Source organism: Rhineura floridana, chromosome 10 (assembly GCF_030035675.1).
Source record: "Rhineura floridana isolate rRhiFlo1 chromosome 10, rRhiFlo1.hap2, whole genome shotgun sequence".
In the NCBI taxonomy this organism is placed as follows: Eukaryota; Metazoa; Chordata; class Lepidosauria; order Squamata; family Rhineuridae; genus Rhineura; species Rhineura floridana.
The window spans coordinates 12,381,171-12,453,259 of NC_084489.1; the positions used below are offsets into that span (position 1 = coordinate 12,381,171).

The following is a 72,089-nucleotide window of genomic DNA, read 5'->3' on the forward strand; positions in this document are numbered from 1 at the left end:
TATCAGCTGATGGGTGGTAACTTCAACCCTGTTTTTTGCAGGGATCAACTGTGTAATCAAGCTCCCCATGGGGAAATCAGTTGTGCAGCCAATCCAGCTGCTTCTGTACCTGCCTCATATCTGATGTCAGATATGACATCACCATGGTTTGGGGAAAATAGCATTGCGAGTCAAATTGGGACCCATCCTAACCCAAATTTGGCCTGTGGGCCAGAGGTTCCCCAGCTCTGCTCTAGCCTGAGAGACCCAAGGTTGAAAGGTTTAGGTACATGCCTTTGCCCCATGGCCTGTGCTGTTGATGATACTTAGTATCTGTACCTTCCATACATTTTTGTCACTCTCACTTTAAATCTTGTGCTCTTCTGCTGAGCAATCTATCTGTCTTCCTTCAACCATCGTCACATGTGCAGGACACAGGAAATTATATATTCTGTATACGATCTGCTTGCTCCCAATTTATGTAACATAAAGCTTCAGGTTTAAAGCAGCTGGGTACATTGTGAGAGTGAGACATCCCATATACAGAATGAATAAGCATATTTGCTTAAAGTAGCTTGGAGATCCATGCATATAATTAGACATAACTGCCTAGTTATCAGGAAAGAGATATTTTTTCCATTTTATTAATACATAAAATACAGATTCTCAGGCAGAAACATCATAGTGATGAAAGTAATGAAAAATAGTTGCACAGAAGCATTAACAATTATACTTCTTGTTGCAATAATAAATGAAGAACATCCGATTATATGAAATGTATCATCCTGTATAATCCTTTTACCAGGTTTGTTTAATTTTACTGTTTCTGCTACTTGCCAGTCAGAAACAGGTTGCATAAACCACAATCCTATGCATGTCTGTTCCAAAGTAAATCCTACTGTGTGCACTGTTGTTCACCCCCCTCTTAGACATGTCTAAGACTCTAGCCTTTTTCTTCTGTTTTGCTGCTATTTTTGTAGCGTACAATACAGGAAGAGATCTTTTCTGATATAAGCACGTTTTCTGGCAGCTGGCAATTTGTCTTTATTTCAGTTGTGTCGCTGGTGGGTTTTCAATTAACCACCCTCAGAGACCTTGACTATTTATTTAACATGGGCTCATTAGACTGAGGCTATGTTAAATCATAATACTCCAAAAGAGATAACGGCCACTTACCCAGCGACAAAAAATAAAATAAAAAATAAACCAATGAGCAGTTTTGTGGCAGTCTCCTTCTTTGAACACATCATAACCCAATCCCTTCGCCACAGTTTGAGGTTGAGTTTGGGCTTACCGTCAGCTTCTCCTAAGCCTTGAAAGGAGCTAAAGATAAGCCCTCTCCACATCTGCCACTTCAGTGTGAGCTTGTGATTAAGTAAAGGGCTTGAAGGTCATCAAATGGCCTGTTCTGGCCCCAGGATTTCTATGGGGGAATTATATGTATCTGCTAGCAATGCTGTGGATATACATCTATTTGGAAGGTTGTTAGGCCTGTCGCAGAACTGCTTCCTGGGGAGCAAACAAAACATAGATGACTTTCTATAGAGTCAGACCATTACTCCATTAGCTCAGAAATATCCACACATTGACTGACAGTGACTCTCCGGAGTTTCAGATGCAGGGTTTCCCCCCCATCCCTATCTGGAAGTGCTGGGGATTGAACCCAGGACCTTCTGCATGCAAAGCAGTTGCTTTGTCATTGAGCCACAGCCCTTCCCTTTTTAGAAATTTCTCATAGTGTAGGGGAGGGCAGGCAGAGGCAAAGTAGCACTGGTAAGCTTCAGTGGAGTTGGGACAAATCTGGCTGATCGTAGGTGCAGTGCAGGGCAAGTACAGTGCAGGAACTTGCCCGACTACTGAGATCAGCTAGTGAGCCCTCAAAGAGCCAGCCCTGCCATTAGGCCCAGTGAGGTGACCACATCAAGCAGCAGATGCTAGGTAGTGACAAATGGCAGCAAGGTGTAGGGGTAGACAGGGCTGTGTGTACTATGTGACCTGTTCTGTACCCGTAAGCTATCCTGCTCCTTTTGGGTGTGGTTGAGGATACTGTTCCTTTGCCAGTGTTAAAGTAAGATTGTTCTGTTTATCATTTATGTGAGCTGCCTTGAGCTTTTCCTTGGAACTGCGTAGACGCGACAGAAATCTTATATCAATTGAATACAAGTGAATACTGTATGGGTATGCAGAGCCCACAGCAAGGGCTGCTTAACAGAACCTGAGATTATTGGCTCTTGTTAACCATACACTGGTTACCTGAAAGAACATGGTTTTATAGGTCAGACAAGTAAAATACTATTGTGTTGAGCAACTGTATCCTGCCCTCTTTATCCAATGCTGGAGTAGCAACTAAAACCTAACCTCTAATGCTTCATGAGGTGGGTTTGGTTGCTACCCTGGTCCTCTGAGGTGAAGGAGAAGTGCCACACAAAGGGCTTCTCTGATAAGGTGATGGGGCAGCAACTGATTTCCAGCCTGGCTTTACAACTACAGTGAGCCCTACCATGGGGACTTCCCCTTCCTCTTAGAGGCAAGTATGGCAGGATTGTTCAGTTCTGCCTTGCTTCCTTCATGCTGCATTTGCTGGTTGGCCCACAAGAGCTGAAGGACTAGTTAGGATCGTGTCTCCTACTTGCGATGTATATCAAATAATTAATCAAGGAGCACACAAGACACATATGATGGTATATCATATGTTAACTGGAGGGAGCCAAAGGATATTAACTAAAGGGTAATAGAAGGAAATATGTCTGAGATAATTAACGTGGGGCACACTGTGTAAACAAATGTCATAGCCAGACTTGTTACAGTACAGGAACAATTTGGTCTCAAGTGAAAGAAATGGGAGGAAAATGTTCATAGGAAACCCTTATAGGGCTTTGGGGAAGGATGAGAAAGCAGAACAGGAAATGCTTATGCAGATAAAAGAAGCCTGTGAAAGCAGCCAGAACAGGGATTGCAGGAATTTCAGTCTGCTTGCCATCAAGTGGAATATCAATTAAGAAAACTTAAAGAAGCAAGCCTAGAGTCTGAGAGTCAGCTACTTTCTTTACTACACTATCCAAATGTAGTCATAGTCTGAAACACTAAACTTAGGAGAGTCCACATTTCTCTCCCAAAGACTTCGAAATAACCCAGCTCTGAAATAGCCAATGTGTTGACCTTTTGGGTCATACTCTACAGCTGAACTGTTTTCTCAGGCTTTGTGGAAATAGCTGAGGGGGTTGATTTACTCTTAAAAGTATGAGGGATTTCTGGACTAACTTGGTTGTTTCTCAGCTAGGGGAAGGGATGAGGACGAGAGAGATAAGTTGTGGGATTTGAGTATTGAGTTATTTAATATAAACCACCCCAGAAATGTCATAAATAAATAAATAAAATGTATCAGTAATAAATTATGGAACATTTGATTCTTGTTTTGTCCACCATTGAGCATCAAAGTGAGTGGCCCTTTTTGATTTGCTGTCAAATACTTTGAAACCTCTTAGCTGTTTTCTCTTTGTAACTTTCTTCCTGATTATGCAGGCAAAAGTCAATCATGTTTGATATTTCCCAAGACATATAATTATTTCTGGAGCAATCATTTGTTGTATACTGTAATAATAGTGGCAATTACTGCCCTAGGGAGTCTTGCACTGAATTAGAGCAAGTGTTGATTGTGTTAAGGCAGGGTTTAAACTGCCTTCCAGTGGCACAGAAGTAAAATGTTGGCACTTAATTGTCATTCTATCTGGTTCCACAGGAGCTTCTCCAGCCAAATGCATGAGCCTTGCTATTGTTGTACCGACCAACTGCAGGTAGGAATACCATACAGTAATACCTCAGTTAATTAATCTTTCAGGAATGAAGCTCCGTTTAAGGAAGGCTTTTTTAAAGGTAAAACTGACCAACTTTGCTTTGCTATGGATAAATTTTCAAACCTGTGCCTTTGCTTTAAGGTAAAACTGAGCAGCCTGTGTCAATGCATTGTTATCAATAAACTGATAAGCCTGCGCCTTTGCTTTGCTAGGGTGAAACTGACAAGCTTGTTTGCTTTGCATTAAAGAGATCTCTTGCTTTCTCTCAGGGAGGGAAGGATCCAATATGATTTGGAGGGGGAGGGTGCAGATGCAGGTGCTGGGTAGACACCCTTTAAAGCCCTTGTTGAAGTGGGTGTAGGAACCTATCCCTATTATTTCCATGTTATTCCTACCTCTGGTACCAAAGCTTCTGTTCAAGAAAGTAATCTCCAGGAACACATATACTTTGTTAACTGAGATATTACTGTGTGTTCTAATGAGTCACAACAACACAGTTTTCTACCAGTCGTCAGGTATGTACCAGTTTGCAATTAGTACTCCGTCTGTGATGAATAAACTTCAAGACTCTCTGAACAATTATTGTCTAAACCAGCCTTTGCCAACCTGATCACCTCCTAATGTTTTGGACTACAGCTCCTATCAGTCCAAGCTGCCTTGCTGGCTGGGGTTGATGGGAGTTGTAGTCCAAAACAGTTGGAAGGCACCAGTTTGGTGAAGGCTGGCCCAGATAGAATGTAGTGCTTTTCCTTTCTCAAACTTCTTAACATGCTTCTGATTTTTTACCAACCAGCTTTCCTCTCTTTTATTTACTAAATTCGATTAAAATGTTAACATTATGGCTTAGGTGTGTGGTTTTCAAACGCAGTGTTCGGAAGCTTATAAAGGGTTGTTCAGTTTGAAGATTAATAATGATGACCAAGCTTTCATTAATGTCAGCTTGTCCACCACTAGCAGTCTTCCCCTGCAAAGTGTAGCTGCAGGAAAGTACTGAGTATGTGTCAGGCTTAGGTGGGCAACACACCCAGTTCCAGACAAGACTGTTAGGAGTTAAAGACACAGTGCAGCCGGTAATTGACAGCACTTGGCAGAAACGCCCAAGGTCAGGCTGCAGCTGTGACTGATAAGTGAAGCAGCAATAAAAAGGCTTCAATGAGCACACAGAGGTGTGGGGGTAATAGGAAAGCATTATAGAGTTGGTTGGTGAGCAAGAGACGGAGCACGGTGTGAAAACAGTAAAGTTTTGTTTTCTTAAAGACGTGGCTGATGGTCTATTATTTTGGTCGGCGACTAGCACTGATAAGCAAGCTAAAATGCTACTGGACTCTACTGGTTATACTGGTAAATTGGTGCTGCACTCTACAAGGGTTATGGGCCCAGTTCCAAACCAGTAACACCCAGTTAAAACCAGTGAGCAAGCTTGTGCTACGCTGGACAACCGAAGGAAGCTGAGCCGGAGAGCTGGTGAGCTGTGGGAGAGCGGCAAAGCAGAGATAGAGAACCGTGTTGCCTGGAAACCAAAGTGATAAGAGGTCTGCAAGAATGACTGGAGTAACTTTGGCTGGCATTCCACTGGAACGTCTCTCTGAACGAAATTACTCATGCTGGCGGCTGCGGATGCAAGCCTATCTAAACAGAGATTTATGGAAGGTAATTGACCAACAACCCCCCTCCGTTCCACCACCTGCTGAATGGCTACGCTTGGATGAAAGAGCGAAGTCATTAATTATCTTGGCTGTTGGAGACTCGCAACTACTGCTTCTAAGAGGTAAAGAGACTGCTAAAGAAATGTGGACTGCTTTAAGAGCATATTATGTTCAAGAAACAGCTAGCAGTAGAATAAGTCTTGCGAGAAAACTATACAGAATGCAGCTAACTGACGAAGTAACTATGTCAGAGCACTTAATGAACATTACAAGCCTGTTTGTAGAATTACAAGAAAGGGGAGTGGAACACTCTGAAACGCAGAAGATCTATATCACTCTTTCAACACTTAATGACTCTTGGAATCCTGTTATCAGCGCACTTGAAGCGATGCCCGATTCTGGACTTTCGTTTCGATATGTTGCAGACAAACTAAAGCAAGAGTGGGAGAGAAGAAAAGAAACAAAACAAAGGCAAGAGGGACGGAACGAAAGGAGTGAAAGAAAAGAAAAGACTGAGATAAAGGCTTTTGGGACTAAAGCTTGTTACAACTGCGGCTCCTTGCATCATTTAAGGCGGGACTGTGACTTACTGAGAAGGAGGAGGGATGGAAGAAAACCCTCACACGTGCAGTTGGTGAGTGCAAAGACAAAGAATGAAAAAGACTTTGTTAACAGAGACAATAGTTTGTGGGTCCTGGACTCAGGTTCCACCCATTCACTGATAAAAGATAAAAGTCTATTTAAAACAATGGTGCCAGCTAATGAAGACGTGAGTTTAGCTGATGGCACTAAACAACAGGTGACGGGTAAGGGTACTGTACAGTTATGTGCTTTACAAACAATAATGACAAATGTTTTATTTGTGCCTAATTTAACTAACAACATTCTGTCAGTTTCAAAACTATTGCAAATGAATTATAGTGTGTTATTTAGTAACAAGAAATGTGAAATAATGAAAAGGGGAAAGGTGTGCCTAAAAGGATATTGTAAGGAAGGCATGTTCTATGTAAATGTAAACCCTGCAGTACAAGCCTCACTAGTAACGCATAAGAAAACACATGATAAATGTATCCATGAATGGCACCGAAGGCTGGGGCATGTAAATTATGAGACTGTGAAAAAGGCAGAGCAATTCAGTGCTGATGTACAACTAAAAGACTGCAAGCAATACATGCTGTGTGAAGTATGTCAGCAGACAAAGGCCACTGTAGCTCCAATTAACAAAGTAGCTGAAAGAAATACTGATAAGACTTATCAGACAATACATGTTGATTTAGCGGGACCATTTCCCAAAACAAAAGGTGGTGCTAAATATTTTCTCGTGATTGTTGACGATTTTTCAAGATTTTGTCATGTAAAGTTATTGAAAACAAAAGATGAGGCTGCAGAGCAATTAAAACGTTTTCTAAACAGAATAGAAGTGCAGCATGGTACACAGGTGCAACAGATTAGATCTGACCAGGACGGGGAGTTCACAGGAAAGTCCCTGGAAGAATATTTTGAAAAGAAAGGAATAAATCATGCTGTAACCGCCCCGTTTTCTCCACATCAGAACGGGACAGCAGAAAGGAAAAACAAAACATTGCAGGATGCAATGAGAGCAATGTTAAAGGATTCAGGCCTTGATCAATCTTTCTGGGGAGAAAGTTTAATGTATGCTGCTTATATTCAAAACAGAGTACTGCATAGAACTATTGCCATGTCACCATATGAACTGTTGTACAAAAGAAAGCCCAGACTACTACACATACTGAAATTTGGTTCCCCATGCTGGGTGCATGTTCCCAAGGGAAAGAGAAAGGGAAAATTGGCTCCCAGAGCGAAAAAGGGATATGTGTTGAGGTTTCAACATGTGAATTACCGCGTGTGGGTTCCACAGGATGGTAGTGTAACACTCAGCAGGAGTGTTAGAACACAAGAACAAGACTCAGAGAACCACAAAACATATGTAAATCTAGATTGCAGTGACACAAATGGCATAAATGCAACAGAGCCTGCTCAACAAATAAAACAGGAAAGGGAAGAAACAAAACAGGAGATAGAGACAAGCAGCTCTGATTCCAGTAGCAGTGCATCAAGCACAGACATAGATACAGAACAGGAACAAGAAACAGAAACATTAAGGAGGTCAACAAGACAAAACAAAGGGAAACCTCCAGAACGTTTCCAAATATCAGCCGTACAGGGTGAGACAAACAATGAGGAAAACAAACAGTGCAAAGTAATAACAGACAGTGATACTCTGTTCATAAATAGCATAAGAGAACAAATGGCAAAGTATGCTCAAGAAGGTGACAGTGACTGTGCATATATGTGTTAAATGTGTAAAGAATGTAGAAAAGTGAAAAATGCCTGAAGACTGTACAAAGTAAAAAGCAAATGTATGCAACAAAGGAAACGTATAATTGTACTGTGAAAAAAAAAATGTAAAATTGTAACTTGAAACGTCTGTCTGGAAGGTGGGGGCTGTCAGGCTTAGGTGGGCAACACAGCCAGTTCCAGACAAGACTGTTAGGAGTTAAAGACACAGTGCAGCCGGTAATTGACAGCACTTGGCAGAAACGCCCAAGGTCAGGCTGCAGCTGTAACTGATAAGTGAAGCAGCGATAAAAAGGCTTCAATGAGCACACAGAGGTGTGGGGGTAATAGGAAAGCATTATAGAGTTGCTTGGTGAGCAAGAGACGGAGCACGGTGTGAAACCAGTAAAGTTTTGTTTTCTTAAAGACGTGGCTGATGGTCTATTATTTCGGTCGGCGACTGGCACTGATAAGCAAGCTAAAACGCTACTGGACTCTACTGGTTATACTGGTAAATTGGGGCTGCGCTCTACAGTATGTTCTGTGGGTGAAGTTCCAGAGGCCAGGCCAATGTGCCATCGGGGTTGTTCATATGCCTTAAAACACATCATCAAATTCACTGCAGTGTTCTGGAGTTTGATAGCCAAAGAGCAGGAGTTTCCTCAGCAGACAACAGTGAGGAGAGCGCTCCTGAAAGCTGGAAAGTATGAAAACCTGAAACTCAGATCAAACATTTCACTTTTAACCAGGGTTATTTGCACATCAGCCTTTATTTATATTTTATTTATTTTATTTTATTAAATTTATATAGCCGAAGCTCTCTGGGCGGTTCACAACAGTCATACATCAAATACAATAAACCACAAATTTAGACAATTTAAAAACAACTTTAAAATTTTTAATTGTAAATAATATTTACACAATTCACTATTTATTCCTGAGAATCCAAGCATTTCCCATCCTAGATCATTGCATTCCTATGTTTTCCTCAGTGTCTTGCTGCTTTTTTTTGGTCAAGTGTTGGTTTATTACTGTTTTTAAAAACCTATTGCATTTGCAGCAAGTCAATTCTAGTGTGAATTGTTTGTTGTTCTCTTGTCTCAGTGGATGCCAAAGTGTGGTTTTGATATGTTTGGTGACAGTGTGTATCTCTGCCTTTCTCTCTTGAATGGCTTCCAACCCACCACAGTGTGATGCTTAATTCCTGTCAATTTTACTCCATGGACACTCATGCCCTTTGAACAAAATAACAAAACACACTCCTGTCCCTGGTCTAGAGAACAGCAGAAACAATTTCGGCTATAGAGGAATCCTTCCAAAAAGGTGAAAATCCCAACAATCAGCTGTTGGTAGAGGATTTGGAGACTGACTCCGGCTCCACTGCCATCTTTAAAAGCTCATGTGGCTGAATTTTCAACTTTTAAAAAGGATTTTATGTCTGCAGCGGTTGGATCTACCAGATGCTTAGTAAATAGTCAGGAAGGGAATAAAGTTAGAAGAAAATGTTTGTGAAACACGTTGAACACTTATATGGGAACTAGAAAACACACAATTAGCACTGAATAGAGTTGCTGCTAGTATAGCACTTGTGTAACAGTTGAGAGAGAAAGTGCCCTTTTGCAGTCATCTGGAGTTACCCCAAATTGTGGTATGTGATTCCTAATCACTGGTGCCTAGAAGTACTTATTTTCAGAGAGTGAACTACACCTTAATCAGCTCCAGATTATTCTCTACAATGTGTCTATGCTTGCTTTCTACTGTAAGATTGATTCAGGTAAACCAACCATTTAGCGTTGGCTGAGTACACATATTGTATTCTAGAACCAATGGAGACTGGGTTCTTTTTTCTACCTAATTCACACATAATCTAGACCTATTGCATTTTTTTTGTCCTGAAAAGTACTTCTTGACAAACTGGTTTAATTCTGAAAATAAAAGCTCATTGTAGATTGATTGCAGATTGAAAATAGGTGTAGGCGGTCCCAGCAATGGGGTAGTGGTGTGTCCACACCTTCCCAACTATGTTGTGGGTGGGCATATACCAAGATTGCAAGGGGAGCATTTTCAAATGTGCAATCTAATCATGGGAAGCGTTTTCCAACACATATCAAGTAACCACACTCGCCTATCTGGATGGAAGAATGTGCAATCAGTCTAGATTGAAAGCAGCGTGTTGAGGATGAGCATGAACCATTCCATACTTAGAAAAAATACATTTTTGTGCTGCAAATGGGTAAGTGTTTATGGAGCCTTACAATCATGTCTCCTATGGAATCTACCTTTAAGGACAGATTCACACAATTTCCCCCCCACTATGAGGTGGATTTTTCAGTTTCAGTGGTTCTCAGTTTCTAGAAAAGTTGAATGTATTTATTTATTATTTTAAGGTATTTATATACCATTTTATCATTAGCATTTCTAAGCAGGCTAATACATGTAAAACAATATTCATTTAGGCTTGCACAATGTGCATTAATCTGCAGTCAGAGAACATCTTGAAACACAAGACTGAATCTATCAACTCTAGAAGTAGTACTCGTACTAATAACAACAATTAGGGAAGTTATCTAACTAAAACATTTTAATTAATTAATAGTATGTGTTAATAGACTAAATAATCAATTACATTTTCATACATTTGCATTATGCTGTAGCAATGCTTGTAACAAACTATGAAGCAATAATCACCGAGTGAAAAGAAGATAGTTATACAGTAATGCTTAAATATATGCTAGCAGAGAAATGGAATTTCGTGAAATTATTTTATGCAGTAGCAAGCATAAAAACTCAATTTTAACTGCCTTTTCAAATTCACTCTGTTGTGTATATGCAGTACTCTTCACTGTAGGAACTGTCAGAATGTTGTCAAGGATAATCATTCATGCTTTCTTTTAAGTTCTCTTTGCAGTTTTCAAGCACTAATTTGCTCACAATATGTACCTGGAAGAAAGAGCTCCACCATTTTCCTGCCTGACCACTGTTTATGCTTGTCTTAAATGTCTGACAATTTTTTTTTGTCTTAGTCAAGGCCTGTTCAACATAAATTTCTGTTTTATGGAGCCCAGCATGGAGTCCTTGGACCATAAAGAATCAATCGGCATTCTTCTACAGCTTGCTATCTATTTACTTAAGCAAGGGTTGGGAACACCTTTCAGCGGGCAGGGCAGATCCAAAAAGTTCAAGGATAACTCAAAAGGAATGGCAGGAAAGAACTGTATCATGGCTTCTGAATATTTAAGAGAAAAACAAATAATAAAGATATGTAATGCTTTAATTGTCACTTGAATCTTGAACTAAATCTCATATAAACTGAAAAGTGGTGTTATAACCAATATACCAGTGATGAGGAACTTGTTGCCCTTCAGCTGTTGTACTCCAGCTCTCCATCAGCCCGAGCCAGCATTGGTCAGTGGTCAGGAATGATGGAAATTGTGGTCCTCCAGATGTTGCTGCCAGGTTTTTCCACTATTTCCCTAGAATGGGTAGCCAACATGATGGCCTTCAAATGCTATTGAACTCCAACTCCCATCAGCCCCAGCTAGCATGGCCAATCACTAGGGATGATGGGAACTGTAGTCTAACATCTGGAGGGCTGTAGGTGGCCCATCCTTGTTAAACCATACTAGATTTCTGTAGAAGCCTAGAGATGTGCTTTTGCAACTCCTTCTATAGTCCACATGATGAGATGCTGGTAGTGATTTTTCCCCCAACTCTTTAATCCCATTGCATATGAATGCTGACTGTAGAATGGTCTCATCATTTTGCTTGCTGTATCAAGCACTCTCCTGTATTATACTTCTGCATTATCTTCTAATCAAGGAGTCAACCTGTCTTCCATCCAAAGACATTTTATCATGCCAAGTTGTTTTTTTTTTTTAAAAAGGCATGTTGGAATTTATTACATGTGAATGCCGCCTCAGTGGCTCTACCCTTCTAGCCACAGTCCTTTATTCATCTACAGTCTAGATGGAAAATAGACAAAACCATGTTTCCCCCCCCCAGTATAACCCTGACAGTACACCTCTTTCCCAATCTGTGGGACCCCTTGTTGAAATGAGAGAGTAGTTTTAGCCTCAGAGCCTATTCAGTGTGAAATCTATGTACTACACCTAATACAATACTAACACATTTGTTTATGCATTGTTTGTAAGTTGTTTTAAGTTTTTTAATTAATTGGGCAAAGGTCTCAGTTGAGAACTTGAGATCTTAAAAGTTGAATGGGCCCATTCAATGGGAGTTGTCCTGTGGCACAACTCTCTAGTCCCCATGCCCAACTGTAACTAGGCCTAAGAACAAACAACAGAGGCCTGAAAGATCTTAAATATTATGGGACAGTGCAAGCTTTCATGGATAAGATGCCAGGGTGGAAAAAAGTAGTAAACAGTGGGGTCAAGTGTCATGCAGTGCAAAAAGTACAGTCTAACTATTCAATTAAAGTTTAAATGTATGCAAAATAAACATGACTATTCACAACAGCAGTATTTGATGATAATACAGTCATCTTAGTATTGCTGATGTAATTTATTCCCAGACAGCATCAAACTCCCTGATAAGTTCTGTTTCTTCAGCTTCATATTGGCATTTTCCTCTGCCATTCCTTTTTAGGAACTGCAACTTTTATGTTAGTAGTGGAGTGTCCTGGGAGACGTAAATGTGTCACCTCTTCCCCCAGTGTCTGCACTGACATTTCTAATGTCTAATTTGTGTCCTCTGATTATTTGCATAGAGATTGACGTACAGTAATATTTCAGTTAAGGAATCCAGGAACCAAGCTCCTTTTAATGAAGGCTTTTTAAAAGGTGAAACTGACTAGCTTTGCTTTGCTATGGATAAACTTTCAAGCCTGTGCCTTTGCTTTAAAGTCAAACTGACAAACCTTTGCTTTGCTATCAATAAACTTACAAGCCTGTGCCTTTGCTTTGCTGGGGTGAAACTGAAAAACCTGTGTGTTTGCTGTGCATTAAAGGGATCTCTTGTTGAGCCTCAGCTATCCCAGAATGGACAGGGAAGGGGGAGGCATGAGTTGCAGGCGCCTCCGCTGCCAAAGGAAGCAGAGTTGGGAATTGTTGAGTCTGAGCAGGACCTTGCGGGAGGGGGTCAGCCTGCTCACCAGCCAATTCCCACGGGTCCCGCACTCTCCGAGGAACACAGCGCGCCGCCCCCAGCTGCTGCAGAAGACTTGTTGGGGGAGGCTCCAGAGACAGTGCCAGCTCCTCCCTTGCCAAGCAGTTCCCAGGAGGATACCAGTGTAGCACAGCCCCCTGATCTTGAGCCTGTTGCTCAGGAACAGGTGTCTTCCGATGAGCCGTTGGAAACACGCCCTCTGTCCCCGTGCTCCCGCCGCCGCGAGAAACGGACAGGGCAAAGACAGGAATTACGCAGGAGTCAGAGATCACGTTCGAAAACGTTCCCTTCTTTTTTCAAAAATGTTCCCTTCTTAAGCTTGCCGCATACAGTGGGGAGTCGTTGAGTCAACTTCCTTCACACGCTGCAGAGCATGTCTAGAGTGTAGTTAGGAATTCTAGTGAGTTAGCGCAGGGTTTTCTATGAAGCGCAATGCCTTTGATGTATCCATTACTCTAATAAAACGAGATTTACTTGCACCTACGCTTCAGCCTCGTCCTTCTGGCTCTGAACGGGACATCTCTTGGGGCTGGTTCACATATGAGCCAAGATCCACATTAAAAATGCTGCTTTTTCCATCACGATTGATTTTGACAGTTCACATACTTCCGCCCTCGCTACGAATAAATGGGCTGTTTTTCTTTTTAGCATTCACACGCGTGTGCGTTTATTGCTATCAGAGTTTCCTTGTTGCCGCGCCCACACATTAGAATGTTAACTGCGGAGGCAGGGAAGGGGTGGCGTTTCCCTAAATGAAGGGAGGAATAGGCGCTTGAAAGGAAGGGAATCACGGCTGCCCTACTAAAGGAAGCATTGACCGTTTAATATTATCACAGTGGGATGAGTGGAGCACATGCTGGGATGAGACACCAAGGCGGCTCCCCTTTCCCCTGGACTTTGGGCGTTTATAAATTACCCCAGCGGCGCCTTCGCTAGCCTCCTCTTGCTGTGGCTGTGTGTGCTCCAAGCCTGGGTGTAGCGAGCTGTGCGTAGCGGCTTACACCCCCCCCCGCAGCTCAAGTGAGAGAGCTGGCCAAGGCTGACGGGGAGTCTCCCTCTCTGGCGGCCAGGCAGGAATTTCCCAAGCTCCAGCTCTTCCCTGCTACCCTCGGGGAGTTGTTGGTGTCGCTGCTGAAGGGAGAGGATGAAGGGGTGGAGGGAAAACCCGCTCACATCACATGCAGAGAGCTTTCACAGAAGTAGATATTCTCTAGGGTGAATAATTTGGATGAACGTGATTTTGTTTAAAGGAGCGGGGGAGGAAATGTATTGGGGGGGAAAGCAGGAGAAAGGAAGGCAAGAGTGACCAGAAGTTGCTTCGTCAATGGCAGGAAACAAAATGACGCCCAGAGACAGTTAAAGGGGCGGAGAAAAGGGAGAATCTAATGGCGAAGAAACTGCGCAGCCAAAAAAAGGCGCTTGAAAGGTAATACACGGTAGACGTGCACCGAGGCAGGTGCGAATTTTAAAAGCAATTTCGGGTTTTTGTCGCATCGATTTAATCCGGAGTTAAAGGCAAAAGCAGCTGAATGTACTCACGTTGGGGAAAAAGTCATGCAAACAGTCCAAATTAAAAGGATCTGCAAAAAACATCAGATCTGAATGATACTGGCATCTGATCAGGCCCTTGCTTTCTCCCAGGGCTGGGGAGGGAAGGATACAATACGATGCAGAGGAGGAGGAGGGGGGAGGTGTGGGTGCCAGGTAGGCAACTTTTAAAGCCCATGTTGAAGCTGCCCCCACCATTTCTGAGCAGGTGTGTAGGAACCTATCCCTATTCTCTCCATGTTATTCCTACCTCTGGTACCAAAGTTTCTGTTTAAGAAGTAAGTTCCAGGAATGCATCTACTTTGTTAACTGAGGTTTTACTGTACTTGTCTTTTGTAAAAGGCAGAAGGGCATGACTGGCAGGTAATAGCATATTATTATTAATATATCCACATTTTTGTCCTGTGTTTCAGACAGTTATTGACTCCCAAAATGGCTCACATCAATTAAAAAAGAGGGAGAGACAGACAGATGCTGCCATCAGGTTTGCAAAGCAAAAAGACAAGACACATAATGGAAGGGATGTATGTACTGCTTTCAAGTCAATTCTGAATTATGGCAACCGTACGAATAGGGTTTTCATGAGGCTGAGAGGCAGTGACTGGCCCAAGGTCACCCAGTGAGTTTCATGGCTTTGTGGGGATTCGAACCCTGGTCTCCCAGGTTGTAGTCCAATACCTTAACCACTATACCACACTGGCTCTAATGGAAGGGAAGTGGATGGAAAAGGTAACGGAGAGATCAGGTCTTCAAGGCTGGAACAAAGTGATGAACTCCTTGCTGGCATTTATATCTTGTTTAGGCCAGGTGGATCTTCCTTTGCTGATGTTCTTGCTTGAATAGGTGTTGGTGGCTCTTGTTCCTTTGGCAGACTGATTGGGCCAGAACTTCTTGCTTCTCAAATCCCAGGGAAACTTTTTGTTATGCTTGCTGAAACAGACTAACATGGCAACAGAAATAATAATGTACATTTTTTTGTAAGATAGAAAAAGGCCTCTGGGTTATACCTTTCCCCTTACATATCACATAAGCATTACATACAGAGATCATGCCCTGTTGATCTTGATGTCTTGTATTAAAATGTTTTGAAGTTTTTTGTTTTCAAGATGTTTTAGAGTGTTTTTAGTGTTTTTGTTTGCTGTCCTCGGCTCTTTCTAGGAAGGGTGGGATATAAATCTAATAAAACAAACATACAAGCCAACTCTGTCGAAATCTTCTTAAGTAACATTATTACAGGACCTAATAACATCAGCTACGTCATTCACCTGCTCATCTTCCAATGTTGTATTCCTGCCAACCAGCCCCTTTCCCCTCCCTTTTACATAGGACAAACAGGTTAATAATATGACAAAAGAGTTTTATGGAACTGTAAAAAATCATTGTAGCATAGAATGTTGTGGAACACAACATATTTTATCAGATGCAAATTAGGGCTTGTCCACCCTGGAATTTAGTGTGGATTTGAAGCTGTTTGTGTCTCTATTTTTGTTGGGGGGGAGGGGGTATCCACACAACATCCTCACCCAAGTGGTAGCCTGCACTATGCCCCCCAAATTAAAGTTTTCCTGATCAGATAATCCAATAAAGGCAGAAAATCCAATATACAGTCACATGTTATTTGGCTGGATGCACTGAAGTGCATTGTGTAGAGGGTTTTTTTTACATATATGGTCTGTGATGACATTTTGCTAGATGTCATCTATTACCATGCTGCCTACTTCCATTTTGTTTCCATTAGCCGAAAGGAAAGGATGCAGCCTGCCTTTTTCCACTGGTTGTTTCTGAAGACACATTAGCTGTATTTTATTTTTAAAACAGCTCTTTTACACAGAACTGCTCTTGCACAAAACAGTTGCATTAAAAATAAAAACAAAAACAGCCTTTGCAGGTCCAGGAGACGGAAAAGGGGAAGAAAGGAAGTGGTAGCCTTTTGAACAAGCAAATCCAAATCCTTGCCTGGCTAGGAGTGACACATGCACATTTTTTGATCTACATTTGCACAAAAGAGCAGTCAAAAAATAAAAAGAAATGTATTTCAAAAATAGTTTTTGAAAATGTGAACACACACATATGTAAACAGTTATGAGCATGCATGCCCGCCCCTCAACAGAACTCAGGTTTCCTGGCTTGGAGGCACAAACTATTATTTTTGACTCTTCTTTTGTGCAAATCTGGCAGATCAAAAAACTTGTGTCTGTGTTATGTGCACTCAGGTAAATAAGTACTTGTGTGCATGCCCACAATGTTAGGGTTCCTGAACTCATTGTTCACAGGGAAGTACTAATTGAGGGGCAGGAACAACATACAGCGTGAATACATCCCATCAAGTCCTACCCATTAATGTGAGTAGGAAACATTGAGAGATATTTCAGAGTAGTAGTGTAGTGGCAAACTGAGAAGTGCAGGGTACCTTCATGTTAATCACAGCCATGCCCCCTCCATGTTTTTTTTGCTGTGGGGTTGAGAATGAGATCCCTGTTAATGCCTAGGGACCAATAAGCATGAAAGAGGAGAGTGTTAGCACTGAGCAGAGTCTTCTCAGTGGCTGACTTACCACCTTTCACTCTGATTGGCTCCAATCAGGAAAGGACAAGGAAGCATGTTAGAAGACTCTTCTCAGTGGCTAATACACTCCTCTGTCATGCTTATTGGCTTATAGGATGCTAGAGACATAGTGACCCTCTGGGACCATGCTCCCAAAAAAATAAAGGGTCTAAGACTCCTCCCCCCAAGACCCAGCACAACTATACCCGTTTAAGAGGCATGAAATTGAAATCACTCACGTGTGGACAAAGATGCACAGACAGAAACAGCAACCCACTTACACATTAGCATCTCAGTGTGAAGATAGCCAATATCTTTAAGGAGCCTCAAAAGTTACTTTCTGTTGTGTCTGCTGAAATAAATTAACATGGCAACAGAATTAACGTAAGATATTTGTGATACAGAAAAAGGCTTCTGGGTTATAGTAACTTGTTTCGTTGGGTGCTATTTCAGAGTAGAGACACAGTTAACTGTTGTGCCAGTTCCAGTGTGTGTCTACCTCTCTTTTCTCAAAATGGGGGCACATGACACTACTCTTAAAACTCTTAAAACCTCATCGGATCAGCTCCAGTGTTTTTCCCCTCCTTTAAATTCAGCTTCAGGGATGTTTTGCAACTGACTGGTAGATCCACCCCTTTGTCTTCCAGGTGTGGCCAATAGAAACACTTTGCTGCAAGCTCAGGAGAGACTGTGATTGGCCCAATGCTTTGCTGTGGGAGGTCCTGAAAGGTCTGAAGACAGCAATGAGGAAGGGAGGTGTGGCCAACAGAGGGCAGTGTCACTTCAAAACAGAGCCAGAAAAAAACATTCTGGCTGCTTTTGAAGCAACTAGGGTACCCACTGCTGTAGACAGTTGACAATTTGTACTATTTAGTATAGAAGTGAAAATGATTCAAACAGATGCTAGGATGTTTTATATTGGGGCTTAAGGTGTGATATCAGCTTTGTGCCAATACACACCAGGTTCTCTCTCTTTGTATGTGTCTGTGTGTAAGCAGCTTGGGGGGAAACAGCTTACGTGAAAATGACTTCTGAGAAGGGTTAAGCACTCCTTTCCTTTCCCCTCCCCTTTCTCTACTGCAAAGCATGCCCTCTCCAGAGAGCCTTTTGCAACAAGTCTGGTGAGCTATCTTGAGTGACACACAGCTGCTTTATAGTCTGTTGCTTGGCCTTTTGCCCCTGCTCAGATACCAGAATTGTTTTTATTTCACGAGCTGGTCTGGACAATCATTATTAACTCACCTCAGACTTTACTAAATATTTTCTGTTGGGATCAGCTTCATACTTACAGGCTGAAATTCTGTGCATGCTTACTTGGGAGTAAGCTCTGATGGAATCAATAGGACATGACTGAGTAGACATCCATAGAATAAGTTAAGGTTTCTTAACTATGTTTTCTCTTCTAGTTTTTTTAAAAATGTGCTGTGCTGGATTCTTTTACTTTATTATTACATATCATACTTTTCTTTCAAGGAGTTCAGGGTGGTGTGCATGGTTTACCCCCTTTTATCCTCACAATAACCCTGAGAGAGAGGCTAGACTGAGATGAGAGACAATGAGTGGCCCAAGGTCACCCAGTAAGCTTTATGGCTATGTGGGGAATTGAACCTTAGGCCCCAAGTCCTAGTCCAACACTCTGTAGAATCAGATCCTATTGATGGTATAGAAATTACTAGTTATAACACTGGGGTCCAGAGAGTAGGGAAGATTTAGAATGGTGGAATAGTGTTCAGGAACTTTGAGAAACATACTGACAAAGCAAAAAAAAAATGCACCACCACCCGCTCCCTGATTTCAACACAGGCACTTGGGGCATCTGATGGAATCAGAATCCATAGTGTAATAAATATTAACCTTCCAGTTCCACAGATGCATGCAAGCCCTGATCAGGTTAGCTTGTGGATGGAAATAATGTGCAGGGTCACTGCAAGTGACATCAGGGGGGGGGAACAGTCCTGTTTTCCAGAAAATATTATTTTTCTAAAAGAGCAGGGGATGAGATAGAGTGGAATAAAGATCAGTTCTCCTCAAGTGAAGTCGTCTGGTTTGGGTGGCTAAGCTACACATGGATGTATAAAACACTGGCTGCTATTTTTAAGTCACTGGAAATTCTTTCTTCCCCACATCCTGGCAGCACATATTTGAAGGATGTTTATTCTGCAACAATGTACAGCAACAGTGCCATCTATTGACACTCCCGTTGTCCACAGTATGCATTTAAGTATGTGCAATTCTCTTTGGTGTCATCAGACCAAACCTGAAGCTGTTTACCAGGTCACCGGAATGCTCCTTCTTGTGTGTCATCATGAAGGCATCACACAGGTCTCAGTTAACTGGACACATCTTGGAAACAAAACAGACTCATGACAACATCACCAACACTCAATATGTATTTAGACTGGATATGTTACAATATAACTTTATTGCCTTCTCTTCTTACAGTAGGAACAAGTAAAGGGAGACTTGTGCAGGGCCAGCCTGTCAGCTTCTTGCCTGTGCAAGAAGTTGAAACTGGGTGCCTCAAATCCCAAGCCAGCATCCCAGCCCATGAAATACATGGACTTAATAGCATGGGAAAGTGTTGGTCTTAAACTGAGGCAAGTACATGCACAATAATTGTAAACAGAAAATGGAAGATGCAGATCAAATCACAAACATAAGAAAAGCCCTATCTAACTGTTAGATAAGACCAAGGTTCATCTCATCCTGTTTCCTATTGTGGCCAGCTAGATGCTTCCAAGAAACCCACAAGCCAGATATGCACTCCGCCCATCTATTTAATCTATATGCAGAACATATCATACGGAAAGCAGGATTGGATCAAGATGAAGGAGGTGTGAAAATTGGAGGGAGAAATATCAATAATTTAAGATATGCAGATGATACCATACTACTAGAAGAAACCAGTAATGATTTGAAACAAATGCTGATGAAAGTTAAAGAGGAAAGCACAAAAGCAGGACTACAGCTGAATGTCAAGAAGACTAAAGTAATGACAACAGAAGATTTATGTAACTTTACAGTTGACAATGAGGACATTGAACTTGTCAAGGATTATCACTACCTTGGCACAGTCATTAACCAAAATGGAGACAATAGTCAAGAAATCAGAAGAAGGCTAGGACTAGGGAGGGCAGCTGTGAGAGAACTAGAAAAGGTCCTCAAATGCAAAGATGTATCACTGAACACTAAAGTCAGGATCATTCAGACCATGGTATTCCCGATCTCTATGTATGGATGTGAAAGTTGGACAGTGAAAAAAGCGGACAAGAGAAAAATCCACTCATTTGAAATGTGGTGTTGGAGGAGAGCTTTGCAGATACCATGGAGTGCAAAAAAGACCAATGATTGGGTGTTAGAACAAATTAAACCAGAACTATCACTAGAAGCTAAAATGATGAAACTGAGGTAATCATACTTTGGACACATCATGAGAAGACATGATTCACTAGAAAAGACAATAATGCTGGGGAAAACAGAAGGGAGTAGAAGAAGAGAAAGGCCAAACAAGAGATGGATTGATTTCATAAAGGAAGCCACAGACCTGAACTTACAAAATCTGAACAGGGTGGTTCGTGACAGATGCTCTTGGAGGTCGCTGATTCATAGGGCCGCCATAAGTCGCAGTCGACTTGGAGCACATAACAACAACAAACCTCATCTCAGGCAAACCTAGCACAAGAAAGATGCGTCCTGGTTGCTAGGGGAAAAGAGAGGGCAAACTATGGAGATTCCAAGGACTAGGGGAAAAGAGACAGAAACAAGAAAAATGCACTAAAATGGATGAGAAGATAGCAGCTGTTTAGGACCCCAAGGATTGCTATTGCCTCATGCCCCAAAAACTCATTTATCAGTCACAACTCTGACTTCACTGACAGGCAGGAGCAGCCAGGCTGGATCATTTCACAGAAATTGCTTAGAAGGGTACCTGCACATTTTGTTCCACGAGTTCGTTTCTCAGAGGGCTAAAAACTTACTTAAAACAAAACAAACACACACACCCAAGAAAAAGCTCAGATTCTGGGCTACCCCCTGGGGGAACCACTGAAGGCCTTTGTGGGTGCCATGGCACTGAGGGTGACTGTTTGGCAACCCCTAATCTAAGCTATTGGCCATCGCATCTTATGGCAGTGAGTTCCATGAATAGGTTACAATTTAGGATCAGACCAGTCATCCAATACAGCAAATTATCATGAAGAAAGAAGGTGTTTCCTCCACATGAACTGTTTATAATAGCCTGTCACTGTCCTTTAAGTTAAAGGATTAACTTAAAGGCTGGGCTAGTTTCATCTCTGAAGCCAGCACTGGAAATTTTCACAATCACACATTCTAGCTGTCTAGATGGCTCTCATATCCAAATTCCCTTATGACACTAACCTACAATAAATAAATTTACTTTAAAAATACATAAACATATAAAATGTCATAAATTTAATTACATCTTAATGAAATTTATGACATTTAATGGGGGACATTCTTCTACTGTTGATAATTTGATCTTTAATTTTTAAGCCCAAGGATTTTTTTAAAAAATATGGGAGGCAGGGTGGAATGCGGTATGGTAATGGTAGCCAGGATAACAAAAGAAGGAAATAGTAAGTGGTGTGTGTGAGAGAGAGGAAGAGAGAGAGAAACTTTTAAAATGGAAAGGCACAAATCTTTGATTTGGTAGCCCATTCCCTATTGCTAACCCACACCTGTAGCAAGTAGAGATCTCGCTATTTTGCAGAGGCCTATGTTTCATACAAGATCTGGAGAAAAATGTTTGTTAATCCATTCCAGCCTCAAAATTAACTTGAATTATATGAGTTAGAAACTAGTTCTGATTATAAAAATGAAACACATCAGCTTAACCTGCCACTCACAAAACAGATGTTAAAATGTTGATATAATTCACAATTAAATGCCTGAGCCAAGCAGGACATGATACCAATGTCTCATTTCTAAAAATTACCTGGAAAAATAAGTGCGCCTGTTAAAATGAAATACTCAAAAATGCATACAGTTGTGCAGTTCATTTTTCCACCGAATACTATTTGTCTCTGTTCACTGTTTAATGTACATTACATAATTTATGTAACTACTTAAATTATGTAACCAATGTAAAGGAAATGTCAAAACATTTTTTTTAAGTCATCAATTACATATCATTTACAGCCTTAAAAACAATGATGTGGGTGAATACTGGTCATATTTGCTGGACTGATTTCCATTCCTGACCACAGGCAAACATGCAAACTACAGCATTTATTGCTTCCTTTTCCATTTTCATTGCAATTGTCCAACATCCCTGGTTGTCGCTGATGAAATGCTGTTGAAAACCACTTGAGAATTGAAGTGTTCATATGAGGTTGGGCATGATGCCATTATACTCCTAGGATTGCTCCCTGCTCTAGGGTCTTTAACCACCACTTATTTCCTTGCCAGGAATCCTTTCATCTGCGATATTGCTGTCAGTCAGACTACCGTTAAGAGTCCAGGAGGTGGATCACTGGGGGGGGGGGAAGTGTACATTCCACTGATGAAAAATGCAGTGAATGCCTTGTTTAGAGTTGGCCATGGTAAGCATAACCATTGCTTCCTGATTTCTACATTTGCAGAATGTAAATAAAATGAAAGGGTGAGGGAAATCAAGTGCTTTTTATCCTTCCATTCTGCTGGCAGTCTTTCATCTCCAAGAAGAGCAGTGGGGGGGTTCATCCCTGGCTGGAAGTTTGAATCTCATCTTAATACCAGATGAGTGTGTGCTGTGTATGATCACTCGCGACATCACTGCACCTGATCAGAGGCACTTTGGTCTTTATTATTTGTTCAGCTGTTTCAGAGCTGGGTCATGGACAACAGTTAAGTCCTATGCACACTTATAAGCCACAATGAATCTTATAAGACTTCTGAGTAAACATGTGTAGGGTTGCTCTGCAAGTTCTGACATCTGGCCTGAATGAAATCCTGCTTGTTGGAGTGTAAATGATTATGTGCATCCATGGTAGTCCTTTTCCTATGTAACTTTATTAGAGATGGTACAGTAATTGTCATTGCTTTAAAAGGCACTGAAAAGAGAAATGGGTCTGAGGCCAAGTACTACACCTTAGGGAACACTGGAAGGTGCTTTGTACCAATTCAGACTGTGTCTTGAGTTTTTTCTACAGACATCTTTCCCATCTCTTACTACCTGGAGATGCCAGGAACTGAACCTTGGAGCTTCGGCATGTAAAGCATGTGTGGCACCAGTGCTGAGCTTTGGTCCTCCCCCACCCTCAACCAGTGGCCTTGGGACAAATGCCCCAAAAGAACAGAGGGAAGCTTGCATTTATTCCCAAATTATTGCCCTTAGCCTTTTGTTTTTCTCTTGTCTGTTCTGACTCTGCTCTTCTTTTTCTTATTAATAATTTCCCCTTTTTCTCCCCCGTCGTGTGTGTGTACGTATTCACTAATAGGCAAAAAACCTTGCTGTTTAAGAACGTACTTATAGCCCATAGATATTTTTATCAAACTTGAAAAAGCAGGGAAATTGGGCAGATATAGTGAATGCACCAGGGGAGCAGGAGCCCTGACCTCCTCTCTGAGATATTGTACTGCCCTACAAATTTTTCAAAATGCAAACACAATTTGGGCCGGTCTTTCACAGTCCAATCCACTTCCTGTGTAGCTTGGCAGAATTTGGTAGGAGGGGAGCAGGCAGGAGGGGGAGGGGAGGAGAAGGGCAGGTTTGATCATTTGCATGTTTATTGAGTTCAGTGGGATTTACTCCCATGCAATGATGCTTAGGATAGGTAAAACTGACCAGCGGGGAGGGCTGGAGTGGGCAGGGGAGGAGAAAGAAGGAAGAGGGGAGGAGAGGGGAAGGAGGAGAAAGGCCAGTCTGATCATTTGCATGCTTATTCAGTTCAGTGGGATTTACTCCCATGCAATCATGGTTAGGATACGTAAAACTGACCATGGGAGAGGAGGAGGAGGAAGAAGAGGGGAAAGGAGAGGGATGGAGAGAGGGGAGAGGGGAGTGGAAGGAGGGGGAGGGGGAAGGAGGGGATTGGAAGGGGGAGGAAAGGAGCAAGAGGGAGGGGATAGGGAGAAGAAGGGAGGGTGGATTTGATCATTTATATACTTTTTGAGTTCAATGGGATTCATTTCTGTGCAATCATGTTTGGGATAGGTGAAACTGACTTGGCGGAGGGGGGAGATTGCGTGGGTGGGCGGGCACTGGGCAGAGGGGAAGCCCCTTTCCTTTCCAAAAGGAAAGCATTGTGAACAGTATTATTGCTTTTCAGCATTTCCCCCACCTTTTTATTCTACAGCAGGTACACGAAGCCTCCCACCCAAATTTAAAACAAAACTGTGCCTGGCCACATCCACACCAGACCTTTATTTCACTTTAGACAGGCATGGCTTCTCCCAAGGAATCCTGGGAAATGTAGTTAGTGAAGGGTGCTGAGAGTTGCTAGGAGATGCCCTGTTCCCCTCACAGAGCTTCAATCAGAGCAGCTGACTGTTAAACCACTCTGGCTACTGGAGGTTTGTCAGAGGAACAGGAGTCTCCTCTCAGCGCCCTTCACTTCCCGGGATTCTTTGGGGGAAGCCATGACTGTCTCAAGTGAAATAAAAGTCTGGTGTGGGTGTGGCCCCCTGATTAGGCCAGCCAAGCAGCTGCCAGTCTGGTTTTTAGAACACTGACAGTTGGTTCTTACTGAGCATGCCCGATGTATCATTAACTTCCATGTAAAATTTCTTAAATTAATTAAAAATCAGCCAGGCATTTTTTAAACTGCAGAAGATGAAGGTCAGAGTATGGGCAAGGTCAGTAATAGGATTACAGGTACTCTGTGAACATGGCTCATTTTTAATTAATTTCAACAAATTATGAGAACTCTAGATAGAAAAAAGTCCAAAAGTGGTCTGAGTTCTCTCTCTCTCTCTTTTTACACTTTGAACTCTGGATTCTCTCTGACTGTTTTGTGTATTGCCATGAAAATGTAGTGTTGTTAAGCAAGTGTTTCTGAGTTCAGGACTATAAGTTTTGTAAAGTTTTGTTTTGAAATGAGCTTATGGGAAGCAGCAAAATCGCATGGGGGTGTTTTCAATTTAACATTGCAAAATGTGAAAAGTCCATGCTGGCTGTATAATTCTCTCGTTGCCACCCGTCTTGTGGTTTTCACAGCTGTCTTTCAAAAATTCTTCAGGCACAGCTTCCCTCAGCATGGGAGATACAGTGCCGCAGGAAATCTTCATTTGTTGAATTTCTGCCCGTCGGGCAGCTATAAAAGTCACAAAAGGCATGCTAGGGCTAAATTAAAACGGGGATGGGAAGCGTTTCTCCCACTGCTCTTTTCTTGTCCTCAATTTTCTGCTCCGCTTCTTCTACCCCGCGCCTCCCTCCCCACCTTCTCGCACACGCTCAGTCTGGTCGGGCCGCCGCCTCACAGCGCCCCCGCGCAGGAGGAGTCGCTGCCGAGCGCTCACCAGGCAGGGCGGTTGGTTGTTTTTCCGGCCTCCATTTTAGACTCACTGTAAGGCCGGGGCGGCCACCCCGCTTGCTCCGGGGGCAGTGCCGGGCTACGTCGAGATCCTGCTCGGGCCCTTGTTGCGCGGGGCCGGTGTGTGACGCCGCTAACCTGCGTCTTCCTCCCTTCCTGAAGCTGGGCCGGGCTTGAGCTGGAGAAGGAAGCGACTCCCAGTGGACAGAGATGGGCGCCCGGGGCCTCGCCGACACTCCCGCACCCCGAAGGCGCTTTTCTTCACCCTCCCGCCGCTCTTGAGCCTGCTCTCCTTCCTCCTTGCCGCCGCCTGGGCCACAGCTAACTCCGATGGAGACCCCCGTAGCAGGGCCGCCCGTCACCCTCATCATCAAAGCTCCCAATCAGAAATACACCGACCAGACCATCAGCTGCTTCCTGGACTGGACCGTGGGCAAGTTGAAGTGTCACCTCTCCAAGGTGTATCCCAGCAAGCCGGTGAGCCTCTCGGCGCCTTTTCGCCCACCCCCCAGCCCCCCATAACTAATAGTACTTGGGTGCCCCTCTTCAAGACATTGCATGGAAACATCCTTCTCCCTCCGGGTCTGGCATGTAAATATTGCCACTCTTAAAATAATGTTTAAATACTGTATTTTTATTTTGTTTTCTGACCCTGTGTTAAATGTGTTTTTTAAACAGTCTCTTGACACACAGAAATGGAACAGTTGAAGCGTTTCTCCCGACGTCTCCATGCTGCAAAAGGCTTCCCTTGCTGAATTTATCTTTTAGAGGCATAGTAAGGTAGAAGGGGTAGCACAGCTGGTGCCCTGTTAGACCACACAGCTGCTTCACATCTGTCTCTGTGTCAGAGCTTGGAAAAGTTACTTTTTTGAACTACAACTCCCATCAGCCCCAGCTAGCATGGCCACTGGATTGGGCTGATGGGAGTTGTAGTTCAAAAAAGTAACTTTTCCAAGCTCTGCTCTGTGTTGTAATGCTACTTTAGACAATGATGGGTGAGACAGTGGTCGTGCCCAACACCGGGCTGGAACCATAGCTTACAAACCAGGCCTTCCCCCTCTCTCTTTTAGTGCTTAAAAAGCCCTTTTCTCCAAGTTGTGTTCCATTAAACCAGTGAGATTGCCTTCTTTGGCCTGGCACTCAACTGGGCAGCACAGCCACAGGTTGCAGACCTTGCCCTGAAATCTTTTGAGACCAAATGGTAACCCCTGCTCAGGTGGTGTTCAAACTGACTATCCTGTCTACCTTTTTTTTCAGTACTGTTTTTTCAGGTGTTTCTGAAAGTTCCTGCCTTGACTTCACATCCTCTTGAGTGGTAGTGCTCTCAACATTCTTCCCCAACTTCATATTTTCTGCAGAATCATATTTCAGCTACCAAGATAGTGAATGCCACTTCACACAATGCTTAGGTGTATGCCTAAGACGTTTTAAGTTGGACATCTAAAAATGTAAAGTGTGAATGGAACAAATGTATATTGTGTAGGTATGATAATCAGGAAGCTGAGATTTGGCTGCACTTCTTGTTGAGTGTACAGCTGGTGGCAACCATAGGTTTGTTTTTGCATAATATACAAAATGGCCCAGAAACATCTATACAGTCATGTCTTTACCTTTTACTTCCCTGGACAAGAAATTCACAGAGACAGATAATATTCAGCAGAGTGGTACAAACTAAGCCCTTCCTAAGGCTTAGTATGCTACTCGGATGTCCAGTTGTCAGTCTTTCACTCTTTGTTTTGAATGTCATACTTTGCATATCAAGACCTAGGAGAGCCTTAAATAGCTTTGCAACATTCTGTCTTGTTATGTATGTCACCTGTGTGGTCAGCGTAGGCCCTTCTTCTGTGCTAAAATCTCACATCTCCAAGATGGCAATTATCTTTGCCCCACTCAGTCTTTTCCTATCATGGCCCTTCTTTACCTGTCATGCTCATCTGTTTTGTCAACAAACACATTTCTTTGAAGGTGTGGTCTGTGATGCGTCCTTCCCTGGCTCTCCCTGTCAGGTTCCTACCTGCTCGTGGTTACTGCCTGTCTCTAGGCACCACCAGGGACTCCACCAGTCCGGACCGCACTCTCTTATGGTTTACCTATCCGCTCTAGCACAGATCTCAACAGATCCCCCTGCTAGGCAACCACCAGTAACGTCCCAATACTAGTATTCCCAGAGACTCTGAATACTGGTATTGTTATTCTCTTCACCGCTGCCACCATTTGTTACAGTTCCCCTTCAGCCTTGGTCATTACCTTACCCTCCCTTCTGGTCTGTGAAACCCCAGCCAAGGATCAGGCCTTTGGTAAACCAAATTAAGTATTTATTACAGATAACAAAGCTAACAAGATTAACAAGATTTCTTCTTAAGGCACATAAGCATATGGTTTTACTCAATACTAATCCGAACTCCACCTCCCTCCTGGTAAACAACTCTCTAAACCCCACCAAGCAACCCACTCAGTTCTCTTCTCCCCCCAGATTTCACTCTCACTCTTCCTTTTATACATTCAGCCATTTTAAACACTCAGCCAATCATCTCGCATTCTACTGCCCATTCACTCCCCCTCTTTCACGCCGCTTACCATGTATCTTCTAAACAACCAACACTTACCACATATACATTAATATAGGAACATCACATTTCCCCCCCTTAAACAACAGCAGAGTATTATTCCTGTTCCAGGATTTATACGTCGCGTTAACAAATAAAAGTCTCTATGGGGAAAATGTCTTTCTTTGTTCCTCTGTCTGGTCACGTCACTGCAGTCCCAGCCACTTGCCTGGAAAGTCCATCGGCCAGTACATTGTCCTTGCCTTTTATGAACTGGAAGTCCACTTGATAGTCCTGTAGGGCCCAGGACCACCTCTGCAGCATAGTGTTATGGTTTTTCATAGTCTGCAACCATAACAAGGCCCGATGATCCGTAGTCACTGTGAATCTTCGTCCCCACACATATGGGCGCAACTTGTTCAGTCCCCACACGACCGCTAGGCACTCCTTCTGGACCGATGAATAGTTTTTCTCCCTCGGCGTCAGCTTGCGACTCAGGTACGCCACTGGATGTCTGGTGCCTTCTCTCTCCTGTAGCAAGACGACTCCCAGCGCCAGGTCCGACGCATCTGTAGCCACGATGAATGGTTCCTCATAGTCTGGTGCTATTAATATGGGTCCTTGGCACAAGGCTTGCTTCAGTAGATCAAAAGCCTTCTGACATTCATCCGTCCATACCACACGCTCAGAACACTTCTTCTTTGTTAATTCATGCAAGGGGGTTGCTATTTCCCCAAAATTTCTCACAAACTTCCTATAAAATCCAGCCACACCCAGAAATGCCTTTACTTGTTTTTTGGTTAAGGGGATCGGCCACGCTTGTATTGCCTCCACCTTGCTCCATAAGGGGGTGATTTTCCCACTCCCCACCTTATGTCCTAAATAGATTACTTCCTTTAGTCCAAACTGGCATTTCTTAGCTTTTATTGTGAGGCCTGCTTTTCTTAAGGCCTCCAATACTGTTGTCAGGTGTTGGACATGCTCAGGCACCGACTTGCTAAAAATGGCCACGTCATCGATATAGGCCACTGCAAAATCTGACATGCCTCGCAACACAGTATTGATTAGCCTCTGAAATGAACTTGGTGAGTTCCTTAGTCCCATGGGTAAGGTCACAAACTCATATAACCCATCTGGTGTACTGAAGGCAGTTTTGGCTCTGGATTGCTCGTCTAGTTCCATTTGCCAAAATCCTTTACAGAGATCTAGTGTAGAGATAATGGTTGCTGCCCCCAATAACTCTAACATTGCATCTACCCTAGGCATAGGATACGCATCTGGGACAGTAATTTTATTGATTAGCCGATAATCAATGCAAAACCTTGTCGTTCCATCTTTTTTCGGAACCAGGACAATACTTGAGGCCCAGGGACTGATGGATTCCCTGATCACTCCTAATTCCAGCATATCTTCCACCTCCTTTTTGATCTCATTCAAAACTTTCCCATTCACACGGTATGGAACAGATCTGATTGGGGCATGATCTCCAGTATCAATGGAATGTATAACTATACTGGTTCGGCCAGGTTTGTTGCTAAAGAGATTCCTACAGGTTTTCAAAACTCTCAGAACCTCCTCTTTTACTTCCTCCTTCACCTCCTCTGACCATTCCACTTGATCTACCCCTCCTTTGTCTTTGCTTTCCTGTACCAAATCTGGAAGTTCAGGCCCACTTCCCTCAGGGAATAAGGTAACTTGCAACACCTGTGCATCCCTGGTATGGTAAGGCTTCAACATATTTACATGAACCCCTTTGCTTTTGTTTAATTGGTCTGTGGTAATTACATACGTCACTATGTCAAGCCTTTCTCTGATGGTATATGGTCCTTCCCAGTTAGCCTGTAATTTGTCATGTTTCCTGGGTATGAACGCCATAACCATATCTCCCACATCATACACACGTTCCCTGGCTGTTCTGTCATACCAGTAACGTTGCTTCTCCTGTGCTTGACTCAAATTCTTTTCCACCACCTCCATCATTGATGTTAATTTATTGCGGAATTCCAATACAAAATCTACTACAGATGTTTTGTACTCTCCCAGGGTTCCTTCCCATGAATTTTTTAATAGTTCCAAAGGTCCCCTCACTTTTCTAGTGAACATGAGTTCAAAGGGTGAGAAGCCTGTTGACTCTTGAGGGACTTCTCTATATGCAAATAAGAAGCATCCCAAACGTTCATCCCAGTCTTGTGGGTGATCTTGAACATAGCTTCTGATCATGCCCTTCAAAACGCCATTGAATCTCTCTGTTAACCCATTAGTGGCGGGATGGTAAGTAGTGGTCTTTAGATGTTTTAGACCACAACATTTCCACATACATTGCATCACTTCTCCCATGAATACACTGCCTTGATCCGTCAGCACTTCATGAGGGAAACCCAGCCTCATAAAGGTTTTTAATAAAGCCTCTGCCACTACAGGGGCTTCCACGGATCTTAGTGCTTCTGCGTCTGGGTACCTGGTGGCAAAATCCACCACCACCAATAGATATTTCTTGCCATGCCTTGTGGGTTTGGAAAAAGGGCCCACCAAATCTAGTCCCACTCTATAAAAGGGTTGTCCAATTATAGGAAGGGGCTTTAAGGGTGCCTTAGTCTTTACTCCACTTTTTCCCACCTTTTGGCATATTCCACAAGATAGACAATGTTGTTTTACATCTTTGGAGATGTTTGGCCAATAATAGTGTGCTGCCAATCTCCTCTTGGTCTTTTTTATTCCCAGATGTCCTGCACATGGGACATCGTGGGCTACCTCAAGCAATCTGGTTCTGTATTTGCTAGGTACTATTAATTGCTTCACTGGTTCACATTCATCCTTTCTCTCAGCAGGCATCCACAGTCTATATAAAATCGCATTCTCACGCACAACTTGATTCCTCAGTTTGTCAGTGAAAGGAATCTGTTGGGTTAGAGCTTGTTCCTTTATCTGCTTCAAACTTATATCTTTTTGCAGCTCTTCCCTGAATTGCTCTGCCTCATCATTATCAGAGACCACTTGATACAGTTTGTCTCCTTCAGCAGGCCTGCTAGTGGTTGCTATGGTGACCTGAGGCTGGTTAACAGATTCCACCCTGTTTGTTTCAGCCCCCCTTAATATGGCTTCTTCTTCTCTGCCAATTTGCTGTCTGGTCACTACATAGATCTTTCCTTGGGCGCCCATTACATCCCTTCCCAGTATTACTGGTTCTTGTTGCTGGGCATTAATGCCTACTTTATATCGGCCCTCTCGGCCTCTCCAAGTCATATCCACCAGGGCCACAGGCAAACTTTCTGGTTGACCCCTCACTCCTTGGATAGTCACAGTTTCCTGAGGTAATATTACCTCAGATTTTATTAAATCTGGCCTCAGTAATGTCTGAGCGGCACCAGTATCAAGCAATGCCCAATAATTTGTCCCTTGTACACTCACTTCCTCTCTCAGACTTGAATCAAGGTCTGTTACTTCTGGCAGAACTGAACCTTTTTCGCTGTTTCTAAAGCCTTGGGCTCTGTTTTCACTGCCCTTGTCTGAGCAGGATTACTAATGGGGTTGGCAACCTCACATTGAAAACGTAGGTGCCCCGGTCTACCACATTTGTAGCATAATTTCTCCTCACTTTTAGGGTACACAGATCCACTCTGGGGTGTCCTGTGGCCTTCAGATTTTACTGGAGGACTCACTCTCTCTGGTACCACATCCCTTCTGCTAGCATTATATGGTCTGGGTTTAAAATCTCTTGATGTTTTCCCCACCCAGCCAGTTCTGTTGGAGGCGAAGTGATCCGCCATCTCTGCGGCCTCCTGCACCGATGTAGGGGAACGGTCTTTGACCAGGAGCCTTATTTCTGGTGGTAACTGATGGTATAATTGATCCAATATCATGAGGTTTTTCACCTCCTCCACAGACTGAGCTTTTGCACTTGTCAGCCATTTCCCAAATATGTCCATCAGTTTTGCCCCCAGCTCCACGAAAGACCTCCCTGTCTGTATCTGGCAGTTTCTGAAAAGCTTTCTAAAATAATCAGGCCCCAGTCTGAATCTTTTAAACACTGATTCTTGGAATTCAGCATAGGTGATGGGCCTGTCTGAGGGGAAATATTGGTATACCTCAGCCAATTCCCCTTTAATCAGGTTTGATAAATACTGCATGTATTTATCTTCAGGTAGCCCCCACAACTGAGCTGCTTTTTCAAAGGTGCTGAGGTAAATTTGAGGATCTTGACCAGGCTCATAGACAGCAAAGTCCTTTGGAGTAATTTTTATTTTTGCTCCATCTCTGTCTTTCCTTGTCTCCTCAGAGTGAAATTTCTCTCTATCAAATTTTAACTTTTCTACTTGTAATTCAGCATCCAATGCTCGTTGCTTCTCCCTCTCCTCAAACCCCATTCTCAACTTCTCAGTTTCCAACTCCCTCTGTTTGTCTTTTTCCTCAGCCTCAAAGACCCGCTGTTTGTCTTTTTTCTCAGTCTCCATCCTCATTCTCTCAGTTTCCATCTTCAACTTCTCAATTTCTAACTCTCGCTGTTTATCTTTCCCATCAGCTTCCATCCTCAATCTGTCAGCTTCCAACTCCCTCTGCTTATCTTTTTCCTCAGTCTCCCTCCTCAATTTCTCTCTCAAATACTCTATATAAGCGGGATTGCTTAAATATCCTTCTGGGGTCTCTTCCCTGACAGGTTGTTTTTGCTGGGCTGTTGCAAATCCTATAAGTGCTACCCTCAATTCATCTACCCCTTTACCCTCGTGAGGTAAATTGAATGTTACGCACTTCTCCACCAGCTCCTCTCTTTTCATTTTTATATATTCAGCCATGGTGTTTGAGTTCACTCACTCTTTGCCACACACTTTTTGCCAGTCACTCTCACAAGTAATCTTGTTTTGTTATTTCTGTTTGCCACACCACTGGTAGGGATTCTCTAGTATTCGTATCTCACTGCTACAGCCAACACCTGTGATGTAGTCTCCTTTGTTCGGATCTGGATTCTCTGTTGTTCGTATCCCACCGCTACTGCCACCACGTGTGATGCGTCCTTCCCTGGCTCTCCCTGTCAGGTTCCTACCTGCGCGTGGCTATTGCCTGTCACTAGGCACCACCAGGGACTCCACCAGTCCGGACCGCTCTCTCTTATGGTTTCTCTCCCTGCTCTAGCACAGATCTCAACAGATCCCCCTGCTAGGCAACCACCAGTAACGTCCCAATACTAGTATTCCCAGAGACTCTGAATACTGGTATTGTTATTCTCTTCACCGCTGCCACCATTTGTTACAGTTCCCCTTCAGCCTTGGTCATTACCTTACCCTCCCTTCTGGTCTGTGAAACCCCAGCCAAGGATCAGGCCTTTGGTAAACCAAATTAAGTATTTATTACAGATAACAAAGCTAACAAGATTAACAAGATTTCTTCTTAAGGCACGTAAGCATATGGTTTTACTCAATACTAATCCGAACTCCACCTCCCTCCTGGTAAACAACTCTCTAAACCCCACCAAGCAACCCACTCAGTTCTCTTCTCCCCCCAGATTTCACTCTCACTCTTCCTTTTATACATTCAGCCATTTTAAACACTCAGCCAATCATCTCGCATTCTACTGCCCATTCACTCCCCCTCTTTCACGCCGCTTACCATGTATCTTCTAAACAACCAACACTTACCACATATACATTAATATAGGAACATCACATGGTCTAGAAAGGCAAACTGTTGCTTTGGCTCCCCTGCATTTTGTTTGGACTCTGATGGGGAAACATAACCACTTGCTTTCTTATTAAGTTCTTTTCTTTCCAAGCTGAATCTCCCTTTTCCTGGCACTTTCTGGCTAATACAGCTGCCTGCCTCTTTTTCCTACAACCTCATATAGCTAAGGTATAGCATAGCAAAAGCACTGGTTGTTCTTGATTTTTCATATTCTGCGCCTGACATTAAAGGGTTGCGTGCAGTTGCGTGCTGTTCTACAATTCTTTTTCTTCAGCATGTGCCTCAACACGCTCCTTAGCTGCCTGCATAACCCCTTGTCCTTTGCTACATAACCTGTTCTTTTCATACATGTTAAATAGCTGAAATCTCATCTCTAAAACAAATTTATATATTTCAGCAAGTTTGCTGCAGTTTATCCATTTGTGACAGCCATACCCTTTGCTGAAAATCTCTCTCTCTAAGATGTATACATGAACAAGTTGGTGAAGTACTTCTGACTCTTACCAGACTTCACATTCACCTTCCTCCAATTTTACTTGCTCCTCAAAGATATGTCTCATTGACATCTTGGATTAGTGAGGCTTGCACTTAACGTATACAAGGGAATGAAGCTAATTTTTTTTTTGCTCGACATTTTTAAGTTAAAGTGTATGTAGGTACTATTGTGAGGTGGCTAATGTGATACATCAGGATGCAGAGGTTGTGTTGTTGTTGTTAGAACTATGTTGCAGAAGTATAACTGGTAATTTTGGCAAACTGTTTGGATTAGTAGATAACAGTCTCAGGCAAAATTGGCACATACTATTGAGAGAGATTACAAGATTGAAGCTGGTTTCTTTTTTAAATTTGTAAATCTTAATCAATACTGAGTTGCTGATATAAAGAGGATACTCTCTAAATTTAATGTCCACATGTATGCTGGCATTCATTGGCCGTGCGGTAATGCAAATAAAAATACATGTAGTATCACAACCAAATAAGGAAGCTGGACTTGAGCAGCTTTACACTGCAAAATGCTGTTTGATCATCTTAATCTTGCATTCATATTACTGGGAATCTGGCAACTTTTTTATTCATGTTTAAATTGCCAGGGCAAACTACTGGAAGGAATAGGGATAACACATTTGAGAATGCTTGGTACACATAGATGAGCTTTTGGCTCAGCCATTTCTCTTGAGAGGACAGACTCCCAGTACTCTGGATATATTATTTAGCATGGTATAACCAGGGCTGTGGAGTCAGAGTCATGGAGTCGGAAGCAATTTTGGGTGGAGTCAGAGTCGGTAGAAATGTACCGACTCCAGCTTCAGAATAAATTTTGATTGACAAATTTTTTAAAATATAAATTCAAAATGTCAAAGAAGCTTCCCATGAAGTCAGCTGTAGTTGAGCATTTCACCATAAGATGGAAAACATTTTGTGTGTCAGTGTATGACACAGGACCCAGATGAAGACAAATGCTGTGATGCCAAGATCAGCGCATATTCAGGCAGCGAAAAATATGCTCCTATGAGAGTTTCCAATTTAAAAAGACATTTACAGCCCTTTCCAGGGCTGTGAGTTGGAAGCAATTTTGGGTGGAGTCGGAGTCGGACAGTAGAAAAAATAGAGGAGTTGGAGTCGAAGGTTTGGCGTACCGACTCCACAGCCCTGGGTATAACAGTTATTTTGGGAGGCAGAGCTGATCAATCCCATTTAGGTGATTTGATTAATTTTTTAAATAAATTTTAATTTGTGCTATTTTCACTTTTAAGTTTGGCATTATTGTTTAATACGTGACTGGACATTAATATTTATTTAGGATGTCATCCCTCTGTTTTGAATAAGGAACTTGCAACTACCAATTGTTTTAATTTTAGATTGTTATAATAATGTATTTTAACCTCGTAAGTAGTTAAATTATCTGTTAATTTTATTCAAGTAATTGGACCATTTGTTTTATAGGTTATAGCTGCTGGAAACAGTTTTATTGTTTTAATTCTACCTGTTCTCTTGTTGGTATATTCAGTGGTCTGTGGCCCAAGCAGTAATAATAAACAAAACAATAGTCTGCATTGAAGGAATCTTTCTGCCTTGAAAGAATTAGTGCTTTTAACTGTTAATCATTTTCTTAGGGTAATTAGACATACTAGAAGTGTTAGCTATATCAGGGTACAAAGCAGTACTAGTAGAAAACCACAAGAATTAGTTCTTGTGCTTTGCATCATTTTTTCACTATGTGGATTTTATTTATTTATTTATAACATTTCTATCCCAACATTTCTCCAAAGAGCTCAAGGTGATGTACATTTAATCCTCACAACAACCCTGTGAATTAGGTTAGGCTGAGAGGCAGTGACTGGCCCAAGGTCACCCAGTGAGCTTTATGGCTTAGTGGAGATTCAAAACCTTGTCTCCCAGGTCCTAGTCCAGCACGCTAACCACTATATCACACTGGCTGTACCACACATTTTCCCACACGCCTCTCTCCTTCCTGTTCCCGAGTACAGTCTGGCCAAAAAAGTTCACCTGCTTTCTAAACACCTTGTAAGTTGAGCATGCATGTGCGTGCGCACGCACACTGGTGAAAAATCTCATTTAGTCTAGCATTTTCATGTCTGAGGGTTTAATAGTCAATATATGTATTAATATTATTTTATTTATTTATATTTATACAAGTATTTATATACTTTTATTAGCAAGCTTGGGGTTGCAATCCTGTGTATGCACACTGGCAAGTTAACCATTGACTTCCAAATAAACATATACAGGATGGTGATACAAACATCTGTGAATGTGCAGTTTGAATCTCCTTACTCTTGCACGCAACATGCAGCCTGATCCTATGGATGTTTCCTCGGAAGTAAGTTCCATTGTTGCAATAGGTCTTACTCCAAAGTAAGTGTGCATAGAAGTGCAGCCTTCATTCTTTTACCCAGGATCTATCTCCCACCCACCCCTTTTCTCCACATGTGCAGAAAGCACTTGTGCGCATGATGGTGTGGTAATCTATGCACTAGAAGCAATATGTTTCTTGAATAGCTGCTAACTTTGGGTGAGCTTTTCAGGGACTTGCCACTGGAAGGAGAATTTGAAAGGCTACTACTACCTGCGTGAGTGGAACTGTTCATGCAGTGATTTGGATCCCAACCTTGTTGTGCGTTACTGAAGAGTACATGCATACAAAACAACTTACAGTATCTCCCCATTGGAAATACTCTTTGGTACTTGGGTCAATGCTACATAAAGTTCGGATCTGTCATTGTTTTTTGTGGAAACCAGGATGTTTTTGAACTACCAAGTCTAGTGACTTTATTTTATAGCAAAATTAATAACAGATGAAACCACAGAAAAACCAGCATGCATTCATAACTGCCGCAGGAGGTAGAAGTATTGTTGTGGAATCATAAATGTATTTTCAATTGTATGAGAAAATTGCTTTTCATTAAGCTTGATAAGAGTATGATACAACTTCTCTTTGTAGTCTCACTGCTTCTGTCTATGTCTTAATCACAAACCTTCTGCTGAAGGGGAACTACTTTTGAATTTTTTAAAAAAGTGTTGTCCCAGGCGCTTACCTTCAAATTTAGTAATCAACAATTTAAAATGACAATATTTTTTATCAAAGTACATTTCTTGTTCCTTGTCCTCAAAGGTGTTCTTGATAGAGTGGAGGGAGAGGGTATTCTGAGACATATAGGACATACGTTTTCATATACTTTGGACTATAAAAGTTAGTTTTAGGAACTACCATGATGTGCTTAGTACAAAATACATGTAAAAATTGGGATTCTAAAAATAATTTAAGTGTATCTCAAATGTTAACAATCAGTAGCAGGAATTTAAGTCAAGTCTTCATCTATAAATGTTGCTTCCAGCTCTAAAACAGTACAACTGGAAAAAAAGATGAATTCTCCCTTTGTCCCATCTTTTAGTCTACAAAGGATCAGAGACTGGTGTATTCTGGCAGATTGCTTCCTGATCACCTTCAGCTGAAAGATATTCTCAGAAAAGTAAGCTTTTAAAAAGTATATTATTAACTTTTAAGTACAGTAGTCACTACCTGTAAAAATAAAACAAATTCTAAAGAAAGTTCTGTTAAATTATGCAGTGGTTACTGCTATGGTTGAATGATACAATTCATTTTGTGCGGTTGCATGTAGAGAAACAAATGCAACATGTCTGAGCTTTTAAACATGATTTAGTTAGCTATGTGCATAAGGAAAATAATTATTACAAGATTTTTTTTAGTTTATTACACTGTTTTGGTTGCTGGCTACTGAGCAGTAGATAAAGGCCACCCTAGAAACTTCCCTCTGGGACTAATCAATGGAGCAGAGAGACATGAGTTGCTGGCTCTTGCCACCAACATTATAAGTGCAGGAGAGGGAGTAATGAAGTTCAGGGGAAGGGGAATCATGTTCAAACTGGCTTCATGCTTTCTGGCTGAGGGCAGGTTCACTTGGGTCAAAGGAGAAGAAATAGGAGGAATCATGTATGGAAGGTGTGTATCTTTTGTATGTTTTACATTTAAAATAAAATTGAAAATATTAAGTGAGTATGTTTGGAACTGCATGTTGAACAGAAGGAATTGAGAATTACAGTCTTGGAGGGAATATAAATTTAAGTAATTGTGTACAAAAGGAAATTTCTGTGGTGTATGGGCATTCATGCTGTGGATTTAAAGTAAGATTGCCATCCCATTGTCTTTGCAGTATTGCTGGAGGTGTGTATTGAAGTTTAATATACACACAATATACTGTGCCTTATTTTGAAACATTGAAACTCAAAATCAATTATGGTAATGCAACATTGGTTTTAGGTTGGGAAATGTTTGTAAGAAACATAAAAAACTGAAACGTTGCTTGCATAAGTATTCAACCCCTGTGCCATGGAAGTTCCCAGTTACAGAGATGAAAGAAATTGCCATATCAAGGACACAGTTACCTTACCATTGGCCTCCACCTGTGAACCATGAAAGTTGCTGTCACATTGTCAGGATAAAAACCCCACTGTTGAAGGATCATTGGTCAGGCTGTGGATCTGAAGGAAAATGAAGACCAAAGAGCATTCTACAGAAGTGAGAGATAATGTAATACAAATGCACAGATTAGGAAAAGGGTACAAAGTAATATCCAAGTGTTTGGATATCCCAGTGAGCACAGTTGGAAGTTGGAATCAGGAAGTGAAAGCTGCATCACACCACCCAGGCACTGCCAAGACAAGGCCATCCCTCAAAACTCAGCGCTCAAACAAGAAGGAGACTTGTGAGAGAAACCACAGAGAGGCCAACAATCACTTTGAAGGAGCTGCAGAGTTCAGTGGCTGGGAGTGTAGTAATGGTGCACCAGTCAACCATATCAAGAGCTCTGCATAACACTGGCCTGTATGGGAGGGTGGCAAGAAAGAAGCCATTACTCAGAAAGTACCATCTGAAAGCACATCTGGAGTTTGCCAGAAAGCATGAGAGTGCCCCAGCTGCAATGTGGGAAAAGGTTTTGTGGTCAGATGAGACCAAGAGAGAGCTGGTCAAAACTCAAGATAGAGGCCAAAACTCAAAGCACTATGTGTGGCGCAAACCTAACTCTGCCCATGCCTCAAGACACACCATCCCTACAATGAAGTATGGTGGTGGCGGCATCATGCTGTGGGGATGCTTCTCATCAGCAGGGACTGGGCATCTTGTTAAAATTGAAGGAAGAATGGATGGAGCAAAGTACAGGGAAATGCTGCAAGAGAACCTGCTTCAGTCCACTAAACAACTGAAGCGTGGGAGAAAATTCACTTTTCAGCAGGACAGTGATCCCAAGCACAAGGCCAAAGCAACACTGGAGTGGCTCAAGAACAAAAAGGTGAATGTCCTACAGTTGCCCAGTCAAAGTCCTGATCTCAATCCCATTGAGAATCTGTGACGCTCTTCGACAATCGCGATCCACAAGCGACGTCCAACCAACCTGAACGACCTGGAGCGAATCTGTCAAGAAGAACGGACCCAACTCCCTCTGACACTGTGTGCAAAGCTGATACATACCTACCCCAAAAGACTTAAAGCTGTTATTGCAGCGAAAGGTGGCTCTACCAAATATTAATGTGTGGGGGTTGAATACTTAAACAAGCAACATGTTTCAGGTTTTTTATGTTTATTACAAACATGCCCAACATAAAACCAATGTCACCTTACAATAATTGATTTTGAGTTTTAGTGTTTCAAAATAAAATAACATACAGAACAAAATTATAATGTACCATTTGTAATTCAGTAATATGAGAGCATTGGTCAGGGGTCTGATTACTTTTGCAAGGCACTGTGAATGCTGCTGTTCAGTGATGTGAAATAAATATATTATAGTTGCTTTCCCAGTTCTTACCTGGTCATGATACAGTATTACAGTGATGAAAATGGTCATCTCCTGCGCATTTAATATTTTGGCAGGAATACATTAAGGCATTTAGACTTGTGTGAGGAGCATTTAGTACATACTCTGTAGATGAAAATGTTAAAATGTTGTGGATAAATTTGTGAAAATCTTGAAAGCAATCCATTACTTGAAGAGGAAGATTTTTGGGGTTGTGAATGTTTGAGGAATATAGAGTGAGATGATAAGTTAGGTTGATACTTATGTGGATATACCTTTAATTTAAAATTCCAAAAGGATATAATAAAATCTGACTTCCTTTTTTTTGCCCTAAAGAATTGCCTAAAGAACATTTTGCAAATGTAGGTCTAACTTACTAGAATAAAATTTAAGTTCTTTTTACTTTCTTTCTAAAGAAACAAAACAATTTGCCATAATATCTGATGACTATGATACAGATGCAGGCTTTCTGTTGCTAGCTATGACCCAGCTATAAGCACATGAGACAATTTTCATTTCCATAGCTAATGCAAAGGGGAGTCCCTGTTTATGGACATGGAGAATAATATTTCCTATTATTTCTGAATGTTTATTATTTCTGAAGTGTTCCTGAATGGCTAGTGTTGGAAACTAGCAGTTTCTTGATGAGAAGATTGGTAGTCTGATATTTTTCTAAAATACACAATTGCAGGGGAGTGTTGGCCATATTCTGTGGTGCACTCTCAATTTATGAATAATGAAGTTTGGTGTGCAGGTGCACCCTAGAACACAACCTGGAATCCTCCTGAAATACGCAGGAAGTCTGATGCAGATATTCAAAGGTTCTATAGTAGACTAATCACTGTGAATCCCCTGCATTATGAGTCACTATAAGCTTTGGGATTTGCAACAGTTTTTTTAGCTGGAATACCTGTGGGATAGATGGAGTGGAAGGAAATTTCTTCATACAAATAAAGGTATTGATACTTACAGAAAAGCTCAAATGAGTAATTGCATTGGCCTTTGATTTTGAATATATATCTAACTACATATAAGATACATCAGGTTTTTCTTGTGTGACTTGATTCGCCTTCTGTCACTAGAAGAAAGATTAAAATTGGGGGGCATGTTCACACCAATCACAGTGTTTATGGGTAGAGGGAGGTATAGCCATGGGGAGGTGATGAGCTACCATGGAAGACGAGGGCAAGGGTATCTATGCCTTTTCTTTGCTCCCACTCCTCCCATGGACTGAAAGATCGTCTTTGCCCTTATATACCCAGTTGATCACTGTGCTCTGCAGGTAAGGGCCTCCTGAAGATACCATCGTATCAGAAGGTACGTTCCACACAACACAGGAAGCAACCTTTAGTGTTGTGGCACCTACCCTTTGGAATTCCCTTCTCTTAAATGTTAGACAGGCACCATCTCTGTTACCTTTTTGGCGTCTACGGAAGACTTTCCTCTTTCAACCAGCCTTTTAAATCAGGGCTGTGGAGTCGGAGTTGTGGAGTCGGAGTCGGGAGCAATTTTGGGTGGAGTCGGAGTTGGAGTTGGGAGCAATTTTGGGAGGAGTCGGAGTCGATAGAAATGTACCGACTCCGACTTCCAAATAAATTTTGATTGACAAGAAGCAATTTTGGATGGAGTCGGAGTCGGACAGTAGAAAAATAGAGGAGTCGGAGTTGAAGGTTTGGTGTATCGACTCCACAGCCCTGTTTTAAATAGAGACCTTATCCCAGTCTGCATCTGTGTTGAAATTTCTTTTTTAGATTTTTTTAAAGATGTTTTGTTTTAGTATGTTTTAAATTCTTTTGTTTTTAAGATGTTTTGGAGTGTTTTTAGTGTTTTTGTTTGCCTTCCTGGGCTCCTTCTAGGAGGAAGTGTGGGATATAAATTTAATAAATAAATGTTTTTATTAGAAAATTGGATTCTAGATGGAAAGAATAGCTATGGTGAAAAATGTCATCTCTTTCAGCTCTCTTCTATTCATTTTAAACACAACCATATTTGTACAAGAATCGTCTAATACACTTTTTCCAGCAATTAGTCCAAAATAGATTTCACTCTTCATGTGATTTCAGAAACATCTAGATATGCTTCAGCACTCCAATACTATTTGCTGTAAAATAACAGTAAAATATTTATTAGCATCTGTACCATTCAACTAGAATTATGTGTCTGTGTACTCATTGTGGAGTTTTATTTATTTATTTATTTATTTATTTATTTATTATTTGATTTATATCCCACCCTTCCTCCCAGCAGGAGCCCAGGGCGGCAAACAGAAACGCTAAAAACACTTTAAAACATTATAAGAAGACCTTAAAAGAAAACACCATTAAAAACATTTTTAAAAAAAGCTTTAAAAACATCTTTTGTTAAAAAAGGGTTAAAAACATATTATTAAAGAAAACATATTAAAAGCAATTCTAACACAGATGCAGACTGGGATAGGTCTCAACTTAAAAGGCTTGTTGAAAGAGGAAAGAGGAGTTTTGTTCAAAATTGTGAAATTTTGCTGCTAAAATCGCTTACTTTTATTTTAGCAAGATGAATATCATATGGTTCATCTAGTATGTTCTTCACGGACACCTCCAAATTCTCCAAAGCCTGACACTCTTAGGGGAAACCATGGGTCATCAACAGCTAGCAGCATCTTGGTGAGTTGACTTAGTGCAAGATGGAATCATTTAAGCTCTCTTTTACTGTATAAATCCTGACAGTAATATGATGCTAGCATGGCAACCTATCCACTTTTAAACTGGTTTTTTTTTTCAGATTGTTGAGCTTAGGGATCCTAGGTTTACTGATTTCTGTGTGTCTGATCCCCCCCCCCCATTTTTGGGTATAATTGTGATCTTTGCCCTCAGGAAGCATTTAGGAATGTATACCCAGTTTGCAGACCACTTTTTATATTTTTGTTTTCTCAGCAAGTCCTTGTGACCTTTCCCACTTAAAAGCAAGAGCTGCTTCACACATGATGATTTTCTTATATGAAGATACCTCTTTAATTAAAAAAAATGCTCCCCCTTGTGAAATAAGAAGGCTGGGAACCCTGCTTTATTTACTAAGTAGTGTTAAAAGCACAGGCGGGCCCCACTTCACAGAGCTTCGCCTTTCGGCGTTCCGCTAATGCGGCGGCTTTCAGTTAGGGAAAGTCCCCGCTTTAAGGCGCTTGTTCCGCTTTTATGGCGGTTTTTGCTCATCGCACGCCATTTTCGCGCGATGCGCACCATTATCTTCAATGAGTTCTGCTTTTCAGCGGTTTCCACTTTTCAGCGGCAGTCCAGAACGGAACCTGCCGTATAAGCAGGTCCCGCCTGTAAAGGTGTATGATTTTCATGCCTCCAGTGGTATTTATTTACTGTTGCAGCCTAGCACATTCTATGGACTATGGAGGCTTTTACCATGATGATGGCAAGTAATTGAGAGAGTACTTGCCAACGTTCATGGTCCAGGGAGAGAGTGCTTCCCACAAGGAGCCTGTTTTTGGTAGCATCCTTGCGGTGAACATAATGCAAGTTCTGGCCTTTTGTTTTGTTTTGTTTTTAATTCACTGTCTACTTACCCTTTGACTCATGAATGGTGCTGAAGCTATTAGAAATCAGCCTAGCATGCCAGACTGATCTTGCCCAGCGAGTAGTTACCTATAGAAAAATCAAGGATGTGGGTGTTAGGAATGCAGGTCAAGTCATGTGTGAGAGAAATCCATACATGAATTACTGTGGCTATTGGTGGAAAGCAGAATATTTGTTTTTTTAATATTTTGGAGGGCCTACCCATCTGGCACAAAACATGGAATCCTTTCTACATCTGATGAAAATTATTAATTGCATTTTTCAAGAGTTCAGAACATTCAGGATCAACAGCTCCTTCACCATCTCAAGAAACCTTACATACAGCTGTCTACACTAGCTCTGATGGTGTGAGACATCGCAACCTTCAACAAGCACATAGCAACCCAATGCAAAGCCATCCATTACCTTACATAATGCAAGGGTAAGTGAAATTACAAATAATCTTATTGCTGGAGCTTCCTTTAAACATTCTTTTTGTTTAAAGATGATACTATAATAGCAACATTGCAAGATTATGTTTGGCTGAAATGTACTAAAAGTTAAAAAAACAGACAAGCAGGTTTCCATTTAATGTGATAGGTATGTATAATGGCTCTTATAAAGTTTGAGTGAATGAGTAACTTGTATGTCCACCACCACCAAATTTAGAATAATTTAGTTCTTTGTGGTTGCTACAATGTCCTTGGGCAGTGCTGTATTGAGCAGTATTCTTGGCATCTAGTACTTGTATCAGCATCCAATAGGCCTTTCTTTCAAGATATATCCGTTTCATAATAGTTTATGGAATAGATCTGAAAATACCATATATCAAAGACAATTATTCATTGAATGTTTTTCACATGTTCTGTTCCAGGCTAACAAAAGTGAAGGACAAAAAATGCTTTCACCTCTTTGAGAGAGGGAAACTGGTTGGGGTCAGGAATGAGGTTATTCTCTTTTCCTAGCTTTCATCCATTAATTCAGATAATTTGAGTGAACTTTTTTGTTCATAGCGTATTTTTAACTACAAAGAATTGAAAATCAATAATGGGGAGGAAACATGTTCTCCACATATAGAAGCTCGCTTCCTTTAATTCTGAGGTTAATGAATCTGAAATAAATTCCTAATTCTGTACTTGCAGTCACTAAGTGATAGTTCATAGAAGACCTGCTTAATTTCTCCACATGATTGGGTATTCAACTTTGTGAAAAAGTGTTGATGTGAGCCTGGCAGTTGTTGATGACAGCTGGCAATTGTTTCTGTAAATGCTGTTATACTTACTGCAGCTGTCTTGTTCATGCTAACATTTCTCCATGTGATCATGAAACTGTGTCTGTGGGCACTTGGAGATAATAAAGAATGGATAAAACCCAGTATTTGTTGGTTTTTAAAAATCATGTAATTAAAAAAACCCAACTGTCTAAAAAATAACCTGGCTTAAAATGAAATCTAAATTTAATACAGGTATATTGAAATGCACAGACATAATACCTTAAACTGAATCCCTTCTATCAAATGAATTTAGGCTGCTGCCCTATTCCCACTTAAGGGAGTAAGCCCTGTTGAACTCAGTAGAACTTACTTCTGAGTAGACATGGTTAGGATTGCATGATTAACCTGCTTTTATTACTATTAGTTAGCCATTGTAAATGTGAAAAACAATAGCTAATTTTATTTTTGTGCAAATTATTAATTTTTAGCCTCAGCCAATCAAATAGCAATGTACATTTACTTCTCATGGAAGAACAGGTTTCTGCCAGCTGGAACTTGTTTCTGGCAAGTTCTAGGGACTTAGACTGCAGATAAGTGATACTGAAAAGTGCCCTTGCATGTAGACAGAGAGAGCCAAATAGAAACGCTTAATTTCAGAACAATTTTCAAGACAGAGGTTTTGGGTTACTGTCCTAGGATGTATAAAGACTCTAGTTGTAAACCACTGTTTTATTATAACAAACAATTAGTATTCTTCTTAAGGACATATGAGAACAACAGAACCATTTCCTTGATTAAAATTTATCAATTCTGGCAAACTGCCCCGAAGTATATTAAAATCCCAAACTCACACATAAATGTGCATTGAAGCCCACAAAATATACTCCTCTCTCACCTAATATAGATAACTTGTTTCATTTGCTATTATGCTTTGTAAGGAAACACTTAAAATATTCTCTGCAAGGAAAAAATCTTATAAGTAGAAATACGTGTGGCATAATGGAGGCCAACTTTTGTATTTTTTGTATCGTGAAACTTCTAGTATTGTCTCCCCTCCCCCCCCACTCGCCCCAGCCACCTTTCCCCCATCTCCTCGGTCTTGAATACATAGTGAATTAGCAAGGTCTCCTGTGACATCTTGCAGCCAATTTTCTTTCTAAGATAGGATTATGGTCTGATGCAATACAGTTGCATCAACTGATGTTGCTAACACTGTGAATACTTGTTGGCCTTAAAGATAACAAGGAGTATTTCCATTCTTAAGATTCCTTTTAAATACATGTGGGCTGCTGTATATTTTATATCATGCTGGCTTCTTCTAAAATCACTTCAGCAGTTGACCTTGCTAACTGAACACTCAGCTTGGCAAACACTGTAGTTGTAAAATTTTATCATACTTTTAGTTTGAAGTAGCACACAGTGCTCTTGCCTAAAAATTATATACTAGTTCTGTCGTTAAGTGGTATGTCCTGTTATGCAGGTGATGTCCTTGGTACATATATTTTATGTACAACATGTACATAAATAACATCCGAAAGCAGTCCTCTGCTTTGAATGGAAAATGACAGTGAAAATCTCTCCCCCTCCCTGGGTCCAAATTGACATGTCTTCAGAAAGAAGCATAACTCAGTTTTTGTGTTGATTACATCTCTAGGAGGCTTCCAGTGACACTGTTGAAATACTGTATTTGTAACACTACACTTCTGTGTGCTTGCAAAATGCTTTGGATTAAATTTTAAATAAAATTTATCAGTGAAATCACCTTGATACCAGATAATACTTTATTTCATTCTTAGAAGTGGCCTAAAATCAGATTGTCATCTACTTTTGTCTTTGACAGAAAACATGTTCTATGTAACTTTGGAAATTCTAATTATATTCTAACTACCTGCTCCTCTGTTAAGCGGCAACCTGGCATGTAATTTGTTTTAATTGTCTGTAGCAATATAGGCAACCAGTTTCCTGGACAAGGAGTACCAGCTGGAGTTCCTGTGTATCCTGCTTTCAGCCCACTGCAGATGATATGGTGGCAACAGATGTATGCACGCCAGTATTATATGCAATAGTATGTACAAATTGTGCATTCTTTTTTATTAGTATTGAGACAGCAGAGTGGCAGCTAAGACATAAATTCTAGGCTGCATCTTTGTTATTCCCTGGCTTTGATAAACTCATTCTAACATAGAAACATAGCTTCATCAAGACATTCACCACAAGAATTGCTTCTTTGTGGACAGCATTATTTATGTGTTTCGAAGCTGGCTTCAGTACATGCTTTATAGTGGAGAAAAATTATTACAGGATGATATTTGCCAATTCTTATACGGCAAAGAGGCCTTACCTTCATATAGTTTGTCCTTCAAGATGAGCTCTTTTGGAAAATAACAGGCCACCATGCCAAGAAAAAATTCCACATTGGCCTCTCCTTGTCATTTGCCATTTAACATTGTTTCTCTGAATCTACCATAGTGGTGCAATGGACAGAGTTGAGAGGAAAGTGTAATCCTTTCTGCATTATGACATTATTTATCCAGGGTATTTCAGCAGATTATTGTGAAGTGAACTGTAAAATATGCATGTATATACCTAACCCTGTTTCTTTGACATTCTCAACAGTCAAGCTGCAGTTTCAGCCCAAACAGCACCTATTACTGAACCTGCCAGTCCTCCAGCTCCACAACCCACAAATTCTGAGCATGCTCCTGCAAATGAGCCCCCAGCAGCACCAAATGTAGCCCCACAGGAGAACAGGCCTGCAAATCAAAATGTACAGATGAATGCTCAAGGAGGTCCAGTAATGAATGAGGAGGACTTCAATCGAGACTGGCTAGATTGGATGTATACATTCTCCAGAGCAGCTATCCTCCTTAGCATTGTATATTTCTATTCCTCCTTCAGTCGGTTTGTGATGGTGATGGGAGCCATGTTACTAGTTTACCTGTGAGTAAATACTGCTTATTTATAATATAGCACTTCTGCCTGAATTCAAAATGCTCCAATTACAGTATTTCAATAATCCATACTACAAATTGTAATAGTATTAGTTTCCCTGTAATGCATATGAAAGTCTGTGGATGAGAGGTTGGTTTGCCTAAGGCTACTTAGTGAATTTATGGCCAAGGTGAGATTCGAACCAGGGACTTCCTAATCCCTATCACTTTCCCCTGTCCCCAAGTACGACCACTATTACAAAAAGTATCAATGTTTTATATCAGTTGCATGATCAAAACAGGAATTCAAATGCTTACCTGATATAAAACTAATAATTTTAAAAGTTACTATTTAAAAGGTTTATTTTCATTTTTCTCTAAAAATTGTAAAAATATTTTTTAAAATAGAGTGATGTGATATTTGTATGTTGTATATTGAATTTGCTGTTCTAATTTCCAAAATGAATAGTACTTACACTTCTAACACTTTGGAATTCTATTGGTTTACTTCATGGGGTTGATATAACAGGAACTGGTTCTCTTATATTGTTTTCAAAGGCTTACTTGAAATAGGTGAAACAGCGCATATAGCTTCAGCTAGTAGGACAACTGCAGCCACTTCTGGACTGGGATAGCCTGACCAGTGTTGTCTATGCACTGGTAACTTCCAGGCTGTATTACTCTAATGCGCTCTATGTGGGGCTGCCCTTTAATTGGTTCAGAAGCTGCAGATGGAAAATGCTGCGGCGCGACTGCTCCCTGGGGCAGGATATTGCCAACATGTTACCCCACTGCTGAAAGAATTGCACTGGCTGCCCATTAGCTGCCGGGGTAAGTTCAAGGTGCTAGTTTTGGGGTACAAAACCATATACAGATTGGGACCAGGATACCTGAAAGATCATCTTACCCTTTATAAATCCAGTTGATCACTGCAGGTGAGGGCCTCCTACAGATACCATCTTATCAGAAGGTTGATTCCGCACAACATAGGAAGTAGGCTTTTAGTGTTGTGGCACCTACCCTTTGGAATTCCCTCTTTAATATCAGACAGGTGCCATTTCTGTTGTCTTTTCGGCACCTACTGAAGACCTTCCTCTTTCAATAAGCCTTTTAAGTAGAGATGCTATCCCAGTCTGTGTCTCTGTTGGAATTGCTTTTAAATATGTTTTTAAAGATTTTTTTAAAGATGTTTGATATTTTAGGATGCTTTTAGTGTTTTAGAATTTATTATTATTATTAATAGTAGTAGTAGTAGTAGTAGAGGAAGGGCAGAATAGAATTTACTACTACTACTACTACTAGCAGCAGCAGCACCAGCAGCATTGTCGCAACTTCAGTATGAAGATCTTATTAATGCAAACTGAGGAGAGAATGAACCAGAATATTCCAAGGATTGCCTGCTGTGGATGCTGAATATATCTCAAGGAAATGACTTGGGAAACCATTCTGTTCACATGCATCTGAAATTGCGTAGTGTGTGTGTTCAGTGTAGAGGGGAATTTTACTCCTGGTTTTGACAAACAAATATATCATGGCTCAAGCATGTGCGCATTGGATTCTAATCAGGGAGTCCACCAAGATCATACTCAAAATGTGGGCAAATGCTGGGGTAGTCGTATTTGGAGGACCAGGAGTGTGTGATAACCATGTGTACACTGTGTCAAGTATATATGAACAGAGTTTCAATTACAAGCAGATTTATAGTGGCACTATTAAAGTTTAGGTTATGTTGGCCAAGGTTGTCATGTGCTCATCCAAATGAAAGTATTAAATACCAGTGTATCTACATTCTGTCTTACAAATTAACTTGAACAATATTGTATGGAAATATCGAGTGGTATGTTTTTATATTCATTAAAAGGCTTAAGATATTTTAAAGGGCAATGACACAGTGCCTCTAAACTTGATGACATGAGTCTTAATTGCTCTATCTACAGTTAAGTTTAAAAATGAGCTTTTCTGTGAATTGTTTACTTACACTTTGCCAATAGCAAGAACAACCTATTGATTTAGCTTGTTTAACACACAGGATCAAAACTTTCCTAAATTTCCTACAAGTTTTCCAGTTAGTTCCACATGAGATTAAATAGGGATATCTCCTCTTAATTTAGTGAGTATTGGCATCAACATTTTCTTTAGATTAGACAGGAATGTGATTTTAGTAATTTTGTGTGTCTGTATTATAAAACAGACACCAAGCTGGGTGGTTCCCATTCAGGCAAGAAGGAATCCATCAGCCTCCAGCAAACAATGAAGACATGAACCATGATGGGCAAAATGTAAACAATGCTGGACTTGAAGAGATGGTAAGTGGATGCAAGTTTAGGCTTGCTTGTTTCGTATTTACTGTTGAAGAACAGTACCATTGGCCGTTTTAAGATGTACTGACTACTATTCCCTTAAAATGGAACTCATACCTTAAGTTTAGAAAATTAAAACTGCAGACCCAGGTATACTTAACTTGGGAGCAAACCTCATTAAAAGTGGTGGAACTTACTTCTGATGCATAGGCTTGCACTGTTAAACTTCATTATTCAGATATGTAGTGTTGGTTTCTGTTGTTTATCCAATTCCTATATCTGAATGCATCATACTTGAGAGATTGGATAGGGCTGAGGATACTGTATATAGGCGATTAATGCATCAGTGGAATTTGTATCTCTGAATCAAAGCTGTTAAACCACTTTGGAAATTTGTTTTGTAAAGGAGCGCATTATGGATGATGGGATCGACGAAGACAGCGGTGAAGATGTTGTTGATGCCAATGTAGAACAACATCCTGGGTTTATGGCTTCTGCTTGGTCCTTCATCACCACCTTCTTCACATCCCTAATCCCTGAAGGGCCTCCGCAAGTTGGCAACTAAGCAAAGAAGGAACTCTCAGTAGCAGAGCAGCTGTGCTTAAAAGTGGAAGTTGACTCTAGGGGGGTATTTTAAATACAGTGCAATTTCAAGATTTATAATGTAAACTTTCTGATCATGGCATACAAAAATGTGTTTTCTCTATCAGCTTTCTCATGCTTATGAATATTTTAAGCAAAAATGGACTACTAAATGCTTTTTAAAAGATTCTTCTTTACGTAAAGAAGAAAAAATGTAAAAATACTAGTCTTCCATGTTTTTGTTTTGATTGTGATAACACTGAGACAAGAAGCTTGTAGTTGGTGTGCAATGTCATCCCTTTAAAGAGTTGTTAAATTACAATAGTTAAGAGTAAATCTTCAGAAATAAGGTCCTTCACAGTAAAATAGTACTTGTGTAGGAATCTTCGTGTTTGTGTTTTTTAAATTGCTTAAAGTAAATCTGCATCATAGTTTTGAGTTTGTGGCAACTCAGCTTTGCCAGCGGCATGTATCTTTTCCACTTCATGCCATAAATAACATAGCAGCTCTTCAAAGGGAACAGACAGTGATGGAGTACACTACAAACTGTTTAATACATGCAGTACTTTTTTTAAAAAATACATGTACTGGGAAGCACAGACACATGTAATTAGTTTTTTTAATTAAACAAAACTACAGTGAAAAGAAAACACATTCTTTTGAATCCTGTATTCATCTACCTGAACTTATTGGGCTCCTTATGACTCAAGATGGCTAAATATGAAAAAGGAGTGGGGAAACTTGGGGCTGAATGTAGCCCTGTAGGACACTCTCTCCAGACCTTGGAACTTCCCAGGCCACCCCCCCACTTGCCCTGCTCCATGCCCCTCATGAGTGCTTTTGCCTGGCTTAGAGTATGTCCTTGAAGTAATGCCTTTTGATTGCCTGGATGGAGATATAGGTGTGTAGAAACCTAACTTTTGCATGGCTGTACATTTGTTGCTCTGCCCACTTTTGTCTCTGGCCTTGCCCACAGCTGGCATGCAGCCCACAGAAGGTTGCCCCTTGAGGGACTGTGTCTCTTAGGCTGAAAAAGGTTTCTCACCCCTGATAGAAAACTTAATGAAGGATTTGGAATACACCTTTGGTGAAAACATGGAATTTCTGTTTTCTTCTGGAAAAAACGTACTTGGAAGTCAAGTAACACTGAATTACTGATTATTTGTTGGCACCTTGTGCATCATTTAGAGAATCTGTTTTTGAATCTGACATAATCTGTTAATCCTAATCATTCAGTGCAGCCTAAAAACAACATGATGTTTTAGTGGTACAGTAACTTGGGAATCAATTTTACATTTTGCAGGTCCTAAAAATTCAGAAGGAAATGTTTTTAGTCTTAATTTTTTATGTTTGGTCTTGCCTCAAAAGGCAAAGTATAATAAAACACCAATAAGAAGAGGAAGGGGGGGGGAAAGACCCATTCTTGACGAAGGTTGTTAAATCTGAACAGCTGAATTAAGGAAGAAACTATTAATTCAATTGTAAATGTCAGAAAATTGAAAGACGTTTTTGGGGTGTCAATACTGCTGCCACTTTTAAATATTACAGTTTTAAACATTAGATGGTTTTGGTACGTCGGTAGGTGTCATTCGTACGATTTCTTTCCCCTACTGCCTAGAAAGTTCCATTTGAACACCTTTTAGTTTTGATGGGTAGGAAGCAAGCAGCTTGGCTGTGCAAAAGTCGGCCAAGTGAATACTGCTTTGACTGCTTGGCATACAGTCACATGTAATAGTGGTGGTGGAATAGTTTGTAGCCATTTTAGACTCCAGTCCTAGAAATTATTGTCCCTGCCTAATGTGCTGTTCAGTAAAGTAAAAAGTATTCCCAAAATTAGAATAAACCAGTCTGTAGGTATTCCGGTACACCTTAGCTCAATTGCATTACCTCCTTCTTCGTAGTTTAGATGCACGCAGCAGAAAAGTGTCTTGGCAAATTTCAGCTGAGCAATAGGAAAAGATTATCAGCAGTGTGGAAATAATGTTTGTACTCTAATGCTAACAACTTACTTAAAAGACCAGTTTGAAGCATAGAAACAAATCTGGTTTAGGAGAGCAGCCTAGACACAGTTTATTCTAATACCGTTGTTGATATCATGGTTATTACTAACACTACGGTGGTGGTGGTGCAAGTTACCAGATTTCACTGTAATCTGAATCTGTAATCTACTCCATTCCAAACACCCATGTACCCAGGCATCAGTGGCACAAATTGGTTCTGGTGCTTGGACTATTGTGTGTCAAGCCAGCACATGTGAGGAAAAGTTGGCTTTCTCTGTCTCTTCCTATGCGACTTGCCCTCGGCTGGCCCATTATGGTTTAGTTCTCAAAGTGTACAGTTTTATTTATTACTTTATTTATATCCCGCCCTTCCTCCCAGCAGCAGCCCAGGGCGGTAGTTCTTGAGTCTTGTGCGCTGCAGCTGTCAGTGTCTGCAAACAAGAGTCCTCGAGGAACCTGTGCATTGCTGAGAGAAATCCTGGGTTGTACCTATGGAACTGTGGGTTTCAGAAGATGCCAAAATAGTGTGGTGTCTGAGAAGTGTCACTCTAACCTGACGAAGCTTCTCTTGCAAATTTATACCCTGGTACTACTGTTCACCACACACGGCATGAAATATGTGCTATGGGATGTTATGGTCAGCTATAAGAGAATGCTCACAAAGTGGAAAGGGTTCTGAGGAGAGCTACAAAGTTGATAAAGTCTTTATGCAATCATGAGAAAAGGCTGGAAGAATAGAGTATGATTATCCTAATGTAAAGGTGGAGGTGGTGCTGACAGTTTTCAGATTCTTAACATGTTCTTGGATGAGCTGGTGTAATTTATATACTAATCGCAAACTCATTATCCAAATGCGGATCCTTATGAAATCAAAACATCATCATCCATGCACAAGAGGGAAGTATAAGGCTTAGGGAGCCCTCATGATTTAAGTTTACAAAATCTTTAGGGGGAAGATAATGTTTGCAGAGGGAACCCAAAAACAGCCCAGTTTGAACTGATCATACAATGACATGGGATGCTGAAGACTGTAGATTAGGGGAAAGGGGTGGGAAATGAGCGGAGAGGGGAAAGGAATGGAGTATCGTGCAAGAGGACACGGCTGGCTGGCACCCTAAATAGGAACACCACACTGCAACATTTTGCTGTAGGTCCTACGTGTTGCTCCTAAAATCTAGAAAGCAAGAGGTCATGAACCTAAACTGTTACCAGCCATACACAAGTCCTTGATCATGTTTCAGTTACACTAGTATAAATGTGTTGCTAACAGAGGTGTGATTTTCAAGATCTTGGGCCCTTTTGGTAGTTCCGCTACCCTCAGATGTTTGTGGGGTGCTGGCCCAGCATTCTCTGTGGCAGCCCCTAAGTTGTGGAACTCTCTCCCCACTGAGGTGCATCTTACAACTTCACTGTACAACTTTCGGCAAATGCTGAAGATGCACCTCTTTACCCTGGCCTTTGAAACCTGAGATGTGTATTTTCAGGGCTCACCCTATTTTCTGTGATGTTGTTTAGGTCTTTGTTTTTAATTTATGTATTTAAACTGTTGTAACCTGCCCTGGGACCACTGGGTAAAGGGTGGGTAATTAATAATAATAATAATAAAATAGTTATGGTGCACCATGTTGCACAACAGTCACAAGAGGGTAATAGTAATAGATCACAGAGCTTAAATTCATAGGAATAAGTGAGAGGAGGAGGTGGCAGAGGAAGCTTACTGATGCCATTTAAGGAGAGGGGTGAGGTGCTAGTGATCCAGCAGGCTCCAATGGAGATCTGAGCACAACAGGTGGCACTTAAAATGCAAATGGCATGGATTGAGGCTTTATTATTGTTGTTATAATTATATTTATATCCCGCCCTTCCTCAAAACAGAAGCCTAGGGCGGCAAACAAAAGCACTTAAAAACATTAAAACATCATAAAAACTTTAAAATACATTAAAACACAACATCTTCAAAAATGTTACATAAAAAAATGTTATCAAAGCATTTAGGTTTAAAAACATTTTTTAAAAGGTTTAAGAACATATTAAAAAGCAATTCCAACACAGATGCAGACTGGGATAGGTCTCAAGAGGCTTCATGAGAGTAGAAAGGTCAGTGAGGTCAGAGAAATAAGGGTTGAAGTACTAATCACCCTACTCCAAAGGAAGGAGAAATAAGAATGGACTTCCTGGATTCACAATGCCTTGAGAGTCGGGGGTTAGGGCTGTACAGCAAGGTTCTTGGGAGTGGTTAGGTATGAGTTCTCGGGTGGTCTGTTACTGTACATATCCTTGGCTTCCTAGGTAACATGATGCCGTTCACTGAGAAATGGCAATGATGATCACTCTGAGCTCCACATAGTGTGCCTTCCATGCAGACATCCTGGTTCTCCTTGCACCCTTCCAAATTGGTAACAAGTAGAAAAATATAATAAAAGGAGAACATGAGCCTTTATGTTCCCTTAAAGTACACAACTAAAACTGAAGAAAATAACCAACACTGAGAGAAGGCAAGGAGTCGAGGAAGAGGAAATGTTAGGGTAGGAACAATCTGTCCTGGAATGATCCCATGAAATCCCTTTGGGACAAGAACTTAGAAGTTTCTCTTTTCTAAGGAAAGAGTTGACCTAAAGGAAAGAGGAGCAATACCTATCATCTGGCTGAAAGAGGGAGGGCTTGCTGAAACTAGAGGCATGTATGCTAAATGAGAGAAGGCAATGTTTTCTGCCACAGGGCAATTGGCAGCTGGCGTTCAGGGCAAAGGCAAATTCTATGTACAAAATTGAGTAAGGAGCCTAACCTTTTATTTCTGTTTATTTGTGCCTAAAAGCATAACAACATTAACAATACAGAGATCTGATATGTGTGATTTGACATACTTGTAAATTTGTCATACAATTTTAGTAGTGACAATGTTGGACTATCCTTGACCATGAGTGCCTGGTGCAGAAGGGGTTCCTGGTGCAAACCTGGAGTGCTTCAGTAAGTAAGAAATGGTGATTATTGTTCAGGACAATATTTGTTGGATAGACACTTTCTCTCTCTCCAGGGCTATTGAATGACCAAACAGAGGTGTGTGCTTGTGTTGGTTATTTGCAAAGTGGATTGGGTATAGAATAAGGCATTTGCATCTGTCTGCTTCTCATAGTCATGATGCAAACTTCATTCCTTTTAGGGAGGGTACCTAGTGTCCACTATGGTGCTCTTTCCCTGTCATGCTTGCATTAAGCCCATGATTTGCACAGTCACCTGTAAAGGGAAGCTCAAGGGAGTAAAGGCACATGCGCAGGATGAGAGCAAGGCAAGGTGGCTTTGCAATAAAACTATGGAGAATGCATATAGGTTTCACAAAAGTATTATAAAATTTTTTTGTGTTTTTTGGAGGCTCTTGCAAAATGTTTGGACACCTTTACAATGAAAGTTTAGGATACAGATTATCCTGGAATCCCTTGCACATTTAAGTCTTTAGTTGTACAACTTAATCTTATGTATGAATGCGAGACGCACATGTTTGAAAGCACATGATCATACAGGTATGTTTGTCAGAGAGCAGCAGCTGGCTGTGGCTCCCTGGTGAGTGTACAGTCAAGGGCAAACCTATATTTACTGTCATGTATCTGGAAGCCGCCGCGAGTTCCCGTGTTGGAAGGATGGCGGGATATAAATAAAGAATAATAATGTAATTTGTGCAAAGACCCTTAAACTCCACTTGGATTTTTTTCAATGCTAATTTTAAACCGGGCCAAAGTAAATGTGACCTGGGAGATCTATGTTCAGATTACTGAGCATCTTTACAGCAGTCATAGTGAGCTGCTAATCTCATTGAGGAGCGGTGCTGGGGGAGAGGGGATTTAATTATTTCTCCAAGTCCTCCAAAAATAGTCAAGGAAGAGTGGGCACAAGGAAGACCAATACTCACTTTGGTTCTGTTTCCTCCCTAAGGCCAGTAGCAACTTGGTGATTTTGTTAACACAAACAGAGCGGGAGGAAAGGGTTAGCCCTCTCCCCTAGCGCTTCTTTGTCAGTAAGATTAGTAGCTCCCCAGCTGTTTTGATGCCCAATTGCAGCGGTTGCAAACTTTTTACCCTACGGGGCACTTGAAAATTGCTGAGGGTCTTGGCGGACCACTTGATTATTTTTCTGCCAGTTTTAGCAATTGTATTGTGCTGTGCTAGATGCTGCATGACTTTTAATTGCTTCTTTTATTGCTTGCATTGTATAAGAACTGTGGTACATGCACCACAGTTTGGGAACCCCGCCCTATTGTAACAACAGTCAGAAGTTGTGTATTTATCAAAGGACCCACTAGATGGTGCAATGAACACATACTTCACAAGATTCAAAAGTGTATTTTAACTCTTTCTATGTGGAAGACAGTTTCCTTTGTGGATAGCCTTTCTAATGGTCGGGAGAGAAATGCATATTGCTATCTGAGATTCTGCAGGATGGAGGAATTGGGAAGGGGATGTGATATGTAGTTCAGTGCCCAAGTTTTCCGCTGTCACTTTAACTGTTCCTTGCCTGTCTGTTTTTAACGGTCTAGGTTTGTTCAGCCAATTCAGTTGAAATCAATAAATTAAACCCATTTTAAATTTTTGTTTCTGAACTGAAAGAGCAAAATTATATATTTATCATTTATATACTAGTAAATGTTTAGTTTTTAGTGCTTTTGTTTGCTGCCCTGGACTCCTGCTGGGAGGAAGGGCAGGATATAAATCAAATAATAAATAAATAATCAAGATGAAGGCATGTAGTGAGGACTCCTTTGCTATTTTAAATGTTCATCTGGCATACTCCTCCAATTTTCATTAGGAGAGGTCAGGCTTACATTAGGAGGAGTGGATGCATCCATAATCTCTTACTTGATCTAATTCCCTCTGCCTTTTTGTTATTTTAATTTAATAACCTCTGATGTGTTAAAACTTGAAGAATCAGTTGGAGAACTTGACTTACTCCTGAACTGATTACACTTGGTGTCTGTGCTTGATAACAGCATTCCACCTTTGAACTTTGTTTTACTGTCTGATATATATATAAAGACAGGCACCTACAAAATCAGGTTCCTTAGGTGGTGGTGATCTTTTGGCATTGCCACCTGTTTATTGCATTAAAACACCAGTATAAGCACTTCACTGTGTTTAGGACAAACTTAATTATTCACAATGTTTTGCTTCAGTGGGGTTCTAGTGCCCCTTAGCACCTCTGTGAGGGAAGTAGCTTTTTGTTCTCAAGTCAGAGATGGTGCTGGGTGTGGGCATAGTTTTTTCAGGCACATATTCCAGGGAAGGTTTTTATTGTTTGTTTATTGTTAAATTTCTTCCTCCCAAGGGAGCTCAGCTGACAGTTTTGTCTTCATTCAGGACCTACCTTCATTCAGTTTCAAGCAGGGCTGTGAAGTCGGAGTCATGGAGTCGGAGTCGGGAGCAATTCTGGGTGGAGTTGGAGTCGGTAGAAATGTACTGACTCCGATTCTGACTCCAACTCCTTCATAAATGGTAAATGTATATTAACTAGTAATAACACATTTACTGTAGTAAAATGGTAGCACAAGGCATTTCATCACCACATGAATCCAGAGCTTGGAAAAGTTACTTTTTTAAACTACAACTCCTATCAGCCCCAGGGATTGGGCTCGTGGGAGTTGTAGTTCAAAAAAGTAACTTTTCCAAGCTCTGGATTCACGTGGTGGTGATGAAATGCCTTGTGCTACCATTTTACTACAGTAAATGTGTTATTACTAGTTAATATACATTTGCCATTTATGAAGGAGTTGGAGTCGGACAGTAGAAAAATAGAGGAGTCGGAGTTGGAGTCGAAGGTCTGGCGTACCGACTCCACAGCCCTGGTTTCAAGTATAACACTGATACCACTTGTCCCATTGTCATCGTTTATGAGTATTTGGCATGGATACAGCTGACTTTCCAGATCTTAAGAAGTATTGATTCTGAGAAGTTTGCAAAAAATTAAATAAATAAATAAAAACTTTGCCATATGTTCATGCACTTATGCTAATTGGCAGTTGCGGAATCCTTACCTGTAAACACACACACAGCCATTTTTGGCAGGGCCAGAGAGCTTTTCAATTAAAGTGCAATTTCTTAAAGATGTCAAAGCCAGGCAATGCAAATGATCTTAAGACGATTGGAGAAGTGATGGAATCCTTGATCACAGACATAGATAAGAACAGACAAAGAAATACAAGAGACAAGAAGGATGTAAAAATGCCATCATGAACTCTTGTAGCTTGAGAGAACCTCTAATCTAATGAGAATGGATTTTGTTGAAGAGATTGTGCGAGCACAATTAATTATTCATGGCAGCGACATCATTAGGATTTCATTTTGTTTAAAGGCCTCTAAATGACTTAGAAAATTAGGTTATGTTGGAGAAGAGTTTCAGGGAAAAAGATGGGGACAGCTTTTCATTGTATTGACTTTGTCTAATATTTTCCGACATAGGAAATATACACATTATTCTTAACTTGTAAAATTCATGCATTCAGTCTGGATATAAATTTGATCATCGGATCCAGGCAAAGTTCAGTTTATGATAGACATTTCCTAAAGTGTTTGAGAATAATTTAAATAGAGTTTTTGCTATATCACACTTGGGTGTTTTTCTAGTTTCATAGATGTGATTGGTTGTACTTTTGAATACCTCTGTTTTAACACAGAGTATTTGGATCATATGAAAGGCTAAATTCTCAAGAATAAATCTTAAATATAGACACTAGAAGCACACGGGCTCTTTATCCCATTTCGAAATCCATGGGACTGGTATAAGTCTATTTTTGTGTGTGTGTGTTCATGGGGATATTATACAGCCACAAGAGTGGCTGTATACTATGGTCAGCATGGATTTTTCACATTCCGCAATGTTAAATTGAAAATACCCCTCCATGTCATACTGCTGCGTCCCATAAGCTCATTTCAAAACAAAATCTTACAAAACTTATAGTCCTGAACTCAGAAATACTTGTGTAACAACTCTTTGTTTTCGTGGTGATTCACGAAACAGTCAGAGAGAATCAAGAGTTTAAAGTGTAAAAAACTCCAGACCCATGTTTGACTTTTTTTTGTCAGTGGTCTCATAATTTGTTGAAATTAAATAAAAATCAACTATGTTCACAGAGTACCTGTAATCCTATTACTGACCTTGCCCGTACTGTGACCTTCATCTTCTGCAGTTCAAAAGTTTTTTAAAAGCCTGGCTGATTTTTAATTAATTTAAGAAATTTAACATTGAAGCCTATTATAGTATTGGGCATGCTCAGTAAGAACCAACTGTCAGTGTTCTAAAAGCCAGACTCACAGCTGTTTGGCTTGGCTAATTGGGGCTACACCCATGCCAGACAATTATTTCATTCTACACAGTCATGGTTTCACCCAAAGAATCCTGGGAAATGTAATTTGTGAAGGGTGCTGAGAGTTGTCAGACTCCTATTCCCCTGACAGAGCTCCAGTGCCCAGAGTGGTTTAACAGTCAGCCTCTCTTCTGGGGATTGTAGCTATGTGACGGGACTATGGTGCCTCCTAGCAACTCTCAGCATCTTTCGCAAATTACACTTCCCAGGATTCTTGGGGGGAAGCCATGACTGTCTAAAGTGAAATAAAGGTCTGGTGTGTATGTGGCCACGGACAGCTTTGGTTCAAATTTGAGTGGGAGACTACATCTGCTTGCTGTAGAATAAAAAGGTGAGGGGAACCCTGAAAAAAGATACTGTTCACAATGTTTTTCTTTTGTTAAGGGGCTTTTCCTCTACACAGTGCCCGTGCACCCAATCTCCTCCCTCTCCCCTCGCCCTTTCTCCCTACCCCTGCCCTTTCTCCTCTTCTCTCCACCCTCCCTGCCCCTCCCCCGGATCAGTTTCACCTATCCTAAGAATGATTGTACAGGAGTAAATCCTACTGAACTCAAAAAGCATGCAAATGATTAAACCTGCCCTCCCCTCCCTTTTGCCCTTTTCAACCCTCTCCCTTTGTTCCTCCCTTCCCTTTCTCCTCCTTTCCCCTTCCTCTCCCCTCTCCTTCCCCCTTCCTTCTTTCTCCCCTCCCCCTCTTCGCTCCACTGCCCACTTCAGGCCTCCCTCACTCCCTCTTCTTCTCCTCCCCCATGGTTAGTTTCATCTATCCTAAGCATGATTGCACGGGAGTAAATCCCACTGAACTCAACAAACATGCAAATGATCAAACCTGCCCTCCTCCTCCCCTCTCCCTCTTGCCCATTTCTAGGATGAATAATGTGAAATATAATTTTCTAGGTTAGATTCTCTGTAGAAACAGTAGTAACACAAAAGAAGCAAAGTAAGAACACCAACAAACATACAAAAATGTAATTCTCCATCTTTGGAGATGGCAGGTGTTGCCACCACTCACCATATGCTCAGAGGCACATGTTACCAAATTCTTGCAAGCTACACAGGAATTGGATTGGACTGTGAAAGACCAACCCAAATTGTGTTTGCATTTTGACAAATTTGTAGGGCAGTACAATATCTCAGAGAGGAGGTCAGGTCTTCTGCTCCGCTGTGCATTCACTATAGCTGCCCAATTTCCCTGCTTTTTAAAGTTTGATAGAAATATCTATTGGCTATAGGTACATTCTTAAACCACAAGGTTTTTTTGCATATTAGTGAATTTTTCCATAGCTGTACAAAAATTCCTGAAGAGTCATACAGATATAACCAGAATTCAGTTTGGGTTTACATTTAGCATGTAAAAAATTCTAACCCTTGCTTTCTTCAACTTATGAGGGCCAGTTAACAAGAAACATTTCCCCCTATTTACAGGGAAAGCCATGATAGTAATCACACTCACGTGGCTTTTCTGCAGTGTCCATCAGCATATGACGACAGGATGTCTTGTTTCCGATTTCCAAGCAGGTTGGGAAGATGGGTCAATTTAGCTTCAGCCATAGGTCTGTTCCATTTGCTTGAGCCCATTCTCTGGGCCTCCTTCACAGATACACAAGCAGCAGGCCTAAGCCAGCCTGCACTCATGGGGCTGTTGTGGACACCAGTAGTTGTCTGAATTATTTATAAGAAAAATTAGCAAACCTGAACCACTCCCTATTCCATGTACTCCTAAGCAATTGTGTGTAGGGTTGTCAGGTTAGAAGCATCCCAAACCCTGAGATTTCAGGGGCGGGCCTTAGTGATGTCAGAGGGGTGGGCCCAAGTGATGTCATGGGGCAGGTCCTAGTGATGTTATTAAGCATGATACATTAAGCATCAATCACAGTTGCTTGGAGCATTCAATTAAAACAAAAACATTTCTCTGATTGGAAATTAAGATAGAAATCTTAGCTAAAAGATGGAGCCTGGGTAGGGAACATTTAATCTAGCGTACTTGCTTTTGGCAAGAAGAGTTTAAGTGCTCTCAGGCCTGCCCAGTCACCAGAAGGCCATTGTAGGAAGAAAGGAGCCTAGTGTTGTGGAGATGTTAGATGGGAGCACACAGGAGTCAAGATGGATGCCCCTGAAGGCTGCAATTCTAAAAACACTTGCTAAGGGACTAAGCCCCATAGAACTCAATAGGACTTACGTCTGAGTAGATATAGTTTGGACTGTGCTGTTGGTAATGCTTGGCTAGGGATCCTCTGCAAAGACATCTGTATTCAAGCAGGGTTGGCAACCCCCTGCCTGGAATGCCCTGCCCTTATCTTTTAACATGGTTGCTCCAAACTTTGTTAGAGATTTGACCCTTCACTTCAGAAAGAGGTTTGAGAAATGAGTAAGAAGATTCTCTACCCTTTCTGTCTATCCTGTGGGCTGCTATAAACTCACTTGGACAGCCAACCCAATCCCAGTGAGTAATAATTGACAGAGAGGAAACACACATGGTTTGGTCTACCTTCACAGGCAGCAGCTTGGGAAGAACAATTGCAGTCACACTTCCCAGTATGTAAATTCTCTTTTACCACTATTGGGCAAGAAACAAACAGTCATGAAACAAAGTGCATCATCAGTAGGTTTAAGGGGGTTGAGGTGAGTGCATGGAACCACTGCTGTTGCTTCTATAGATGTAAGGGAGTGAGGTTAAAGATAAGTGAAATGCAAATAGAAAAGACAGTGATGCTTTCTTAAATGCAATACCATACCAACCATGACAAGATTCCTATGAGTAAGGCAGACAACTCAGCATCCACAGCCGGTCATGATTCATAACCAAAAACAAAAACTGAAAAAAATCCTGGCAGCCAGGCAGCCAAGGCGCAGAACTCCCCATGCAGCACAACCTGACCCAGGGGTTGCAGTTAATGCAGAATGCTGTGGCACAATTGCTGACATGAGTGAGATCCTATCAGCACATGATACCTCTGCTTTGAAATCTGCATTGGTTGTTGATTTGCTACCAGGCCAAGTTCAAGGTGTGCTTTCCATGTTACGGGTGCCACGTAGTACTTGTTCTGCTCTTGTAAGAAATCAGTCCTTTAACGTGGCAGCACCTATGCTTTGGAACTCCTTGCCTATTGACATTAGGCAGACACCTTCATTGTACTCTTTTCAGCACCTGCTAAAAACATTTTTGTTGAGGCAACCCTATACAGGCATGTAGAAGCTATTGTGTTTTTAAATCTGTTTTTAACTCATTGTTGGTTTTATTAAAATTAATGTTTTTAAATACCTGTCTTTAACTGTTTTTGCCAATAATTTTATTATTTTAATTCTTTCTGAGATTTTTTACAATAAAGCGGTATATAAATGTTGTAAATAAAATACATAAATAGATTCTGGACTCACTGTGGCCCTTGCATCTCTTTCCACTTTTAGGCACAAAGGAATCTGCCTTATACTGACTCAGGCCATTTGGTACCATGTAGCTCAGTACTGATGACATGAACTAGCATTGGCTCTCAGGATTCCAGGCAATAGCCTTTTCCAGAAATTGACTCTGGACCTTTGCATGCAAAGCATATGCCCTACCAATCAGCTTACAACCCTTCCCCTGTTTAAAAAAGTATCTTTTAAAAGTATCTTTTAAAATTGTTCTGTTCAATTCACTCTTGAATGCACATCATACCTAGAGCAGATCCACACCATTCATTTAAAGCACATTCAACACCCATTTGAAGCACATGAATCCCACCACAGAATCATAGAAACTGTAGTTTGTTAAGGGTGGTGGGGACTATAACTGTGAGGGGGAAACTGCACTGAGACTGCTGAGAAAACTGCTGAGACCTTATCCCAACCTGTGTCTGCGTTGGAATTGCTTTTTAATATGTTTTTAAACCTTTTTCTTTTTTAAAAAGATGTTTTTAAAGCTTTAAAAATGTTTTTAAAGATGTTTTGTTTTAATATATTTTAAGGTCTGTTTTTATGATATTTTGAAGTGTTTTTAGTGCTTTTGTTTGCCGCCCTGGGCTGCTACTGGGAGGAAGGGTGGGATATAAATCAAATAATAAATGAATAAACTGCATTCACCCAACCCAAAATTCAGAATCATGTCACTTTAAGCTGTTTTTTATTTATTTATTTATTAAATTTATTAGTAGCCCATCTGGCTGGCTGTCCAGCCACTCTGGGCGACGTACAAAATAAAAACATACAATACATTAAAACATTAAAAATCTCAACAATAATAATAAAACCTAACCCACCCCAAAAGCCTGCCTGAAGAGCCAGGTCTTCAAGGCCCGGTGGAAGCTCATCATAGAGGGGGCGTGGCAGAGATCATTTGGGAGGGAATTCCACAAAGTGCAAAGTTTTGCAACTGTTTATACTTGTTTTATGGTTATTGGATTTTAGAGGGATTTATTTCTTATTGTGAGCTGCCTTGGTTTCCAATCACCAACCCTACCTCAGAGGGTTGTTGGAAATTGCTTTAAAAATAGGATTGGAGGGGAAAGAAAGATTTACAACACAAACACAATTCTTTGCTATGTTCACTCAAAAGTCCCTTTAATTTACAGCACATTCCTAACCATGTCTACTCAAAAGTAAGTCCTATTGGAATCAATTAAGTTTACTCCAGGTATGTGGGATTAGCATTGCAGCTTTACTCCCAGAAAAGTGAGTATTGGATTAAAGCTTCATATTGGAAAGGATTTCAAAACTATGCCCTCTTCAACAGCCCAGGGTTTGACTCCTGCACACAAGAGAAAAAAACCCTGAAAGCTATATACTTACTTATGAGATTTTCAGATAAACAGGGGAAAAAACATTTTCTGGTGTTGCAATGAGGTATATGCACTACCTGGAGGTCAACAAATCACAACCCTGACTTCACTTATTGGCTACAATCCTGAAAGGAGGGGTTAGAGCTACGAGCTGATTTAACAGATTGTGAAACAGATTTAACAGTTGTGGGGGGCACCTGACATTTTGGTGTATATCTCCTGAACCAGAACACCTAGAAATTTAATTTTTTTAAAATTAAAGCTGAGAGTCCAGAGATTAAGGTGTCTCACCAGCGTATCTGGCTAAAAACCGGACACTTGGCAACCCTAATTATGTGTTCTATTATCCTGTTCCATTTCATCCCCCATTTACCTTATTAAACTATCAGGGGGTCTGATTTACTTCCATTAAAATGAATGGGAAAGTGAACCTACTTACCCCTAAGATAACTGTAGTCCATTCTATCCTCAGTACTTCACCTATTCAGCTTCTGTTTTCTTCTCCAGGGCTTCTTCATAGCCCAATGAGGAATTTAAGTGAACACTGCGGGATCCAAGATACCCAAGCTGCATTTATGTTAGACTGTGTTTTGGGAATAGCACCCTTTTTTTAAAAAAAAGTTAAACTGAAATCATTTTGAAATTCATCATGATCTTTAGTTTCAGCCAGCTCTGTAAAAGGGTCCTTTGGATCCCAATAACAGATTGATATTGAAAAGAAAGACCAAGGGTGGAGGCAGGTGAAGGAGCTACTGCAGGGATGGAGAAGCTGTGCCCCTCCAGATGTGGTTGGATTACATCTATCATCCCTGACCTTTGGTCATGTTGTCTGGGGTTGATGGGGTCCAGTGACCTCTGGAGGGCCACAGGTTCCCTACCTCTGAACTACTAAAATAATTCCTAGACTTCCCCTCTCATGCTTTCCCGGACAGTATGTGGCCCTGGGCCTGGCTTCTTCACAGGTATATTATGCTAGTTTAAGTGTTGAATATTGCTGTGTTCCAAAAGAGACATTTATTAAGCCATGGGTGTTAGCCTGGGAACCATTTTGGAGCCTAGTTGTTTAAAATGTCTGTCTTCTGTCCCTTTGCCCCATGCCCCCCCCAATTGTTTGTTTATTCATTTCCTTGTATTTCTCTCTGCTAGTTCATGGACATCATTCATGGAAAGATTTAAACTGAAGCAGACCGTCTCCAGTTCTGGCTTCTCCTTTGGACAGTTGGATTTGTTTAAAATAGTCTGTTTGCAGAATGTTTGGAATGACTGGAATGTGTGGGTCTTTATTTTTTATTTCATGGCATGTGTGTGGACCGCTCCTCAGTGTGCAGTGTTCATGTGGTAGTGAGGCTAAAGACTCTCAACTGGCCAGCAGAACACAGGCAACAGAGACTTTGTAGTCATATGTGGGCCTATGTAAATAAATGGAGCCTTCATGTTGAGCCCCATGTTTCTGCTGAACACAATATGTGACACCTGTCAAAGAATGGTGCATTTCAGAACAGAACTAGATGTCTGGCAGATTATACAGGATTCTGATGTGCCAAGAGAGGGTGAGTGACATTTGCAGAGGAGAAGTGGCAGGAAATGTGTGTGCTTAATCCCTCTCTCAGGCTTTTCATTTACAGCCCCTCTCCTCCAGATCCTTCCACCCCCCCCCCCCAAAAAAAACATCCTGGTTTGAAGAGCTGGATTCCCAATCAAGCAAGAGAAGCTGTTTTGGGGAGAAGAAGCAGATTAAAATTAGCTGTCAGGGAAAGAATTAAGCAGCATCTTTTTCTATGCAACGTCTTCCCTCCAGATGCTCTCACCACTTTTCACTGTAGAAAATCTAGTTCTAATCATTTAACTTTAGGCCTAAATTAACTAAAATGACCAATTGTGGGTGTTTTGTCTAAAAAACTGGCCAGTGATCATTCTGGGGGATATATTTCTCTCCAGATGATACTATTAATATTTTTATTTTAATATGCACAGTGGTACAAACATCACAACTTCCGTGTGGCCTCTGGTTTTCAGTGTTAGGCATCCCTCATTAATGACGCCAATTCCTTTGGTTTTATAGGAGAAGTTGGTGTGTGTATTTGGACATATTTTGACAAATACAGTGCAACATTGTATGTTGTTGTTCTCACTTAATGCATTCCATTGATAGGATTCTTTCACACAGTTTATACATTTTACAGCTGAATGTTTGGTGCTCAGATATAATCCTTGCCCTTGAAGCCAAATGCCTGGCTTTCAACACCACTTCCTCCATACCAAGGGGAGGGTGAGATTCCCAGCCTTGGGCAGATTTCACAGCTCTCAGTTGAAACGAAATGCAATGTCCAGGGACAAGGCCCGTCCTCTACAGACACTGGTAGGAAATGTTTCCCGTGTTAGCTCAGCTTGTGGCCACACTGGGAGAATTTGTTTTCACACCAAAGAGATGACTGATTTCTCTGTTTGGGGGAGGAAAACCTGTGACTGACGGTCAAGCTGGAAAATCCTGCTTTGTCAGAGGCTCCAATCAAGAGTACTGATCCTGCTGAAAAGTAAAGCCCAAGATGTTAGATGTTTGCCATTTGCAAAACTCATCTTGCCCTCTGTATCTATTAGCAAATGGTTTTGTTTAAAGATAGTAATCACAATCCAGCTTTACCCATACACACCTCTTCTTGCACAAGTAATGGCCCTGGATGGATTGTGCATTCCACAGACACTGAAAAATGTATCCAGCTACTTCAGTGGGCTGGGCAGAATGAGCTTTACAATGCAGATGCAAATGCATATCCAAATGAGGGCCTGTGCACGCATAAACCAGTTTTAGTACACAGCTTTCTGTGCTGGACTGGCAGTTTAAATTAGGGTTTCCATCTGTTCCCTAATTTCTCGGGATTATTCCTATTCTAGGAGTTTATAATTAGCAGCAGGGAAAATTATAGTGTAAAAGGGATAGTCTTATATTTCATTATATATATATTACAATGTTTTTCAACATCCATGCATACTGCATGACATACTGTGTTTGTTAAGAGTTCAATTTATATAAAAAAACCTTTGGGTTTGGTTTAGTTTGGTTTCTAATGGCTGTATAACTGAATTGAGGGTATTTGCACCAATTTAGAACGATTGTTAATCACAGCTTTATTGATTACAGTTCAGTTAGCAGGGTGTATGAAGTTCCTAGATAAAATGTGTTGGCCATTTGGAAATTAGTACTTTGAATTTAGTTTTCATATCCAGAGTTCAAGGAAGTCTACTGTTCTGCCCCCACCTTAAAAGGCAATACTAGCACAGCTGTGCACTTTGTCCTAAAAATATTCTGCACCAAGAAATGCTGAATTCTCTGCTGTATATGAATTATGCTGATTGAACAAGTTTGCATAATTCTTATTTTGCATAACTGTTGTGCCCCTGCTGAAGGAATCCTCTTTGGAAGATGTCTTCCCCAAAGCCAAACAATAGAGAGAGAGTCCTGGGCCCTCAGAGCAGAGGGCAGTGAAACCGTCCTCTCAAGATGTGGATAACCTCCTCTCTAAACTGGAGGTGGACGCAGGACCTAAAGGTACAGGGTTGGCTGCCATATTTAGAAGTGACTGAGGCATAAGGACTCCATGGAAGTAAGGGATACTCGTGAGTAGGGATGGAAAACCTGTTCACTTCTTTCAGTTTCTCATTTCTCCAATCTTAAATTCAGTTCTCCACATGTCTGCAACAATTTCCAAATTATTTTTTAAAAAATCCTAATGAAAATTCTCCAGCATTTTAATGTGAATTTCTCCTAATAAACACATTTTATAGACATTTTTTTACTATCGTACACATCTTTAAAGTAATTTCTCATAATATAATGTGTTTTTTATATTATGTTCACTCATCTATTCATTTTTATGCACGCTTTCCCCTAACATACGCATTTGTGTAAACACTGATTGGTTGGCAAACTGCATTGCAAAATTCAGTTAAATATGATTTTTGAAGGATGGCTGTGTTTCGGTACTCATATTGTTTTGGAAAGTGTGAATTTGATAATTTGGCTTGAAATGCAAACTGAATCAATTTTCTCACCCATCCCTCCTCGTGAGCAAGCTACTCTTCACTTATAGATCCATTCCTCAGTTAACACTGGTGACTTGCAGCTGTGCTTCTTTGAGTGGGATTCTGTAAACTCGGGCTTAAAAGCTTCCAGCACTCGACACAGAGTGCTGGAACAACATCTATGCATCAGCTCTAGTTGCGTGTATCCCCTGAGTACCTAGCTTGTGAGTGGAGTGTTTGGGATTTGGATTGCCTTCAGACTGTGCTTCAGTACTGACCCTTGCTAAATCTTTACTGCTCAGTCTTTGTGCCACCTGTTAGCAGGACAACAATTTGGAATTTAAAAAATATTTTGCATAATTCTGGTTTTGCTAATCAGGAGGAGAAATAAAAATCTATGCAGAGAGCTGAAGCCCCATCAAGAATCATTGAAAATTTTATTCGGACATTCCTCCAAAAATCAGCAGGCACTATTTACGCATATTTAAGAGAATCTTTCTGAATGAGAGGTATAAACTTTTTTTAAAAATGCAGTTATTAGGACCCACTTCTATGACAATCTCTTCCTTCACAGTTTTAATGTACAAGAAATTAGTTTTCACTGTGAGCTGATATTGAGATAGTGACATGTTAATTGGCATATGGCTTTTAATATGGTTTCTTTTTAACAGTTCTAATGCATTTTCATAATTTCCTTTTAAAATTATTGTTGCATGTTGCCTTGTATTGGAAAGGCAGCGTAATGAATTATATAGATATCTAAGTACATTGTCCAAGGCTCATAAATTGCCAAACACAAAGTACATGAATGGGCATGGGCCTAGTATTGTTGTAAATATTGTCAGCTGTAGTTTTGCTGGAAGCTGACAGCCTTCATTTCTTAACATCACAATCCTATGCATTGCTCAATCCAGATTTATTCCCAGGTATGCATAGATTGAAACCTTAATCAGGTGATTTGGAAGAGGATGAGATGAGAAAATGGCTCTGTTGAACTTTTAAAAATGAAAGCAACATGTAGGCTGCAATCCTATAACCGCTTGTCTGGGGTTAAGTTTCATTGAACTCAGTGGGACTTACTTCTGAGTAGACATGTCTAGGATCACACTGTTAGCTGTGCAGCTTGAACACATTGCTGTCTGCTCACGCTGCTGGGTTTGTATGTTGCAGTTGTAGTGTTTTTCCTGTTGGTGTGTGTGGTAATTTGCATGTCCAGCGCATTACTACTGAAGAGCAAGATGTCCAGAAATCCACAGACAAAGAACTTGGTTTAAGAGTCTTTTACTTCAGACATTAAGGCTTACAGCATACAAGCGGTTTCACTTTCCCTCACGGCCACAAGTCACTTGCTAGAACTGCTTTCCACTCAGAACTACAAACCCCCACAGATCTACAACCCCCACCGAAGGCTGGTAGAGCTGCCCAGCCTTTATCTCTCTTGTGTTGCCTTGGCAGCAGCAGGTGCTGGCCTTGACGGCCGTGCCAAGGCTCTCTACAAGATTCTGCAAAGCAACTTAACTCCTGCTTTGCTCTTCCTTGCTTTCAGGCTTGATGGAAACTCTAGTGACAGTCATGCCTATGGGTCAACAGCTCCCACCTTTCCATCAAGACTGCACATCAATACATTACATTTCAGTTACATTTCACTTTGCAATTTCCAGTACATAGCATCATACATTACTGTTCAGTTACATGTTTAATTTACATGTTACATTGGTTCTTTAAACTTTATTCATCGATCTTTGGTTGTACACAGGTCAGATATAATGTTTCTGCATCCATTTCAGTTTCCTTGTACACACCTGGGCAGCTGACTATACCCACTGTAAATCTGTCGGGAGGCTTCCCAATGTTAGCCCTGTCTGAACGCCTCAAGGGTACTGGAGCTTCGGCTCCCACTGCACCATCACCAGCCGCACTTGTACCTGGCATGGCTTCAGGTGATGTCAGATCGTCAGCCTTTCTTTTCTTTGTTTTACGTTTGCCCCATATCAATTCATTTAAAGCATATTTTAGTGGAATTTGTGTGTCTTCTGTTTTCACCCCTTGTGTAGGTGCATTGTCTGACCCATTGAGAATAACTGTCTGGTTTTGGTCCCAAGGCTTGTCTGAGACTTTGATGCTCCTGCTCAGCACAACCTGCTGTGTCTTGGGAACCCACACCCTATAATAAGCATTCTGAAAACCCAGCACAAACCCTTCCTGTGCTCTGGGAGCCAGTTTACCTCGTCTTTTTCCCTGTGGAATGTGAACCCAGCATCGTGCTCCGAACCGTTCAATGTGTTGCACCCTAGGCTTTCTTCCTGTGAGTTTTTCATATGGAGACATTCCAAGCGCGCTGTGCAACACCCTGTTGTGTATGTAAGCCGCATATAAAATGCACTCTTCCCAGAAAGAGCCCGCTAAGCTGGAATCCCCCAACATGGCTCTCAATGATTCCTGCAGGGATCTGTTTTTCCTCTCTGCAAGTCCGTTACTGAACAGAGAAAATGGGGCTGTGAAATGCTGTTCTGTTCCCTTACTCTCCAGGAATTCATGCAACCCTTTGCCCGTGAATTCCCCCCCCCCGGTCTGAGCGTATAGCTTTCACTGTAACGTTATGCTGTGTCTCAATCCTCTTGATAAACAGACGCAGTTTCTGTTCTGCCTCATCCTTTCTCTTGAGCAAATAAACATGACAGAACCTTGTAAAATCATCAACCACGACCATAAAGTACCTCGCACCCCCTCGTGAACTCTGTATTGGCCCTGACAGGTCAACATGAATTAGCTGGTAGGGAGCGGTTGTGGTGCTTTCCGCCTCCTTGTTTATGGGTGCAATTGTAGCCTTCGCTTTACAACAGGCATCACAATCCATCAGTTGCCCACAATCTGTCAGTTTGAAGTTTTCGCTATACGTAGGGGTTTTCTTAATTGTTTCATAGTTTGCATGCCCCAGCCTTCTGTGCCAATCATGCACGCAACCTTTGTGTGTCTGTCTCTCAGCACTCAACACAGTACACCCGGCATGATCGCTCTGAATGACGAACTGTGAATCTATAAGGCACCCTTGCATGCGGACCTCACCCCCTTTCAGCACAATACATTTGTCTTTTTCAAACACCACAATAAAGCCAATACTTACTAATTTCTTGACAGACAGAATATTACTGGCTAATTCAGGTACATACAGAACATCAGTGATAATTCCAATCTTATTTAATTTCACCGTCCCTCGGGCTAGCACGTCCCTTCTGGATCCATCCGCTAATAAAACAGAGTCCTGCACTGCTTTCGATGTGTGAAATAAACTGGGGTCTTTTAGGAGACAATGGGACGCCCCACTGTCGCACACCCATTGCGTATCGATAGTTCGAGGCTTCTCTGCGCTGACAAAGTTCACACTTGATTGCCTCCATCCTCCGTCTCTGTTTTTCCGCTTGACTGCACAGTTCCTTTGGAT

At 41.2% G+C, this 72,089-nt stretch overlaps 1 protein-coding gene across 1 annotated transcript; it reads left to right on the plus strand.

Moving 5' to 3' along the window:
- Nucleotides 1–25,255: 25,255 nt before the first annotated feature.
- Nucleotides 25,256–51,172, plus strand: HERPUD2 (HERPUD family member 2). The gene is made up of 8 exons (XM_061586175.1): nucleotides 25,256–25,881; nucleotides 37,538–37,615; nucleotides 42,487–42,600; nucleotides 43,785–43,939; nucleotides 46,653–46,775; nucleotides 47,327–47,650; nucleotides 49,832–49,946; nucleotides 50,347–51,172. Exons 1-8 carry the CDS (start codon nucleotides 25,735–25,737, stop codon nucleotides 50,503–50,505), a joined length of 1,215 nt encoding a protein of 404 aa, XP_061442159.1. The 5' UTR covers nucleotides 25,256–25,734; the 3' UTR covers nucleotides 50,506–51,172.
- The last annotated feature ends 20,917 nt before the right edge of the window (nucleotides 51,173–72,089 follow it).

Excerpts from the sequence above, each read along its gene's own strand:
- HERPUD2 (XM_061586175.1), top strand. The coding sequence starts at position 25,735 with ATGGAGACCCCCGTAGCAGGGCCGCCCGTCACCCTCATCATCAAAGCT. Across the intron at positions 25,882-37,537 it reads AGGTGTATCCCAGCAAGCCG|TCTACAAAGGATCAGAGACT; the intron begins GTGAGCCTCTCG and ends CCCATCTTTTAG. Across the intron at positions 46,776-47,326 it reads CGCCAGTATTATATGCAATA|TCAAGCTGCAGTTTCAGCCC; the intron begins GTATGTACAAAT and ends CATTCTCAACAG.